This window comes from Amborella trichopoda, chromosome 8, assembly GCF_054954075.1.
Source record: "Amborella trichopoda isolate Santa Cruz 75 chromosome 8, AtrichopodaSantaCruz75HAP2 v2.0, whole genome shotgun sequence".
NCBI lineage: Eukaryota > Viridiplantae > Streptophyta > Magnoliopsida > Amborellales > Amborellaceae > Amborella > Amborella trichopoda.
The window spans coordinates 12,377,704-12,449,792 of record NC_142343.1 but is presented as its reverse complement, the minus strand read 5'-3'; the positions used below and the strand labels follow the sequence as shown (position 1 = coordinate 12,449,792).

Genomic DNA, 72,089 nt, shown 5'->3' with positions numbered 1-72,089 from the left:
GTTCATCTTAGTAAAGTGCACCTAATAAAAATATGAAAAAACTAATTTGCAATATATAAATTGACCAAAATACCTCCGTAAATTTTTTGCGGTCAATTTATATTTTACGAAGTATTTTTTTCATATTTTTATTAGGTGTACCTCATTAATATGTACATATGTTCTAAATTTCAAATAATTTGGATTTGTAGAAAAAAAATAAAAATTAAAACACTACCCATATATGAAAGAATTTTCTATATATATATATATATATATATATATATATATATATATATATATATAAAAGCAATGATCCAATGCAATGGTTGTATCATAGTATAATGCAACGACACTTCTAGAAAACCATGTGTGGTATATGTATGACCTCAAATTTTGCGCACAAAATCTCTTCATATCAATAATCAACCTCCCCAAAAAAAAAATTCAATGTGAAACCTAGATATGGTCAAAATGAGCCCCTTTAAAAAACGAATCTAGACTATTCATTTTGTGAATTTCAAGATCTTAGCCTTTATAAACTCAAAATTATTATTTTCTTTTTTAAAATTGTTCATCTAATGATAATAAAGCCATCCAAAAAAATTAGAAATGAAAAAAATTCTTCTAAGGCCTAGATCTAAGCATCTCACTAAAATGAATGGCCTATGTTAATTGTGCTAAAAAAGTACTTTCTAGGTTATGTTTTCAATTTTTTATATTTTTTTGTGATTGTTCATTAGAATGAAAAGAGTATATATTTCAAAATTTGGATCAAACAAATAGCCATAAGATGGTTTTTTAAGGTTGTTGCATCACTATACAACGGTTGCATGCAATCATTGTATAGTAATATGATGCAACAACCTTAAAAAACCATCTGCAACCGTTGTATAGTAATATGATACAACAACCTTAAAAAACCATCTTATGGCCATTTGTTTGATCCAAATTTTGAAATATATACTCTTTTCATTCTAATAAATAATCAAAAATAAAAATAAAAAATTGAAAACACAACCTAGAAAGTACTTGTTTAGCCCAATTAACATTAGGCCGTCCATTTTGGTGAGATGCTTAGATATAGGCCTTAGAATGAATTTTTCATTATCAATTTTTTTGGATGGATTTATTATCATTAGATGAAGAATGTTAAAAAAGAAAAAAATGATATTGAGTTTATAAAGGCTAAGATCTTGAAATTCACAAAATGAATGGTCTAGATTCGTTTTTGGAGGGGATTCATTTTGACCATATCTAGGGTTCAAATTGAATTTTTTTTTTTGGATGACTGATTATTAAGATGAAGAGAGTGTATGTACAAAATTTGGGATCATACAAATACCACAAACATAGTTTTCTAGAAGTGTTGTTGCATTATACTATGATACAACCATTGCATTGGATCATTGTTATATATATATATATATATATATATATATATATATATATATATATATATATATATATATATATATATATATATAGAAAAGTCTTCCCAATGCTTATAGGCGAAAATGGATAGTGATTTTGCCTACCTTCATCACCGTCCAAACTTCATCCCACGGTCACAGTTGTCCGAAATCTACGAAAAATATCCAAAAAATATTTTACATAAAAAAATTGACCAAACTACCCCCGAGAAGTTTCAGGGGTATTTTGATCAAATTTTCTTTTGCGAATTATTATTTTTTATATTTTTATAGGTGCATCTCACTAAGATGTAAACATGCTCCAAATTTCAGGCCATTCCGATTTATAAAAATAAATAAAAAATGAAACACTACAAGACAATCATGATCACACGATGAACTTTGGACGGTGATGATGATAGGCGAAATCACTGCTCATTTTTTCCTATAGGCGTTTTGTAATATCTTCATATATATATATATATAAGCCCAACTGCACAAATTGAATCTGGGTCGATCTGAACGTTTAGGACTGTATATCGGTAAAATAATTTTAATAGTTTTTCTATAAATCTAAATAGCATGAAATTTGGAGCATAAACTCTTTTCATGTTTTTTTTTTTTTTTAACTCGCAATAGTTGATGATGCTATCACCCTTTTGGGTTTTGCCATGTCTGTTATTTGGGGTGGCATCTTTAAGGTCATGCTGCCAAGACCATGGGGGCATGTTTAAGGTCATGCCGCCAAGACCATGGGGGCATGTTTAAGGTCATGCCACTAGGACCGTAAGGTTGGTGTGTTTTAAGGTCCTACACCAAGACCAAATGTCATGTCATTTAACGTCATATTACAGGGACGTGTGCTATAGTTTAGAATCATATAACTTGGACCTATGTCTATGCAGTTTAAGGTCTTGCGGCTTGGACCATTGCCATGCAATTTAAAGTCTTACATATTGGACTAATGACACATAGTTTAAGGTCTTGAGGATCAGACCAATGCCATGCAATTTAAGGTCTTGTGGCTCCGACCAATGCCACACAGTTTAAGATCTTGTGACTCATAAATACTTCTTCAGATACCGCCCATTGATCGTTGGCATGACCTCTTCCCTTTTAGAATTGACCAATATGTAAGCCCTATTGGGGAAGGCTGTCTTGACTACAAATGACGGTTCAAACTTCTCTATCGTGCGATCATGAGTTACAATGGGTCGTTTTACTGTCAGAACTAATTCTTCACGAGTGAATGACCGCACTCGAATTGATTTGTCGAAGGCTCGACCCATACGACCTCGGTAAAGTTCAAGGCTTTGCTGAGCATCCGACCTTTTTCATCAAGGACATCAAGTTCTCGATAGCAAAGGGCATCGTGTTCTTTGTCAGTCATCCCATGGCACGGTTGACAATATTGTGAGAGGCATCCCGTATTGACGCTTGACGCGTCAGTCCATACTAACACATAACAACTGTGTGTACATTCATGGTATCTCGACGTTTGACCTATCGGAGGGCATCACTATTGCCATTGGCGTCACCACTATTGCCATACTCGTTGGGCTCGTATCTCGAGATCTTAGCTATCTTGGCCATTTTGAACAATTGATTATGGCCATATTCGGAGTGGCTCTTACGCAATTTCGAATAGTGCACTCTCCTTAATGTTGCCCTCTCTATCCTTTTTATATAACCTCCCATCTCTCTATTTTATCTTTATCTCTAATTTCTCTCTCTCGAACTTCTCTTTTTATTTATCGCCACAATATTTTGTATTTGGTATTTATGGTTTTGCAGCTTATGAGTGGTGTTCAATTTATTGTAGATATTTAAGCATATATAGGAAATTGAGCAAGAAGACAATAATAAGGTATGTTCCAACTCATTTATGTGCTTTTTATGTTGGTGATTGTCTTTTTTTTTTTTTCCTTTGTTATTTTCCAATGTTAACGTTTTTAGCGGTAGAAATAGCCTTTGGCAATAACATTCATAAGTAAAAAACATTGATAATTATATGCATGATTCTAGAATTATTGTCATATTAATTTGTTATTTACTTCCTATATTATAATGTGATTATATCTATTTTAAGATTTTTACTTTAAATTATAAATTTTTTAAATATATAACATTGACTTTGATAAAAAACTCGTCACTAAAAAGAAAAATTCTTAAAAAAAAATCAAACTTTTAAAGTTATAGAAGATAAATTTTTTTTTCACAAGAAATCATTTTTTACGTAATTTTATGTCCCACTTAATATTTATATTTAAAAAGTTTAGATGACGTTATTTTATCTCTCCTTAAATTTATACGTAAAGCACAAGTAAATCTACTAGTCCAATTAATGCATCGTCGGTGCTGGAGAGAGATTAGGACCTAAATAACATGACATTATCGCGTGATAAGTCCCACTATTATTTCATCCGTCTGTTCCTCAATTGCACGGTGATAACACTCAGCCCCAAGCGTATTCTACGGTCATACGGGTCATTACTGAAAACTCAAAAGTTCCAATCAGCGTTTTAAAAAACGCCGAGTCGAACCGGACTCGCCCGGTTCGACTCGGAATTCGCGAAAAGGGATCGGATCGGTTGAAAAATCGGAAATCGTCCGGTTTTAGAGAGAACCGGACGATTCCGCACAGTGACTCACCGATTCACTGTACGGAATCGGCGAGTCCGAACAGTAAATCGGCAAGTCCGTATGGTTTTTTTTTTTTTTTTTTTTTTGTAATCCGATAGATTTTTTTGTAATACTTGATCGATTTTTTTGTAACCCATGATCGAATTATTTTTGTTTTTTTGTAATCCATGATCGAATTTTTTGGTTTTTTGTAACCCATAATAGAATTTTTTGTAATCCATGATCGAAATGTTTGTTTTCTTTTCTTGTAATCCATGATCGCTTTTTTTGTTTTTTTTTTTTTTTTGTAACCCATGATAGAATTTTTTGTAATCCATGATTGAATGTTTTGTAATACATGATCGAAATGTTTGTTTTTTTTTTGTAATCCATGATCGAAATGTTTGTTTTTTTTTTTGTAATCCATGATTGAATTTTTTGTTTTTTGCTTTTTTTGTAATCCATGATAGAGTTTTTTGTAATCCATGATTGAATTTTTTGTAATCCATGATCGAACTGTTTTTTTCTTTTTTTGTAATCCACGATTGAATTTTTTGTTTTTTTTTGTTTGTTTTTTTTTGTAATCCATGATCGAATTTTATGTAATCCATGATAGAATTTTGGGTAATCCATGATTGAATTTTTTGAAAATTTGTGCTTTTTTTTTTTTAATCCATGATCGAATTTTTTTTTGTAATCCATGATAGAATTTTTTGAAAATTTGTGATTTTTTTTTTAATCCATGATCGATTTTTTTGAAAATTTGTTTTTTTTTTTTTTTAATCCATATTATTCAAAGAGAAAATGAGAGAGATGATGATTCTGAGGCCACCCTATCCCAGCCATATTATTCACATATCGAGTCCCAACAGCAACAGTGTAGGGATGAGCACGAAATACTGTAAATTAAATGCTGAATGGCGGTTCATGCAGGGAAAGAACCAGCATTTTAAAAAACGCCGAGTCGAACCGGACTCGCCGGGTTCGACTCGGAATTCGCGAAAAGGGACCGGATCGGTTGAAAAATCGGAAATCGTCCGGTTCTAGAGAGAACCGGACGATTCCGCACAGTGACTCGCCGATTCACTGTACGGAATCGGCGAGTCCGAACGGTGAATCGGCAAGTCTGTACGGATTTTTTTTTTTTTTTTTTGTAATCCATGATAGATTTTTTTGTAACCCATGATCGAATTGTTTTTGTTTTTTTGTAATCCATGAGCGAATTTTTTGGTTTTTTGTAACCCATAATAGAATTTTTTGTAATCCATGATCGAAATGTTTGTTTTCTTTTCTTGTAATCCATGATCGCTTTTTTTGTTTTTTTTTTTTTTTTGTAACCCATGATAGAATTTTTTGTAATCCATGATCGAATGTTTTGTAATACATGATCGAAATGTTTGTTTTTTTTTTGTAATCCATGATCGAAATGTTTGTTTTTTTTTTTGTAATCCATGATTGAATTTTTTGTTTTTTGCTTTTTTTGTAACCCATGATAGAGTTTTTTGTAATCCTAGATTGAGTTTTTTGTAATCCATGATCGAACTGTTTTTTTCTTTTTTTGTAGTCCACGATTGAATTTTTTGTTTTTTTTTGTTTCTTTTTTTTTCTAATCCATGATCGAATTTTATGTAATCCATGATCGAATTTTATGTAATCCATGATCGAATTTTATGTAATCCATGATCGAATTTTATGTAATCCATGATTGAATTTTTTGAAAATTTGTGATTTTTTTTTTTAATTCATGATCGAATTTTTTTTTGTAATCCATGATAGAATTTTTTGAAAATTTGTTTTTTTTTTTTTTAATCCATATTATTCAAAGAGAAAATGAGAGAGATGATGATTCTGAGGCCACCGTATCCCAGCCATATTATTCACATATCGAGTCCCAACAGCAACAGTATAGGGATGAGCACGAAATACTGTAAATTAAATGCTGAATCGTTCATGCAGGGAAAGAACCAGCGTTTTAAAAAACGTCGAGTCGAACCGGACTCGCCGGGTTCGACTCGGAATTCGCGAAAAGGGATCGGATCGGTTGAAAAATCGGAAATCGTCCGGTTCTAGAGAGAACCGGACGATTTCGCACAGTGACTCGCCGATTCACTGTACGGAATCGGCGAGTCCGAACAGTATATCGGCGAGTCCGTACAGATTTTTTTTTTTCTTTTTTTTTTTTTTTTTTTAATCCATGATAGATTTTTTTGTAATACTTGATCGATTTTTTTGTAACCCATGATCGAATTGTTTTTGTTTTTTTGTAATCCATGATCGAATTTTTTGGTTTTTTGTAAACCATAATAGAATTTTTTGTAATCCATGATCGAAATGTTTGTTTTCTTTTCTTGTAATCCATGATCGCTTTTTTTGTTTTTTTTTTTTTTTGGTAACCCATGATAGAATTTTTTGTAATCCATGATCGAATATTTTGTAATACATGATCGAAATGTTTGTTTTTTTTTTGTAATCCATGATGAAATGTTTGTTTTTTTTTTTGTAATCCATGATTGAATTTTTTGTTTTTTGCTTTTTTTGTAACCCATGATAGAGTTTTTTGTAATCCATGATTGAATTTTTTGTAATCCATGATCGAACTGTTTTTTTCTTTTTTTGTAATCCACGATTGAATTTTTTGTTTTTTTTTGTAATTCATGATCGAATTTTATGTAATCCATGATCGAATTTTATGTAATCCATGATTGAATTTTTTGAAAATTTGTGATTTTTTTTTTTAATCCATGATCGAATTTTTTTTTGTATTCCATGATAGAATTTTTTGAAAATTTGTGATTTTTTTTTTAATCCATGATCAATTTTTTTGAAAATTTGTTTTTTTTTTTTTAAATCCATATTATTCAAAGAGAAATTGAGAGATATGATGATTCTGAGGCCACCCTATCCCAGGCATATTATTCACATATCGAGTCCCAACAGCAACAGTGTAGGGATGAGCACGAAATAATGTAAATTAAATGCTGAATGACGGTTCATGCAGGGAAAGAACCAGCGTTTTAAAAAACGCCGAGTCGAACCGGACTCGCCGGGTTCGACTCGGAATTCGCGAAAAGGGACCGAATCGGTTGAAAAATCGGAAATCGTCCGGTTCTAGAGAGAACCGGACGATTCCGCACAGTGACAATCCGATTCACTGTACGGAATCGGCGAGTCCAAACAGTGAATCGGCGAGTTAGTACGGATTTTTATTTTTATTTTTTATTTTTTATTTTTTATTTTTTTTGTAATCCATGGTAGATTTTTTTGTAATACTTGATCGATTTTTTTGTAACCCATGATCGAATTGTTTTTGTTTTTTTGTAATCCATGATCGAATTTTTTGGTTTTTTGTAACCCATAATAGAATTTTTTGTAATCCATGATCGAAATGTTTGTTATCTTTTCTTGTAATCCATGATCGCTTTTTTTGTTTTTTTTTTTTTTTTTTAACCCATGATAGAATTTTTTGTAATCCATGATTGAATGTTTTGTAATACATGATCGAAATGTTTGTTTTTTTTTTGTAATCCATGATCGAAATGTTTGTTTTTTTTTTTGTAATCCATAATTGAATTTTTTGTTTTTTGCTTTTTTTGTAACCCATGATAGAGTTTTTTGTAATCTATGATTGAATTTTTTGTAATCCATGATCGAACTGTTTTTTTCTTTTTTTGTAATCCACGATTGAATTTTTTGTTTTTTTTTGTTTGATTTTTTTTTTAATCGATTATCGAATTTTATGTAATCCATGATCGAATTTTATGTAATCCATGATCGAATTTTATGTAATCCATGATTGAATTTTTTGAAAATTTGTGATTTTTTTTTTTTAATCCATGATCGATATTTTTGAAAATTTGTTATTTATTTATTTTAATCCATATTATTCAAAGAGAAAATGAGAGAGATGATGATTCTGAAGCAACCCTATCCTAGCCATATTATTCACATATCGAGTCCCAACAGCAACAGTGTAGGGCTGAGCACGAAATACTGTAAATTAAATGCTGAATGGCGGTTCATGCAGGGAAAGAACCAGCGTTTTAAAAAACGCCGAGTCGAACCGGACTCGCCGGGTTCGACTCGGAATTCGCGATAAGGGACCGGATCGGTTGAAAAATCGGAAATCGTCCGGTTCTAGAGAGAACCGGACGATTCAGCACAGTGACTCGCCGATTCACTGTACGGAATCGGCGAGTCCAAACAGTGAATCGGCGAGTCCGTACTGATTTTTTTTTTTTTTTTTTTTTTGGTAATCCATGATAGATTTTTTTGTAATACTTGATCGATTTTTTTGTAACCCATGATCGAATTGTTTTTGTTTTTTTGTAATCCATGATCGAATTTTTTGGTTTTTTGTAACCCATAATAGAATTTTTTGTAATCCATGATCGAAATGTTTGTTTTCTTTTCTTGTAATCCATGATCGCTTTTTTTGTTTTTTTTTTTTTTTTGTAACCCATGAGAGAATTTTTGTAATCCATGATTGAATGTTTTGTAATACATGATCGAAATGTTTGTTTTTTTTTTGTAATCCATGATCGAAATGTTTGTTTTTTTTTTTGTGATCCATGATTGAATTTTTTGTTTTTTGCTTTTTTTGTAACCCATGATAGAGTTTTTTGTAATCCATGATTGAATTTTTTGTAATCCATGATCGAACTGTTTTTTTCTTTTTTTGTAATCCACGATTGAATTTTTTGTTTTTTTTTGTTTGTTTTTTTTTTTAATCCATTATCGAATTTTATGTAATCCATGATCGAATTTTATGTAATCCATGATTGAATTTTTTGAAAATTTGTGATTTTTTTTTTTTAATCCATGATCGAATTTTTTTTTGTAATCCATGATAGAATTTTTTGAAAATTTGTGATTTTTTTTTGAATCCATGATCGATTTTTTTGAAAATTCGTTATTTTTTTTTTTAATCCATATTATTCAAAGAGAAAATGAGAGAGATGATGATTCTGAAGCCACCCTATCCCAGCCATATTATTCACATATCGAGTCCCAACAGCAACAGTGTAGGGATGAGCACGAAATACTGTAAATTAAATGCTGAATGGCGGTTCATGCAGGGAAAGAACCAGCATTTTAAAAAACGCCGAGTCGAACCGGACTCGCCGGGTTCGACTCGGAATTCGCGAAAAGGGACCGGATCGGTTGAAAAATCGGAAATCGTCCGGTTCTAGGGAGAACCGGACGATTCAGCACAGTGACTCGCCGATTCACTGTACGGAATCGGCGAGTCCAAACAGTGAATCGGCGAGTCCGTACTGATTTTTTTTTTTTTTTTTTTTGGTAATCCATGATAGATTTTTTTGTAATACTTGATCGATTTTTTTGTAACCCATGATCGAATTGTTTTTGTTTTTTTGTAATCCATGATCGAATTTTTTGGTTTTTTGTAACCCATAATAGAATTTTTTGTAATCCATGATCGAAATGTTTGTTTTCTTTTCTTGTAATCCATGATCGCTTTTTTTGTTCTTTTTTTTTTTTTGTAACCCATGATAGAATTTTTGTTAATCCATGATCGAATGTTTTGTAATACATGATCGAAATGTTTGTTTTTTTTTTGTAATCCATGATCGAAATGTTTGTTTTTTTTTTTGTAATCCATGATTGAATTTTTTGTTTTTTGCTTTTTTTGTAACCCATGATAGAGTTTTTTGTAATCCATGATTGAATTTTTTGTAATCCATGATCGAACTGTTTTTTTCTTTTTTTGTAATCCACGATTGAATTTTTTGTTTTTTTTTATTTGTTTTTTTTTGTAATCCATGATCGAATTTTATGTAATCCATGATTGAATTTTATGTAATCCATGATTGAATTTTTTGAAAATTTGTGATTTTTTTTTTTTAATCCATGATCGAATTTTTTTTTGTAATCCATGATAGAATTTTTTGAAAATTTGTGATTTTTTTTTTAATCCATGATCGATTTTTTTGAAAATTTGTTATTTTTTTTTTTAATCCATATTATTCAAAGAGAAAATGAGAGAGATGATGATTCTGAGGCCACCCTATCCCCGCCATATTATTCACATATCGAGTCCCAACAGCAACAGTGTAGGGATGAGCACGAAATACTGTAAATTAAATGCTGAATGGCGATTCATGCAGGGAAAGAACATATCAATATTCGCATATTCATTCAAAAACATGAAAATTCTTAATGGAGTACCCTCATTTTTTATTGAATTCCTAAAAAACAATATTTATAATGAATTTTAATAATTTTTTCGAATTTTTTTTAAGCTTTATTCTGACCGATTCACCTGATTCTCGATCCGAATCGCTGATTTGCTGATCCGGATCGGTTTTTTGGAAGCCCTATCCGAGTCACCGATCCGTTTTTTAAACCATTAGAAAGAACATATCAATATTCGCATATTCATTCAAAAACATGAAAATTCTTAATGGAGTATTCTCATTTTTTATTAAATTCCTAAAAAACAATATTTATAATGAATTTTAATAATTTTTTCGAATTTTTTTTAAGCTTTATTATGAACGATTCACCTGATTTCTAATCCTAATCGCCGATTCGCCGATCCGAATCGATTATTTGGAAACCCGATCAGGGTCACGGATCCGTTTTTTAAACCATTAGTTCCAATTATAGTCCCCACCAATCACCACTGAGAGCGCGCTAATAGCGACTTGAAAATTCCAAACCAAAATTCGTATATTCCGCAGCAAAGAACGAAGCTGATGGTCATAAACCATCGCGACCCTGCGACTTCACTAGAACATCTTCACCGTACACCTCTCTCAAATCAACGGATCCGACAACGCCATGTCATCAATCCGCGGACTCACATTCCAGCCAATAACATCCCGTACCCAAAATCTATATAATGGAACTCGTTCTCTTACTTTATCGTTGTTTTCGTCTCTCTCTAGGCTCTGAAATTCTTAGTTCTCTCCTCTTTTCTACTCGGTAGTTCCATTTTCTCTCTCTAAAGTCATCAATGGCGCCCAAGGCGGAGAAGAAGCCAGCAGAGAAGAAGCCAGCCGCTGATAAAGAGGAGAAGAAGGTTGCAGAGAAAGCCCCTGCTGAGAAGAAGCCCAAGGCCGAGAAACGCCTCCCTACGAAAGAGGGGGGAGCTTCTGATAAGAAGAAGAAGAGGTCAAAGAAGAGCATTGAGACCTACAAGATCTATATCTTCAAGGTCTTGAAGCAGGTTCACCCTGATATTGGTATCTCCTCTAAGGCCATGGGCATCATGAACAGCTTCATCAATGACATTTTTGAGAAGCTTGCTCAGGAGGCCTCGAGGCTTGCTCGCTACAATAAGAAGCCCACTATCACTTCCAGGGAGATTCAGACTTCTGTACGTTTGGTTCTTCCTGGTGAGCTTGCTAAGCATGCCGTTTCAGAGGGTACCAAGGCTGTTACCAAATTCACTAGCTCTTAGAAATTGGGTTAATTTGAATTCTAGGGTCTCTCTCTCTAGATGGTTCTCTCTTTGTTCCTTTACATTTAGGTTTGGTTTCTTTGGAAGGTATATGATGGGTTTTGTTGGTGTTTAGTTTTACTCTGATCTGTATATGGAGATCATGGCTCTTTCCTTTTTGATGGATTGTAAAGATCTGATGATGTTTGACAATGAACACGGTGATGTTATTTGACGGATCAATTACTTGTGGATTTTTTTTTTAATTTTCTGTATTGCATTTCTACTTCTTTCCTGAATTCTGTGAATTACGATATAATGTCTCCTCACCTCTCTGAGATCAGAATTCATTATCTCCATGAATTTTAGAAAGGTTTAGAATTCATTATCTCTCTGAATTTTAGAAAGGTTAATAATACCTGCTTTTATTTTATTTCCTGTTGTGACAAATAGATGTGTATTGAATTCCTGGTTTCATTTGATTGAATGAAGTGTTGCCAATTTAAAGTCTCTCTCTCTCTGCACCACCGCCACATTCCCCTTTGCTTTCAGCTCACCCTTTCCAATTTCTCTCCCCCAAAACTTCTTGTTATAGACTTTTTCTTCCCATTCACCAAAAAAAACCAAGTGCTTTCTTAAACCTCTTTAAAAGCTACTGTTCTTTACTCATTTAAAGTATAAAATCCCTTCTGAAGTAGCCCTTTTGCCATAAACAAGTAAAAGGTGCTTTGCAAGTATTTAACTTCACTTTAAGAATTCATTCTGGAACATATGAGAAATCTTTTTTGCTTTGGAGATTAGGGAGTAGACATTACTTCTGCTTATCTAAGAAGAAGCCATTGATTTCTTTGACGAAATGGTGGATTTGTGTTGAACGTGATGTGCCCATGTTTAATTCCTTCATTAATGGTGGTGTTGTGAATAAGTGCAAACTTTTATGTTGTTCCTTGAAATTTGTAAAAAAGTAGCCTAGTCCAGGTGTTTCCAACAGCTTAAACCTCCAATTCCTCTAATAGTGAAGCTGCCGACCTGTGGGCTTGTACCCATGATGTAATTGCTGAGCATGTGTACAGCAGTAATGTGGGAATTAATACTGGAGAGAGATGTGGATGAGGCTCAGAGAAAATTGAAGGAATTGGCATTCCTATTTGGCCCGCTTAAACTGTAAATCTCTTTGTTTGTGGCCTTTTCAAGTGAGGTGGGGAGGATAATGTTCTGAAACTAACTCACCGATCACTGGCCTGTATGGTACAGATCTGGGAATGCCAAATTTATTCTTGACCATCAAAAAATAAGGGCATTTACAGAGGTGGGATAACCAGATGTGTTCTTGTGACATTAAGAAGAAAACTTCTAAAGGCTGAATCAGCATGTTTGGGCTTCCTGACAAATAACAACTGTTCAAACTCTTGACCTCCCTCAACTACCAAGCTGAAGTCTAAGGAAGTGTGTTCTTGAGATATTGGAGTTTATAAATCACTGATTTCCAGGCTCTGTAAATTTGGGAGAGCCCTAGAAGCCATGGTAGTAGTTAATCTTAGTGAGATGGAGCCAGGATGTAAACCCATTATATCTTCACTCATTAGTATAGTGTGTGAACTGTGAAGAGAAGAAGCTTGAAGTAGCCATCAAAACAGCAATTGAGTTATCAGGAATGGGTCTATAACCAGGCTTTGTTCAGCGATCTAGAGAATGGGCTCTGTTGGGGAACAGGGCCAATTGGATTGGAGAAGCTGTTGATTTCTTAGAGAGAGGTGATTTAAGTTGGCTAACCATTGCAGCTACTGTTTTTGGGGTTATCCAATATCATTGGGATATGGCTTTTGACCAATCCCAGTTGAAGGTAGCTGTATAGCAGTGCAAAAGCAAATGGTCATTGGTTTCCATTTGTTCTCTACTATTCACATATTAACTAATGGGAAAGCTTTTTATGTTCCCCCTGCAGCGTAGAAGTTCTATCCTCCCCTTACCCCATCCAGCCGTCTGTTTTTTATCAAGAGTCTTTTTTTTGATCAAGAGAGCCATTCACCGTTTGATCTTAGATCTGACATCTCAAAGTATTTTATTTTTAGTTTTTTTTATACAAATTGTATGAATATGAAATTTGGTACATGCGATACCTCTCTTCTTTAGCTGCTCCATAAAAGAGACCTGTCATTAGAAGGCAACCAAAGGAAAGCCTTTAACTCTGTGGGGAATTTGGAAGCCCCAAATGCTGGGAGCTACAACCAAGCAGATAATGTCATAGAGGGACTTTGCTGAGAATCGACTATCGGCCTTAAAGCCCAAATATTAAAGCCCAAATAATGTTTTCTTCTTCTTTGGGCTAGAGGGAAAACTTGATAGCGCATGGCCATTAAAGTGAGGTATTGCTGGTCAAAAGTGTCATCTTACTCTGCTGTGTCTGAATTTCTACATTCCACACCATCCCATATTCCTCACCACTAAACACATCTTTGAGCAGATAATTTTTCTTTTTGGGCCTAGGGTAGAGCTTTTGAATGCCAAGACCTTAATTGCCTTCCATCACCTGGCTCCATTCTAGAGAATGAAAGAAACAAGTATCGCATTGCCTCAATTTCTCTCCAAACGGAAGTGGTCCCTGAGCTAGTACTTCTTCTGGTCACAGGTTTCTATGACATCTGTTTCATATTTTTTATGAATCACTTCAGCCCATAAATGTTTGTGGCTTTGTGCCAATCTCCACCACCATTTAGTGAGCAAGGCTTTCTTTTAGGTAAAGCTCACCTTATTCCACTTAACAAGGCAAAATTTATTCTTGTCGGCAACACCACTCCATAGGAACTGCCTCATAAGTCTTTTAAGCTCCTTGATAAGCCATGTAGGAGCTCAAATGAAAAGTAGGACACTAGCAGATTGGACGAGGTGGCTTTGGTAAATTTTGTCCTCCCCCCAAAAGAGAGATGTCTCCCTCTCTGGCCATCTAGTTTATTGTGAAATCTGGAAATAATTGGGTCCCAGGAGGATCTAGAAAATTTGCTACTAAATAGAGGGATACCCAGGTAATTAGATGGGAGTATGTCACTATTGCAGCCAAGCCACTGTGCCTAGTCACTGATCTCTTCCTTTCTGCAATTAATGCCTATGAGTTTCGTTTTGCTCATATTAATTCTGGCCCCAGATGTGAACTGGTAACACTTTGAAAAAGCCAAACATAATGGATCTGGGGCCACTCTACTCTTGTGAGGAGCATTGTGTCGAATGCGTATTGGAGGTGGGACACCAAAGGTCCACTTTGTGAGGCTGGAAGTCCTCGTAACTTCTATTAGTCACTCCATCCAGCATGAGGGCTAAAGGACTCGGCTACCGCAATATAGAGAAAATGAGAAGGGGAAATCCCTGCTTTAAAGTAACCCACTGCTTTACTTCTAACCAACAGTCTGAGAAATGGGCTGAGGAAAGATAGCCTTTCATCCAAACCCTCCAGTTTTGTTTTAAATATTGACATACAGATTTTTTATTGAAGAACCAGTTGTTCATCAGGTTCTGAGTTGTGCTTGAATTCTCACTAGTTTCACATTGTTTGATGATTTTTCTCCCAAAGAGCTCGAAAATAATTAGTTGCAAATGTTGAAATGAGTTTTGGTCTGATTTTGCATAGGTTAGTGTGCTGGTTGGAGAGATTTCTGCAAAAGGTAGGAAAAAGAAATCTAGGACATGTAGTCTATTGCTTAAGGAAACTACTGTTGATGCTGACTTAGGTTTCAGTCCAATTCTCCATCACAGGTTCTCTAGACTCTGATTTCTTCCACAAAAGGACAGAACGAAAAGAAAAAAATAAATAAAAAAGAGCAAAGGACGTTAAGAAACATCAGCATTGCCGAGCGACAACACAATGGTATGATCTTTCGGCATAAGGTCTAAAAAGGTGTTTAAAGGAAATACTTTTATAGAAGTGAGGAGAAACGAATATGGATGAAGAAATGAAATAGGACCATTTAATTTTGGCACGAAAAGGTTGGAATCACCCATAGTTGTTCGATGAGGATGTGAATTAGGGTTTGCTTGTTTCTTAAATTTTATGATAAACCCCTAGTGTTGGACTTTATATTTGAGATGTCAATAATGGTTGTCATCTTCTTGTACGAAAAATAAAAAGCCTTAGATAAGATTATACCTGAACTCTATGGGAAAAAAATGCATTTATTTTAATTTTTTTGAAAAGTAATAATATTTGTCTCAGTTGAAACAACTGCTACTCTATAATATCATGCTAATATTGGGGCTGGCATTAGGCCGGGCTTTTCCTTGTTCTGTGGCCATGCTGGACGTGGCCCGGGATTCCCAGCCCAAGCCCGGCTCTATTAAACTCCGGGCTGGATGTGGCTTATAGGTGCCATTTCTTGGCTGGGGCCCTGGTTAAGTCGGGCTAGAAATTAGTATGAAAATGGAAATTGTTATATAACTACTCTTATGATAGAAGTTTTGTTGTAGGACATTTTTTATAGAAAATTTTATGCTCATACCGCATTAGAAATATAGAAATATGTTATTACAGTTTTTCCCTCAAAATTTATATTTTATGTTTATATTTTTTTTCTTTTTTTTTCTTGTTTCCTTTCTTTTTCCGAAAATAACTCCATTTCGGACATTGAAGGTAAAAAGTGAAATCTTGGGATTGAAGTGATTAAGTGAACTTCTTATGTTGGTTTTGGACCTTAAAGATTCTAATTTAAAGCTTAGGAGGTTTGAGTTCAGATCTTGATGATCCAAAGTTAATAATTTTGCTATCTTCGAACTTTTAAGTTCTATCATGATAAAAAAAGCTTTAAAATTATAAGTAAAGATTTTAAATCTGTTTACCACCTTGGGGTTTCAAAGGTTTGAAGCGCGGAAAAATGAAAAAAAAGAGAAGAGTAAGCATAAATGTAAATACATAATTTGGGGGATAATTGTAATAGCCGATATTTGAGGGCATATGTGGGTATGTTCTACTTTTTTCTACCTCCACTTGGTTTGTTGAAACCTCGTTTTTCTTCTAGAAAAAAATGTTTGGATTGACGAATTGACCTGATCTGAGTTCGTGATGAACAGACCTAATTTGATAAGGTGCATATTTGAAGGGATATCAAAAGATTGCATGTTAATGCTCTTGCGGGAGCATATAGTGTTTTCAATCTCTTTGGCATGACCCTATTTAAGAATAGTTTTAGCACCAAATTATGTGGATGTAATGCAGCCTAGTGACTAATTCAATTTTTTTAAAAAAATTTCATATGGACATTATATGTGCATAAAAGAAATGAGTGAATGTTGAATGGAGCATGTCTAATTTTTGGACTACAAAATCTAGTTTTTAGAAAGTTAAAGTTGACTTTTTCTTGAAATATTTATTTGATGATTATAAAGTAGATGAGAGAATTTCGAAATACAAAAAGTATTCTTGATTTAGGTATTTTTTTAAAGGATGAAGTTTCTATCGGGTCTAGGTTTTATAAAAACAAATTAAAGCTTCATCTCAAACCTTCGTCTAGAAAGCACTTTTGCCAAAATAAATCTCCATGATGAATGTAAATCAATTTACAACACCGATAATAAAATTTGAAACTAAAAAAAAAGTATAGATCTTGTGAATATATGAACACTTAATGTTAGGGTAAAATGGATGGTCTAGATAATTAGTTACAATATATACAATTTTTAAAGCTTAAAATCTTAATTTTTTATTCACAACTAATATGTTCAAGCCGAGATGATCGATGTAAAGATTTTCCAATGCTTGAACTATAAATTTTGATGAATCTAAAGCGTTATTTATTCTGATACGGCTTAAGTCCCTATCAAACCATTTTCCTTTATTTGACGGAATAAAATATGAATACTGTTTGCTCCAACAAAAGCAAAGAGTAGCATAAGTGACATCTATATTCAGTATTCATAGAGATAGGCGACCCCAAACACCATGTTTGAGGGGGTTGCGGGCCTAAAATTCAGGGGGTGCACTTTGATTCACCATCTTATTAATTTTAAAAAGAAAAAAAGTAAAAGAAGAAGAAGAAGATTTAGAGCTAAAAAAATTCTAAAACTTATCTTCCACTGGTTAGACAATAGGATCTAGAGTTTCAAGCGTTCAAAGTCATTTTTTTTTTTTTATTGTATGCAATAAGATCATTTATCTTTGGTATAAGAATGTCACTATTATTTATAACTATTGAATGTGAAATCTAATAGCTTATGTCCGTCATAAAGTTAAAAAGAATTGTTTTTTAACTTTGAGCTTGGTTAATGAAATAGATACAACCCCCAAATTTACATCTAATTGTCAGGATTAATAGTGATCACCTTGTACCGAAGGTAAATAGTCTTACTGTAGACTTCTTTATTTATTTTTTACAACCGAAATAATAAATATTTGCAAATCCCAAAAAATGCAAATGACATGGTTATTGTTGGGGCCACGTGTATGAATAGTACATTTTACTTTTCTCACGAGTGCATGTACATCTTTCTTCGAGGGTAACCTTAGGGTGGCTCGATCGAGAGATATATGAAAACTTGAAAATCTTGAAAATTAACGGTCCTTGATGCATTATAAAATACAGTATTTTCAAAACTTGAAATCCAATTTTTTCTCATGTCCACATATCTTGATGTCGAGATGATTAATTTGAAGACATTTAGGTTTCAAAACAACCTCTTCTAGTGAAATTTTTGAGGTAGGCTCTAATGTGATTATTTACGTCCTTGGCTCTATGTAAACTTTTCTTTATATTTATTGTTATAATATTTATATAATACGTATACTACAACATCCAAATAAAATAAGAAATGGTCTACATAGAGACCATTTATATTTTGTACATGGAGGTCACAACAACTTTTATCCCTTAAATTTCAAAATGGGTGGTTGTAAGAGTATTTTTAAATAGAAACGAAGTTCCAAAAAAAAGTTATTAGACTTTTTTTTTTTAGAGAATATCATAAATATTATTAGAACATAAAAAAAAATTACATCAGAATTAAGAGATTACATCATTAGAGACAACCATATCTGCTAAAGAAATACCAACCTTCGCAAAATTATTTGCCAAAATATTTGCCTCCAGATACACATGAACGAAGGAAATAAGAAAGAGAAATGAGAGATTAAAAATCTGTAGCAAAATAGATCGAAGTTTCCAAAGAACCTTATTTTCCTTGTTGCACCAATTGATGACATTCAATGAATCCCCTTCAACAATACAACAGGCTCCTAAGTTTCTGACACTAAGAATCTTAAGCCCCAGGAGTAAAGCAACGATTTCAACATGATTTGCTGTTTTCTCTCTCAAAGGGCCTGCGTAAGTAAAGAGAATTTTTGCCTCACAATCCCTCGCAACACCACCGAAACCGTAAGCTCAGGATTTCTTAAGGAACTTCCATCAAAATTCAATTTAAGGACCCCACTAGACGGTGGAGACCATCTATACTGTCACACCCCAAGAAATTTCAATACAGATATTCTTGAGATGTGACAGTCCAAAACATATATACATCTCTTGATAGGACAAATTTACAGTGGCGAGGTCTTACAAAGTAAATAATGAAAGCTAGCACAACAACAATATCTTCCAAGGTTGATCTTGACTAGCACTCAAAATGAATCCGCAGTTATCCTGAAAAAATGTTTACCATAGTTTGATGAGTTTGGCTACTCAGTAAGTGATCATCATAATCCTAAAAATAATCATGGTTGAAAGATAACAATATTTTCAAAAAGGAGATCTATTAACAGAAATGCATCAACAGTTTCACTTTCAATAAATGCATAATTAAGTATAATCCGAATAATTGAAATGCATATAACACTTTAACGGCAGTGCATAATTAAAAGGATTTCACAAAATACCCTACTGGCGTCCTAAGTAGGTCACCTATATACCCCATCAGCGTCCTAATGGGTCAACTTAATCCCTATGGCATCCCAGATAGGTCCACTTAATCCCTGCAGGTCCACTTATACATCACCGGCGTACCGGATGAGTCCACTTAATCCCTACCGGCCTCCCGGATAGGTCCACTTATACCTCACCGGCGAACCGGATGAGCCCACTTACATACTTAAATTATTTCTAAATCTCTTTAAACATTTGAAAGCAGCAAATATCATGTACTCAACATATCACTGAAATCATTAATATGAATCTCACTAACACCATTAATAACAGTCACTTTTAATAACATTTCAACCAATCAAATATTTTGGGCTCAAATTTAGAAAGGTAGCAGTTCGTAAAGACATTCTAGCATAATTGCCAATCTAATATGTATAGAAAAACTCTTATAGAATTTCAAGAATACGGAATTATCACAATTTATGGGATGTTAATTTGCAAATAAACATTTCACAACAATGCTATAATCAAATGCAAAAATATCATCTTTCAGATAATAAGGAAGTCATTTGCACATGAAATTCACAATGTCTAAATATTTAAAAACAGTAGAAAGAAATCTCACAATTTTACTAAAAGCAGAAATATCACATTTATTTCTAATAATTTGATAGTATCTAAAATTTTCTAACATTTGACAATAAAAATAAATAAATTTATTTTTCTAAGAATTTACAGCATTTAAAATTTCTAACATAGATAAAATATCACAATTTTTATTAAAAAGATTATTTTTCAAGATAAAGAGGTCGTGTGCGCAAAAAATTTATCGCTTCTAAAATTCATGATAATAAGCATAAATAATTATTTCATTTTATTTTTAAAAAGAACGGATTATTTTTCGAGACAATGAGGTCACTTACACACAAAACTTATAAAATAAAGATCCTGGACGGAAATATCACTATTTATTAAAAACAGACTATTTTTCAGGAAGACGATGTCACTTACCTAAAATATTTTGAGAGGGAGCTTCCGATAAAAATTCGGCTAGAGAGAGAGACCTCAAAATTTTCTAGGGTGGGAGTCTTCGCCTCTTGTATTTAAACTCTTATGACACCTTATAATAATATTTTATTAAGTTACACCTCATACACGAGGTGTAACGTTTATATTACCTCTTATACGCTTAAAGCCCATGTCCACTGGACGTGGCAAGGCAGTAGCAAACAAAACAATTTCAAACTAAAAGCTTTGAAAATGGTGATGGTCCTTAAGGACTATCATGCTCATATGGACCATCACTTATTAAAAGTTTCTTCTTCTTTTTTTTGATATTTTAGGATTATTACATTTTTTCCCCCTTAAAGAAATTTAGTCCTCTAAATTTATGTACCTGATTACCAAAAAAAATAGGGATATTTTTTTCTGATATCGTCTTCTCGTTCCCAAGTCGACTCTTCTCTTGAATAGTACTGCCAAAATACACGGACTAAAGGAATCTCATTCTTACGCAACACTTGCACCCTTCTATCCATTATCAAAATTGGCTGCTCAATGAAGGATATGTCTTTCCTGATCGGTAAAGGTTCATATTTCAAAATATGAGATGGGTCGGGCTGATATTTTTGTAGTGAAGATACATGAAAGACACTATGGACATTTGCCAATTCGGGTGGTAAGGCAAGTCTATAAGCGACACCTCCGATTCTTTCCAGGATTTCAAATGGTCCGATGTAACGTGGGCTCAGCTTTCCTTTCTTGCCGAATCTCATAATGCCTTTTATTGGTGAGATTTTTAGGAAAACTCGATCACCTTCCTCAAATTCAAGATCTCTCCGTCGGTTATCGGCATAACTCTTTTGCCGACTCTGAGCTGTCTTGAGCCTTTCACGAATTAATGTTATTTTATCTGTGGTTATCTGGACAATTTCTGGCCCCAAAAGCTTTCTTTCACCAACCTCGTCCCAACAGATGGGTGACCTCCATTTCCTTCCATACAGGGCTTCATATGGTGCCATCTGAATACTGGCTTGGAAGTTATTATTATAAGCAAACTCAATCAGGGGTAAATGGTCATCCCAGCTTCCTGTAAAGTCAATAACACAGGCCCTCAGCATATCTTCCAAGGTTTGGATGGTCCTCTCCAATTGTCCATCAGTTTGGGGGTGAAAGGCAGTACTAAAGGTGAGTCTCGTCCCTATGGCTGACTGTAGTCTAGCGTAAAATTTAGAAGTAAACTGAGTATCCCTGTCCGATACAATACTGACTGGAACTCCATGCAACTGTACTATTTTCTTAATGTACAGCTGGGCCAGTCGATCCAAAGTGTATGTCGTGTGAATCGGTAGAAAGTGGGCAGCTTTGGTCAACCGGTCCACAATGACCCAAATGCTATCATGTCCTAAATTTGTTCTAGGCAAGCCAAAGACAAAATCTATAGAGATGTGCTCCCACTTCCATTCTGGCACGGGTAAAGGCTGCAACAACCCAGCGGGCCTTTGATGTTCAGCTTTTACTTGGTGGCATGTTAGGCACTTAGATAAAAATAGTGCTACCTCTTTTTTCATATTATTCCACCAAAAAGTTTTCTTCAGGTCTTGATACATTTTAATACTTTCGGGATGTATCGTATAACGAGACTGATGTGCTTCTTACAAGATAGCTTTCTTCACACTCTCATCATTCGGGATACAAACCCGACCTTTGAATCTTAGAAAATTCTCACTACATATAGAGAATTCATCTCTCTTTCTTTGCTTCACCTCTATTATAATTGTTATAAGCTGAGGGTCTTTCTTTTGTGCCAATCGAATCTGTTGGATTAATTGAGGTTCTGCCTTAATGTTGGCAATCATACTTACCAGCCCATTAATGGACAGAGTCGGATGCCAATCTACTATTTCCTTTAACAATCTCATTTCTTGGATCATTAGATGAGCTAAGACTCCCGTAGATTTTCTACTTAGAGCGTCGGCCCCAACGTTTGTTGTTCCTGAATGATAATGGATTGTACAATCATAATCTTTTAAGAAATCCGTCCATCTTATCTACCGCATATTTAAATCCTTCCGAGAGAAGAGGTATTTCAAACTCTTATGATCCGTGTATATTTCGAATTGCTCATCATATAGATAATGCCTCCATATTTTCAAAGCAAATACTAGTGCAGCTAGCTCCAAGTCATGAATTGGATATTTTTTCTCATATTCTTTCAATTGTCTGGATGCATATGTCACTACTTTCCCATATTGCATTAATACACAGCCCAAGCCTTTATGTGAAGCATCACTATAAATCACAAATCCCCCACTCCCCTCAGGAATAGTTAAAATTGGTGATGAAGTTAATCGAACTTTTAGTTCTTTAAAACTCTCATCACATTCACTTGTCCACTCAAATTTGACATTTTTCTGTGTCAATCGAGTCAATGGGATTGCGATTCGAGAAAATCCTTCTACAAATTTTTTGTAATATCCTGCCAATCCTAAAAAGTTTCGAACTTCAGTCACATTACTTGGTTGTTTCCAATTAACAACGGCTTCAACCTTTGAAGGATCAATTGATAGATCTTCCTTTGATATGACATGTTCTAAAAATGTCACTTGTTCAAGCCAAAATTCACATTTACTAAGTTTGGCATACAATTTCCTTTATCTTAATATTTGCAATACCATTCTTACATGCTGCTCATGTTCCTTCTGATTCTTGGAATAAATTAAAATATCATCGATGAATACCACAATAAATTTATCCAAAAAGGGCTTAAAGACCCGATTCATCAAATCCATAAATGCAGCCAGTACATTGGTTAATCCAAAAGGCATAACTAAAAATTCATAATGCCCATACCTTGTTTTGAGAGCTGTCTTGGGAACATCTTCACTTTTAATCTTAAGCTGATGGTATCCAGATCTAAGATCAATTTTTGAAAATACTTGTGATCCTTGTAATTGATCAAATAAATCATCAATTTTAGATAATGGATACTTATTTTTTACTGTCACTTGGTTCAACTGCCTATAATCGATACACAATCTTATGGTCCCATCTTTCTTTTTAAGAAACAGTACTAGAGCACCTCAAGGTGACATACTGGGCTTGATAAAACCTTTATCTAATAATTCTTCCAATTGTTGTTTCAGTTCCTTAAGTTCTGCAGGTGCCATTCTATAAGGTGCCTTAGAAATTGGTGCTACCCCTGGTAATAATTCAATGGAGAATTCAATTTCCCTGTCAGGCGGTAATCCTGGCAATTCTTCTGGAAAAACGTTGAGAAATTCTCAGATAACCAAAATCGTATCCAAATTTATTTCTTCCTTCCTATCTTCTTTTATATAGGCAAGAAAGCCTTGACACCCTTTTCGAAGGAGGCGATTAGCTCGAATACAAGAGATTAAATATGATGGGGAGTCTTCTTTGATACCATTGAAGTAAAATACTGGTTGATTCGGAATGCTAAAGGTAACCATTTTCTTATAACAATCAATACTTGTATGGTATGCAGAAAGCCAATCTATGCCTAAGATTACATCAAAATCTTTAATTTTCAAGAGTATTAAATCAACCAACAGTTCCTTTTCTTCTATCTTTATTACACATGATTTGTACACTATAGTGTTGTTAATTGAATTTCCCATCGATGTGGCTACCTCTAGAATGTATTCTAATTGTTCTTGTTCTACCTTTAAGTGGCATGCAAAGTGCGATGACACAAATGAATGAGTAGATCCAGGATCAATCAAAACATGATCTACTTTTTTGAAGATAATATGAGTACCTTGCATCACTGATTTTGAGGCCTGAGCGTCTTTCTCGGTGATTGCAAATACTCTTCCCTTCATCTGCGGCTTTTGAGCACTCTCCCTGCTTTGGAAGCTGTTGCATCTGTAAGCTAGGACATTGTCTAATCTGGTGTCCCAATTTTTCACATTTAAAACAGGCTCCGGTATTCCAATAACAAGGGCTGGATCCATGGTTTTTCCAACATTTCTTACATGGTTCTATTGGGCTTTGAAGTGGCAAGGGCCTTGGCTTCTTGTTTGCCCTTTCAAACTGTTGTCGATTAGATGGTGTGGGTCTAACATAACTTTTTTGATTTTTCGTCTTTTGGTAATCTTCAAAATCTTTTTCGACAATTTGGGCTCGATCCACTATTTCAGCATAAGTTCTTAATTTCAAGACTGGTATCCTGCTTCTGATAGCTGGCCTGAGACCCCTTTCAAATTTTTTCACCTTTCTTGCCTCATTGTTAATCATATGTGGTGCAAACCTGGCCAATTCAGTAAACTTGGCCTCGTACTTTGCTACTGTCCGATTTCCTTGGATTAATTCCAAAAATTCCATTTCTTTTTGGTTACGAATAAAATCTGGGAAATACTTTTCATTAAATGCCTCTAGAAATACTTCCCAAGTCAAGGGTTTATTTTATTTGACCAATACTCCTTTTGCCATTCGCCACCAGTGTTGTGCTTCACCTTCTAACATAAAGACTGCCAATGCCACTTTCCTATCATCAAGACATTCCATTACCTCGAATATTTTCTCCAATTGCATAATCCATCCCCCGGCTTCCAGTGGGTTTACAACACTCTTAAAAGAAGGTGGGTTCAATTGCTTAAATTGTTCGATATTACTCCCACCATTTCCTGTAACTGACTGCCTGGGTGGATTGTTGTTTTCCATCTAATGTTGCATTAGAGCAACCATATTTTCCAAAGCTTTGTGAATTCCTTCCATATTGGCTTCAACTATTCTGGATCTTGACTTTGCCCCGGTCATTACACACAATAAATGTGATTTTAAGTACATTCTTTTTAAATTTCCTAAGAATCTTACACCTATTGCTGTGATACCATAATTTGTCACACCCCAAGAAATTTCAATACAGATATTCTTGAGATGTGACAGTCCAAAACATATATACATTTCTTGATAGGACAAATTTACAGTGGCGAGGTCTTACAAAGTAAATAAAGAAAGCTAGCACAACAACAATATCTTCCAAGGTTGGTCTTGACTAGTACTCAAAATGAATCCGCAGTTATCCTGAAAAAATGTTTACCACAGTTTGATGAGTTTAGCTACTAAGTAAGTGATCATCATAATCCTAAAAATAATCATGGTTGAAAGATATCGATATTTTAAAAAAGGAGATCTATTAACAGAAATGCATCAACAGTTTCACTTTCAATAAATGCATAATTATGTATAATCCGAATAATTGAAATGCATATAAAACTTTAACGGCAGTGCATAATTAAAAGGATTTCACAAAATACCCTACTGGTGTCCTAAGTAGGTCACCTATATACCCCATCAGCGTCCTTATGGGTCCACTTAATCCCTATCGGCGTCCCAGATACGTCCACTTAATCCCTGCAGGTCCACTTATACCTCACCGGCGTACCGGATGAGTCCACTTAATCCCTACCGGCGTCCCGGATAGGTCCACTTATACCTTACTGGCGAACCGGATGAGTCCACTTGCATACTTAAATTATTTCTAAATCTCTTTAAACATTCGAAAGCAGCAAATATTATGTACTCAACATATCACTGAAATCATTAATATGAATCTCACTGATACCATTAATAATAGTCACTTTCAATAACATTTCAACCAATCAAATATTTTGGGCTCAAATTTAGAAAGGTAGCAGTTCGTGAAGACATTCTAGCATAATTGCCAATCTAATATGTATAGAAAAGCTCTTATAGAATTTCAAGAATACGGAATTATCACACTTTATGGGATGTTAATTTGCAAATAAACATTTCACAACAATGCTATAATCAAATGCAAAAATATCATTTTTCATATAATAAGGCAGTCATTTGCACATGAAATTCACAATGTCTAAATATTTAAAAACAGTAGAAAGAAATCTCACAATTTTACTAAAAGCAGAAATGTCACATTTATTTCTAATAATTTGATAGTATCTAAAATTTTCTAACAATAGACAAGAAAAATAAATAAATTTATTTTTCTAAGAATTTACAGCATTTAAAATTTCTAACATAGATAAAATATCACAATTTTTATTAAAAAGATTATTTTTCAAGATAATGAGGTCGTGTGCGCAAAAAATTTATCGCGTCTAAAATTCATGATAATAAGCATAAATAATTATTTCATTTTATTTTTAAAAAGAATGGATTATTTTTCAAGACAATGAGGTCACTTACACACAAAACTTATAAAATAAAGATCTTGGACGGAAATATCACTATTTATTAAAAACAGACTATTTTTCAGGAAGACGATGTCACTTACCTAAAATATTTTGAGAGGGAGCTTCCGATAAAAATTCGGCTAGAGAGAGAGAGACCTCAAAATTTTCTAAGGTGGGGGTCCTCGCCTCTCATAGTTAAATTCTTATGACACCTTATAATAATATTTTATTAAGTTACACCTCATACACGAGGTGTAACGTTTATATTACCTCTTACACGCTTAAAGCCCACGTCCACTGGACGTGGCAAGGCAGCAGCAAACAAAACAAATTCAAACTAAAAGCTTTGAAAATGGTGATGGTCCCTAAGGTCCATAATGCTCATATGGACCATCACTTATTAAAAGTTTTTTTTTTTTTTTTTGATATTTTAGGATTATTACATATACTTAATTTGTAATTTCAAACACCCAACTGGTAGAGATTACACAAGTTATACCTGACATCAACTTCCACAATATCTTTCCCCACTTTGGAGATAGATAAGAACTCCCAAATAGAGTGCAAAATTTTCTCCAACACTTTATCACAAGACAAACTACTTCTTTCAAAAACCCTTATGTTTCTTTCCTTCCAAATTTCCAAAAGAATTACCCCCCTTGCAATTTGCCAATAACCGAGCCAGTTTTAGGAAGTGAAGGAACTGATAAGGCACCCAAAATTCCTTTAACAAAAGGAGGTACAACTAGGGGCATACGAAGCTATCTAAATAACCAACTCCAAATCTTGCTAGTAAAAGAGCAATGTAAAAACAAATGAGAACCTGTTTCACTATCCCCTTTACAAAACATACACACATTAAGCAATATATTTCCTCTTTTAATATGATTATCAGTAGTCAACACCTTGTCTTGTATGGCCAACCACATAACAGCCTGAACCTTCAAAAGTATAGGCCATTTCTAAATCATAGCGGCTTTCGGCATGGACCATCGTCATCAATCATGGCAAAGAAAGTGATATATAGCTCTAACCGAGAAAACCCCATCCTTGGATAAATCCCACACCACCTCATCCTCCTCCGCCAAATGTGGAATATAGATTTCACTTAGTACCGCTAATAATTTAGAAAATTGGAGGAACAAGTCATCCAGAATACGATTGTAAAGTAGATTAATTTGCCATTTAATCTTATCTCCCTTGTAACAAAAAGATCTTGAATAACCATATTTGGATTTTCCCCTTTTTGGAAGACAAGCGGAAAGACGTATTTCAATGGAGAATTATCTAACCACTTATGATGCCAAAATGAAATATTTCTCCCATCGCCAACCATTCAATTTAACATCTAATGAGTGAGACAAATTGTGACATCTTTGTAGAAAAGGTAAATGGTCTCTTTGTAGATAATCAACTACTTTAGATTACTTAATCTTACTTTTACATGTTGCAATCTTACACAAACTTAACCAAAATGGGAAAAAACCAAAAAACAAAAGTGAATGGCAAAAACTGCAGTTGGGAATATATCCCATTCCTCTGATGGTCAATGCACTAAGCAACCCAAGTCAGGGTGGCAACGGTTTGGCTTGGGGGTCCAGATTGACTTGGTCTCGAAAATATAGTGTGGGACCCAAACCTAGACACCACCGTTTGCTAAAGCATTATCTTCTATATTAGCCTCCCTAAAATAATGACATAACTCAAAAGAACCACTACTTAAAATGAAAAAGATTTCATCAAAAATTCTACCTAATCTCCAAGGTGGCTTTATTTCTCTTTTTGCCCAATCAATGACATTAATTAGATAACGTTGAATCATCTTTTGGCACTCGAGGTCATTTATTATCTTTAAACTCTTTAGAAGAGCTCTTGCCTCAGCTTCTGTTGTATCTCCAAATAGTCCCGAGTAGGTGAATTTGTAATTATTGATATGATCTCTAATGATGCCACCATAACCTGCTAGGCTTGGATTTCCAATCGAGCTTCTATCAAAGTTGAGTTTTAAGCAACTTAAAATGTAGAAATAAAGATGTAACTAAAAAATCCATTGTTTTAATGTTGAAAAACCATCTAATTAATAATTTCGACATCAAGATGTATGAATATATAAATAAAAAATATGATTTTGAGTCCCAAAAATAGCGCATCTTTCAACATATTATCTAGACCGTCCATTTTTAAGATTTTCATATATAGATCTACTTGATTTTAACTATTTTTGGAGTTTAAAATTTTATAATTATATATGAAAATAGATTTCCAATAATGCTAGGAATGTTTTACACCAAAATTACATGTAATGATAAAATTTCGAGGTATGCCTTAATTGGATTGTTTAAGGTTGCAACCTTATAGAAATCACACCCTTCATTTATTGGGGCTCTAAAGATATTACTAGACCCAACCCAATCGGACCCGGACCCAGACCCGAACCCGAACCCCAACCCAGTTCCAAATAGTGTGAGCCTAAATTTGGAACACGACCGGAACTTGACCCAACAATTTTTAAACCCATACCCAGCCCCGAATTGGGCCTACCCTCGCAAAGAGGTCGTGTCTCAGTCCATTGCCAAACCTATTCCTATTTATCGAGAACATGAATGAGGCTTTGATCCTTGGATTTGGACCATGGAATCTTTGAGAAGAGAAGCATATTCAAATAGTCAGACAAGGGCGTATAATTTTATTTTGGGTTTGTCTAGAGTTAACAACCCCTCAAAATACAAAAGTTAAAGTTAGAAGGGTTTGTGATGTGTGTATTTATAAAAAAGATCATTACTTTTTGTTTAAAAAATTGTTTTAATAGGTAACTAAATCATTATACAATGGCAAATTTGAAATTTTACAAAAGTACAATGGCATTTTGGAAGTTATTGTCTTGAAAATTTGTTAAGTGCCATTGTCCTTTAGTGAAAATTTCAACTTTACCTTTTATGGAGATGAAAAAAATACCTCTTGTGTTGTAGTGATATTTACAAAATTACTTTTACTTAATGATGAAAATATCACAAAAGTGTTTTTTTTTTTAAAAAATAGACTACAAAATTAGTAAACCCACCATTCACAACTCTCTATATCTTTAACTTTTGTAATTTGAGAGGTTGTAAAGTTTTGATTATCCCATATATGGTTTGTCCAGAGTTAACAATCTCTCAAAACACAAAGGTCAAAGTTAGAAGGGTTTGTGATGGTTGTATTTATCAAAAAGACAATTTAATAGGTAGCTTAACCATTAAGGAGTGACATATTTGAAATTTTTATAAAAGTACAACGTCATTTTGGAAGTTATTGTCCTGAAGTTTTATCTATAAAATGTCATTGTCCTTTAGGTGCCGTTTGGATATTTGGAAATATATTGTTGGTGAAATATATTACGGGCCTAATACATTATTGGGTAATACATTACCTGCAAATGGGAAAGATATTGTTAGTGAAATATATTGCGGGTGTAATACATTACTAGCCTGCAAATGGATTCTCACTGTTTGGGTAGTATTTAGATGCAACTTAGGAAATACATTGCTAATGTTTGGCTATGTATGAAAGAAATATGAGAAATGCATTACCATCCAACTATGAAAAATATGGCTATGTTTGGCTAACATGATTAGACTTTGGTTTCAACCTGATTAGTCATTGGAATAATACGATTGGAATAACATGATTTTATTGTGATAAGCTTTATTTTTATTTATTTATTATAGAAATCTTTCAAATGTCTCTCTATATATAATTTCAAATAAGTAATAAATTTATAATACCAAAATCAAAACCTTTATATATAATTTCAAATAAGCAATAAATTTATGATATCAAAATCAACATCTTTATGGTATAAGTTAAAAAATGGGAAGAAATTTGATTAGTAAACTGGAAGGTTTGGTAATTTCAGTAGAAAATTTTGAAGCATGGGAGGAGACTAAAAATGTATCTTATTTTAATTGCGCTTTTACTAATATATTATAAGGATTATGTTGTGTGCAGTTTGATTGTCTTATGTAATTTCTCAACGATTACCAATTATTATTTTTATTTTTATAGGAGAGCTGATGGCGGGTTACAACCCAAATTGGAGATAGAGGGATATAGGAATTTTTTTATCATGATTGCAGTAGAAAATTGTCCCTCATCAAGTTCTACAACGGTTCAAATCAATTTAGATTTGCCCATATTACCAATTATTAAAATTTTTTGTTTCAAATCAATTTAGGTTTGCGCTTATATTCACTTACAAATTATTAAAACTTTTTGTTTTTATATAAGAGTGATGAGGGCTACAACCAAATTGGGAAGAGAGGGATGTTGAAATTTTTTTTATATGATTTCAGTAAAAAATTGTCCTCGTACACTTGTTCAAATCAAATTAGATTCCCCCTTTTATATCCCCTACTTCCACTTTCTACTTACTTTAATAATTGTACAATATATTCTACTCACCTTAATAATTATAAAATACATCATATACTTGAGGGAGGGAAATGTTTTTTAAATGGGAATAGAGCAGAGAGACATATACAACGATTTCGAAATATTACCTATCAAACTCGTAATAGATTTTTCACCCCTCACCGCCCGTAATGGATTTGAGGATTTTTGGGGAAATATCAAAAGTAAAGTGTACCCAAACAGTATAAATATCATATTTCCTTGTAATCTATTGTTACATAATAAATTTTCATATACCCAAACGGCCCCTTAGTGAAAATTTCAACTTTACCCTTATGGAGATGACAAAAATAACTCTAGTCTTGTAGTGATTTTTACAAAATTAACCTTATTAATGATGAATATATGGAAAAAAGTAATTTTTTTAAAAAAAAATAGACTACGAAATTAGTAAATCCACCGTTCACAACTCTCTTTATCTTTAACTTTGGTAATTTGAAGGGTTGTGAAGTTTAGATTATCCCAAGTTTGTCTAGAGTTGATAACCCCTCAAAATACAAATGTTAAAGTTAAAAGGGGTTGTGATTAATGTATTTATGAAAAAAACCATTATTTATTGTTTAAAAAATTATTTTAATGGGTAATTTAACCATTAAGCAAATACAAATTTGAAATTTTTTATAAAAGTACAATGTCATTTTGGAAGTTATCGTTTTGAAATTTTATTTGTAAAGTGCCATTGTCCTTTAGTGAAAATTTCAACTTTACCCCCTTATGGATATGACAAAATACCTATTGTCTTGTAGTGATATTTACAAAATTACTTTTTTGTAATGATGAAAATATTGCAAAAAGTAACTTTTTTTAAAAAAATAGACTACAAAATTAGTAAAATCCACCATTCATAACTCTTTCTTTATTAAACTTTTGTAATTTGAAAGATTGTGAAGTTTAGATTATATATATATATATATATATATATATATATATATATATATATATATATATATATATATATATATATATATATATATATATATATATGAGTAATGATCATATAGGACCCTCCCCTACCCATGTGTATAGGACCCCAAAAGATCACCTTAAATTTTACATGGATCTCTAAAAATTTATCACATGGATGTGGGACTTGACTTCTCTATAGATCTGTGCCAAATTTAATGGTGATTCTTTGGAGTACACATATGGGTTGAGGAGGGTCCTATAAGATCATTTTTCATATATATATATATATATATATAAAATAGAAAAGAGTGTTATGAAATTGAAAACCTTCTAATTCATCATCTCGACTTGAGATGTATGGATACATTAAAAAAAAAAAAAAAGAATTTCAAGTCTTTAAAATAGTGCAACTTGTGAGAAGTTATCTAGAGCATTTATTATCAAGATTTTCAAGTGCTCAATGTGGAAATTAAAATTAAATTTTCATGAACATAGGTTTTGAAAGGGCTTCGTAAGATTTATGATACACGAACTGCATCTTCCAAAAAAATTCAAAAGCGCACCTTACTTGTATAATATAAGGTGTGCACCTCCACCGTCCGACATCGCTCATATACCCGATTAGAAAAAAAAAAAGCCAAAAAAGTTAACACAATATTTTAAAAAGGTTGAATTTTTAAAAAACGTTTTAAGGAAAATTGTAAATTATAAATACAAATATTATTCCAAAATATCTAAAACCCTATCAAATACAACTTAGAATTTTAAAAAATAAACCTTAATTTTCTAATTTACAACTTTTTTAAAAGTTTATCGAATCTTTGCTAGTAAAATAAGTACAAATAATATTAAAAAATTATCTAGACCTACCTAGGACAATCTAAGAACCAATTTTTTTTAAAATTTTATTGAATCTTTCAGATAATAAAATAAGTACAAAAATATATTAAAAAAATTATCTAGACCTACCTTGGACAATCTTAGAACCAAAGAAAAAAATAGTTAACTATAATATTTCTAAAAACCTTAAAATTTTCTCATAATTTTCAGGAAAACCATAAATCATAAAAGGAAATAAAAATAAATATAAATATTACCAGAAATATATAAATCCTAGCAATATAGATTATTCCAAATTTTTTTAAAAAAGAAAAAATGGAAAAATGAAAAAATAAAATGCATAACGTCATAAAATCCAAAAATTGGAAAAAGTGAAAAAATAAAATGCATAATTTCTTAAAATCCAAAAAAAAAAAAAAATCTCATAAGAATGTTCAATGAAAATCAAAATTAAAACATTTTAAAACAAAGGCAAAAGAAAAAATAGTGGGGAAAAAAATTGTCTAAATATTTTGCTTTCGATTAAAAAATTTTACTAGGTTTTTGTAGATCAGTATCTTGTGAATATTTTGAACCAAATTTGAAAAATGTTAGTGAAATATTAAGTTGAGAAATCAAATATTTTTGATATGAGGTAATAAAAAAATCCTAAAATTTCCACTCTAGATATCTTAAATAACGGACTTCGACCATTTGTTAATTATTATTAAGTATTTATGATCAAGACATGAACATTTATAGTCCATAAATCAAAAAAAGTTCAAGATTTCCGTGTTCATCATTCTTATTCAACATAGTTCAACAAACATAATTAAGTATTTACCATTTTACATCTACCAATGTTTGGATTCCATCATTACTTGATAATCATATTTTGGTATGCTACCCAAGAGAACAAGTAGGATCTTGGGTAAATTGGTATTATCCATGAGGCATTTAGAACATTGTCTCTAGTTGCAAGTTCTCTAATTTCCTTGTTTACACTTGAGAGAGATGTCTCCGTTTTGAGAAGGCATTCAAGTGATTTGTTTTGCCTCATCAAAAGGGATTATTTACAAAGAGTTCATTTATCTTTTGTGCACAATTATTTTTGTCCCATAAATTTCAAAATAGATGAATGTAAGAGTGTCATTGAATAGACACATAGCTCTAAAAGAAAATTCTCAAACTTGGTAACTCACCCCAAACCATCCAATACGGCATCTAATGGCCAACACCCAAAAATAAATGGTCTCATAAAAATCATTTCCATTCTATTTTCTTAACTGAAACTAGCCGACTGATTTGTCAATAATGTAAACCTTGAAGTATAACTTTTTATCCTCGAAACATACTTTTTGGCTAATTTCTTTATTTTTAGCTATGTACTTTTTAATATGTTAATAAATCATGCACGTTCTGCTTTCTTTTTGTAGTAGCTTATTCCAAATTCCTTTTGCTGCATTCTTAAATGCTTCACAAAAATTATGCATAATTGTTTTTTATATAGTAGGTTGTACAACTCCATATATCATTACTTTTTCGATCCTTATTTCTATAAGGTTGCAACCTTAAACAATCCAATTAAAACGCACCTCCAAATTAGCAGATCTGTAAACATATGAACATCTTGAAATAAACAGTTTAGATAATTTGTTACAACATGCACTATATTTGGGACTCAAAAACCTTTTTTTTTTTTTTTTTCATATTCATACATCTCAATATAGAGATTATCAATTAGAGGGTGATTCAACATTAAAACAATATTTTCGATAAATTTTTGAGGTGCATCTGTAATTCTATATTTTAAGGTTGCAACCTTATATAAACTTTTTTCTTACTGTTTTATTACTGTATTCTTTTAAATTTTTCTTATAAATAACTTTAAAGATTTTTAAATAAATTAATTTGAAATTTATAAAAAAAATATATTTTGTTCTTAATAAAAAAATACGATAGCAAAATAGTAATCGTAAAACCTTGTATTATATTTAATTCTTCTTTTCATGGTTTGAAATGATGTTTATGGGCAACTGTTTCTTTTTTTTTTTAATGGCTTTATTGCCCTTATGATTATTTCTCCACTTTTTAAGATTTTTCAAAAATTTTAAAAAATTTCATGCTGCCCTCTATGTATGTACGTCATATTTCATTCACGTTTGCATTACTTTGATTGGTATTCCACTAAGGGTGCATTACTGTGCTCCCTCGGGGGTATACTGGACATTTACTCCCTCGAGGAAAACACTTGTTAGGGTTCTTTTATAATTTACAAAAAAAAAAAAAAAAAAAAAAAAGATTTCTAGTTCTTAAGTTTTTCTAGATCATTCCATCCAAAAATTCAATGGTTCCGTGAAATCTTGGGATGTAATTTTTTTTTAGGGAAAATATCTCCATATATATTATTTTTATGCTTCATTTTTTGATAATTCAAAAGATATATTTCAACCAGACCATTAAACCTATTTTTTAACCTAAACAAATGTGAGAAATACATGCTCTTTTTAAACGCAATCATTTATGTCTCTTCACTTATATGCTCCAAACTTCTCTCTTTTTCTCTTCCTATGTCTTTCACTCTCTCTCTGCCTATGCTTCTCCAAACACCTCTCTCTCCTCCCGATAGCCTCTCGCCTCTATGAAGCCCTACTCTCTCACAAACTTCCCGATAACCTTTCACCTCCATGAAGCCCTACTCTCTCTCTAGAAATTTGAGAGGAAGACTTTTAGAAAATGCATGTTTTTTTAGATTTATTTGGCTTAAGGAAACATGTTTAAATTAGCTCCGGGGTTAAAAAAAATAAAATATACAATTTTTATGCCCCATATATCTTTTAAAACCTTGGGTTTATTGTAAAATAAAACCTAAAAATAAAAAGTATGAAGATCTTTTTCCTTTTTTAAAACACAAAGACTACGAGTTGATTTCTTTGTTTTTTACTTTGAGTTCGGTAGCAAGGTTCTAGAGATTGCATCCCCAAAATTTGCGATAAAAAAGATATCCCTAGCATAAATTTTGCCTGAGGGAGTAGATGCATTGTATACTCTCGTAGGACAAGAAAATCTATTGGCTTTCAAATAATGTGAATAACAATTACCTTTCATGATTTTAAAGTTTGAGTAATGATCCTATGAGACCCCCATGTGTGTAGAACTCCAAAAGATCACCATTAAATTTGGCATAGATCTCTAAAAATGTTATCACATAAGTGTGAGACTTAACTTTTTTAAATATCTGTGTCAAATTTAATGGTGATCCTTTGGGATCCTACATACATAGGTATGGGAAAGTCTCATAAGATCATTACTCTTTAAATTTTTACTGTTTATAATAGATTATTATATCATTGTTACAAAAACAGTACAACAATCTTAAAATCTTTTATATTTTTAAAATTGTAATTTTAAATGCTATTGAATTTCATTTGTGACTTATTTTCTTTTTTCTAACTTCTAAAAACATAAAATATTAATTTTGCTTATAATCAAAAGTTTATTTGGAAATAGATTATGACCAATTTTAAAATTTCACAAAACGAATTTTTACATGCTTCACAAAAATAATGCTAACTTTACCACAAATCATAGGAAATTTTAAAAAATGGTTTCCTTCTATTTTCAATTATTTAGACAACTTTATCGTTTTAAACAATTGCTTATGCATCTCAAAAACTATATGCCATGAATTTTTTAAAAATCTTAAATGTAATTTTTTTTTGAGAAAGTATCTCCTTATCTTTTATTTTTTACTTCTATATCTCTCTTGAGACTTAAAATTTTAAAAATATTATTTAAAAATAAATTATCTTTATTTTTTCTATCTTTCAACCCTAAAATTTGACCCTAACCAAAACTAAAATAACACCTTCTTTATTTTTGACGTTTTTCTCGAAGGTCCTCTCTCTCCGTCTCAAATCACTCTCCCTCTCTCTCTAAAAAATTCCTTTTCTCTCTAATACTCAAAGTCGAAGTTTCCTCTCTGCATCGTCGGTCTCCTCTCTCTCTCTCTCTCTAGAAAACCTCTTAATCCTTATTACCTGTTGGAGCTCCAACCCACCGATCTAAAAAACCCACAATCTCTGTATCTCTCTACCTCGTCTCTCTCTCTTTCTCTTCCTTCCTGCACGACCTTCCTCTCTCTTCGTCTCTCACTAATCTTCTTCCTCATTGCTCAGAGATCAATGCAGGTGACCACCATTTACGTGCTTTGAGAGAAAACCCATTTTCTATTCTCAATGGTAGCTCAATCTCAAGCTTACAAAGCTTTGAATCCTTGAATTTAAGCTTCAGTTACAAGTTGGAAAGGAGCTCTAAAGTGAATTTTTGGGGCTATGATATGACTGCAACTCACGATATTCAAGGTGATTTGAGGTCAATCACAGCTGGTTCAGTGTTCAATTGTGGTCTTTTTAGAGAGAACGAGACTGCTGTTTGTTGGGGAGATGAGACTGGGAGTGGGGTTATAAGCTTGATTCCAACTAATTTGAGGTTTAGAACCATTTCAACAAGTGGATTCCATGTTTGTGGTGTTTTAATGGCCTCTGCTTCAAGGGTTCTTTATTGGGGTAGGAGCTTGAGTCTTGACAAAGGCAAAATGGACTCAATTCCTACTGATTCTATAATCTCCATAATGGGTGGTTGGTTTCATTCTTGTGGTATAAGAGCTAGGGATAAGAGTGTTTCTTGTTGGGGGTTCAAGCTTGATACTAGCACCCCTGTTCTTGCAAATATTAGGGTTTTGGCTCTTGCAGCTGGTGATTACTTCACCTGTGGAGTTTTGGCCTCTGCAGCCTAACAGCCAGTTTGCTGGGGTTCAAGCTTTCCAATCAATTTGCCCATGGCTGTGAGCCCTGGAACCTGCTACTATGAAAAATGCCAAATCCTTCCTTGGTAATAGCTAGCTAAACTCCAAAGTAATTGATTGATGTTTTGGAGAACTGTGGGAGTTTTTAGATCGGCGGGTTGGGGGGCTGCACACTTGTTTTTAGCTCGGTGGGTTGGGGCTGCAACATGGCAATAGGGTTTGAGACCTGTGGGTTTTTCTTACAGAGAAAGATGAAAGAGGCGATGCACACAGGGAACTTCTGCAACTTTGGGTATTAGAGCAAGAAATGAAATTTTGAGAGAGAGTGAGGGTGATTCGAGAGAAAGAGGTGAGAGAAAGGTGCTTTTGACAGAAACATGAAAGGGAAAGAAGGTTCATTTTAGTTTTTGCTTGGGTCAACATATTCATCGTCAAATATATCCCAATATCCATAGGGTTGTAAGACAAAACAGATAGATATTTTTACTTTCAAGTAATATTTTTAAATCTTGAATATCAAGAGATAAATAAGTAAAATTTAAAAAATAAATAGATTTTTTTTTTTTTTAACAACTTCTTAGATCTTAAAAACAAAATTGTTTACAATATTAAATAGTAGTTTTAAAATATTTTATATTCTTTATGATTTTTTTAAAGGTACAGTTTATATAGAGTTGGCTCTAAACAATCAAAATAAATCATACTTTCAAATAGTATCGAGAAATGTGGTTTTAAAACTGAAAATCTTTGTGATAGCCTGTAAATATATTTTTATCTCAAATTATAAAATTTAAATCTTAAAATATAGAATAGATCGAGCATATCTATAAAAATTTGAAAATCGGCAATCTTAAAATGCATTATAAGATGCATTCCAAGACTTGAAATCCATTTCTTTTTTCATGTCCATGCATCGTGATATCAAGATGACTAATTTGAAGATATTTGGGCATCAAAGCAACTTTCTTCAAGTAAAATTTTTGAGGTGCACTCTAATTTGGTTGTTTAGAACCTCACACTTACATAAACGTTTTCCTTTTTTTAATGGATTTCAGTTGCATTATGAGTAATATATTGAATTTTCAATACTATAAAATGGTAAGAAGCAAATTAATATTCTCATTCCATCAAATTCTTTTACTTTAAAAATATTCTACGAGCAATTTCAAGCCTTATTATTATGAATTGCTATGCAGTTTAAAAAGATACGCTTACTTTTGTAAAATCTAGATTAGGAAACCATATGGTTAAGGACCCGGTTTTTATGCAGCCAACCGCATATGTAGGAATGCGGCTCTCTTACTAAATCTATTTTTGAGATGAATTTTAAGACCTAGTTTTTAAGTACATCTAATCTCTAACATGGAGATCATGAATATGAAAAAGAGATAAATTTAAAAAACTAAAAATAATAATTCTAGTAAGAAAACATTTGGATTGCTAATTTTCATTATTTTTAAATGGAACACCTACTTGCATCCATCTTTAATATGAATGCTTTACAATTTCTCGACCGAATATGTAGACATGCGGTCCAGCTCGCATGAAACAAATGTCCTATGGTTAATAATTACTGACATAAAATGACATATTTAGCTCAATAGTTTATGACTACAATTCTATTTGTTAATTATAACTTTTTGATATTTTAAAAATTTATATCCATTGCATTTCCTATTTCCAATATTTTTAAGCTCTAATATTTTGAAATTTTCTAGGAATAATAGATATTTTATGTTCAAAATAACTTAATATAAGTAAATTCATAGTATATTATAATTTATTTGTTCTTTTGAGTACTTCTATACTTTTGTTTCTAAATATATTTCTACGTGCAAATGCTGGTGTCTCCACTAGTATATTATGAACAGTTTCTTTAGCATCTAATTTGTTTGATAAACCTGCCCATATTTCATAACCCTATAATGGGATTTGGTCCATCAGCTTAGAACCCCATTTGGACAGCCCATCAAGTCCGCTAACGGAGAAGGTTATTTGATTAGCTTAGGGTCTATTTGGACGGCTAATCAAATCAAGTCTGCCGAGGAGAAATGTCATTTGAAAGACTATTTACCGTTGGTATAAGATGGTCACAATTAATCTTGACCATTCGATGTGAAATTGAGCGATTGCATTTATTCGATTGATTAAAGTTAAAAAATAAAAATAAATCGAAATTTGTGAAATTATTATTTTTATTCAAATTAATAACGCATGAATGGTTGTGGGGATAGGCCTAAAATGGTGGTTCTTCCGTATTAATTGGTATATCTAAACAGAGGGAGTTGACGGTGGTTAAGGCATAATGCGGGTATGGTCTTGGGCTGTCTGGGATCATAAAAATAAATAAGAGGGCGATGATTCATGGTGTGCTATTATTTAGCTGCTAGTAAAAACATTAACAATGTTTATATTTTAGATGAGAAAATTCTCTAACTTCTAATGAATCACAGATATACATTTTTATGAGAAAAATATCATCTTTGTGAAAGTTGTACCCGACTCTCCTCTCTCTTCCTCTCTCTCTCTTTCTGTTAATTGCCATAATTTATAAGTTATGGTTGATTAAGAAATAAAATCTTTTAGTTATCTTAAGATATTTAATAAAATACTTTCAAGGGTATCAGAGAACCTATATTACATATACTAAATTGCTTAAGATATACATGTGTTAGGCCCCTTGTTTTTCATTCACGATAATAGCAGCCTTTAGATTTCTTTTTTTTCTTTTTTTTTATCAAAGCAACCTTTAGATTTCTATAATAAAGTTCTAACAAGTAAGGTTTCGTTCAGTATAGAAAACCTCGACTCGGGGACGGAACTCAGCCATGGGCCGAGCCCAAGTAGTTGAGCAACCCGAGCCAAGTTTCTACTCGGGCCAAGTTGGCAGGGCCCAGGCAGGCCAAAAAGTGCTGAGAAATAAAAAAATAAAAAACATATGAAACATATGTTTAAAGTAAAATTGAATCAAACAAATCTAAATAAGGTTAAAACAGCAGTGAAAAAATAATTTTTTAAAAAAATTCAATTCGTGACCAGGAGTATTTTAAAAATAATCCAAAAAAAATGTAAAAAAAATATTTATGGCCAAACACCTTCCATGGCAAAATTAATGATGAAGAAACCATAAGGGATCAAGAAGCCTGAACATGTGGACCCCAAGAATCACATATCAATATCAGCATTTTTGATTCAAGATCACTCTCGTTTAAGGAACAAAACCTCAACTGATGAAACCTATGGCCTTAGAATCTCTCTCCGAATCTGAAGAAAATCATGCCTCTGCCTGAATTATTATCCACAGCATACTCTGCTCTCACAAGACCCAACTTTACACCTGCTCCATAAGATGATCCACTCCCTGCTCTCCTGAAAAACTCAGTTGGGTTCCCTTAATTTCTTTGGAGCTCCCCAAATCGTTTCCATGCTCCACAAATGCATACACATGTGTGTTCCTTTTGGGTACATGCAGCTCTGCTGCAAGCTGAACAGCTAAAATATCAATACATGTACTATTTGGATCAATTTTTTGGGTATGCATCCTCAAATTATTGTACTTTTCAGAGAAGTTCTCTGGCTTGAGAAGTTTTTAGCTCGTCATTGTGTAGGTAAAATCGAATTAGTGCATTTTTATGGAAGTTCTCTAGATCTTGTTTTTGTGAATGCAAGCTGAGGTGAGAGGTTCCTTTTTCACGGGAGAAAGTAAATCAGAAACTGTATAATTTATGGGTTACCATATTTTTTATCCAAATCTTTTACCCTGAGATTAAACGGGTAGAATTTCAATCAACAGTGGCAAATTTTAGCTGTAAATTCGTACCAAAATTCAGCACAAATTACATTCATGAAACATTCCCGGGGCATCAAAAAAAATCCTGGATCAATAGTCGATGACACCTAAACTATAAAGTGAAACCACTATGGCCTGTTTCGTTAGGTGACTGCTCATTGACTTGGCGATTAGAATGGAGGGTTGATACAACTGACTCCAAAATTCAATCCAAACATTGCTAAACCATATTAAAACAAAAGAACATAAAGACGGAACCAGAATGGTTTGTCAATTATTACCTCAAGAATGTTATGGCAAGCTCCCAGTTCACCCATATTGGAACCTCTCACTGAATAGGGGCCACCTAAGGTGAAAGCATCATAACTTCGAAGATCTCCCACACGGCCACCATAGTGGCCATGGAGCACCAAGACAGGAGGAGGTGGCTTTCCTGCCCCTTCTTGCACGGACTTCAACTGAACGAAGCAGGTCATGGATAATTGGTGGCGATTGAAAAATGGGAAATTAGTGCTAATCCCAAGACCTTGGTCTAACTGCAAAGATACTTGCAGGAACAAATTAGTATATGAAACTTCGAAATTGCAGTCATGAACTGAACAAATTTCTATTACATTGTAGGGTTTCAAGCCGGAAACATACAAAATGGTAAAGTATACTGATTATAGTCCAATGGACAATGGAAGAATGAAATTCATAGGGGTCATGATTTTCCCATTTTCCCATGAAATTACAACAGTAATGACTGATGAGAAAAAGATGGACCTGCCATAACAGGCAAAGGCCATCAATGGTGATCACACTTCTATCATCATCCATCGATTCATCAGAACGTGGTCCAAATGGACTAAGGTTTTCTCTCTTTAGACCACAGAATACTTTAAATGGCAATTCTACTGCAAGTAATTATTCCCAAAAGCCCATTACATCTTAGATTCAAAACCAAAAATTTCCAGCAACCTCAAAAGAGTATCTTTTTTCTGATTGTTAGGCTCCAAAAAAAAAATGAGAAGATCATATTTACCTGAAATACATTCCTCTCGCCAAGTACTGCTTCATTCACAAATCTGGTATTGTAAGGTGTGATGTTTGCTTGCACAAAGGCCATACGATCGACGCCTGTGCCACTCAATGTTGTTGGGGGTCCATCCATGCTCAGCTCACCACTTGGCAAAGCACGGGCACCATTAATGCAGATGCTACTTGTTGCATCACGTGTTGTGATTTCTTCCAGGACAAGCCCATATGTGAACTTGCTCTGTCGAGTGAAATTCTAAACTTCTTTCTTACCATCTTTTTCTTTTCTTCTTCCTTTTTTTTTTTTTCTTTGCTTTGTTTTCAGTATAAGCAAATTATGTGCCCTGAGTATTACCTAGACTTCTCTAGTTCTTAGATCCATTGTTGGAGGAGAGAACACTACCTTCTTTCTTCATTTGATCAAAGAAGGAAAGAACACATTTGAAATCCCAGACCTACATTTTACAAGTTTGAACCAGCAGTCCCCTACAGAGGTTTAAGTTTTAACATCTAATAGGAATGACACTGGTGGCTAACCTCCGTAATGTTCGCTTTGAAGCCACCTCGATCAACCCATATATGAGGAACTTCTTCCATGCCAGGCCCACCTGTGAAGACTGGATTCAGTTTGCGACTGTTGAAGACGCTTGCACGGTCCTAGGATTGTAGACTCCATCTACATATGGATGCACATATTCGAACTTGAAGGAAAGATCATCCTAACAGCCAAACCACGTTAAATAAGAAAAGAAGATACTCTGAAGCCAAGCAAAACTCGATTATAAATAAATTCCAGAAGTATTACAAGTAAAATCCTCACCTATATACAAGTTCTTGAAGAATATTGAAATCGCACATACTAACTCATTAAATTTCTGAAAGGCAATCATTTCTGAAATAAAAGATTCTAGTTCCAGATCCTATTTTGTCAAATGAAGAAGCATTACGAAATGCCCCACCATGACACTAACAAAACCTGACACATGCTGCCATCAAGAACATGCAACATACTGCAAATTCAACATTATACAATATAATTTTGCACGATCCTTATGCAATTTTATAACTAATCAAATGGTAGGCTGTGCAGCACAAGGAATTTTGGAAATTTCTCAAATATTCACATAAAAAATAGTGAACAAATGATTTGCAACATGTTCCCCCCTCCCGAAAAAAAAATTAAAAAATAAAAAAGAAAGAAAAAAAGAAAAAGAAAGAACAACATATTAGCAACATGGTTTTCATTTTATTTAAATCTAGAATTCCCGAATAATGAAAGGAAGTCAAGTTAAAATTTAGGAATTTCAGTTGCACCAGCACTATGTATCTCAGCAGAGCCCATAATAATGACGGCAATAAGATCCCAAGGTATATATATAGGGAAAATTTTCTGTGTGACCCCATCAAGATATAAGTCATATGTGACCACTTCTTAGCCGTTTGATCTCAATCGATGGCTATGAATGTTCATTCCATAATGTCACGCCAAACTTTGTTTTATCTTCCATTTTTTTTCTACAAAACATTTTTGGATGAAATTTTCTGCGTCATAAAATTAGAGTGAACCTGGATAAAATAAAAAACAATATTTTCCCAGAAAAATAAATAACCAAAATTCTCCTAATATTTTTGGGGTATTCTGGTAATTATTTATTATTAGAAATATTATTTATTATTTTTATCATGTGCACCCCTGTCAGATATATGTATACCCCAAATTTGGCTTTAAAATAATTTATAGAATAAAAATTAAAACCTTTGAGTCGTTACATTAGATCTTGACAGGATTTGAGGGTTAAGAGCCAGCTTGTGACATTGTGACTCAAGCCATCTACTCAGATTTGACGGTTAAGATCAGCGTGTGTGCGTGCGTGTGTGTGTGCATGCGTGCATACGTGCATGTGTGTGTGTGGAAAAAGCTTATGTCAGCCCATGGGCTAATGGAACAATGTAAGCCCGGCGACCTAGATTGAATATGAGTCGATCCAATTATCACAGTTATATTTTGTAATTGAGTTTTAATTTTTTTTTACAAATCCAAATCACAAGAAATTTGGAGCGTCTATTCTTAAACTATAGTGGAACCTAATAAAAATATCAAAAAAAATAATTCTCACAAAATACTTTATTTTATGCCAATTATGTTTTTGATATTTTTATTAGGTGCGTCTTGATGAGAAGAGTTGATGCTCCAAATTTCATATTATTTGGATTTACATAAAAAATATTAATTTTTTTTACCGAAATACAATCTTGAACGTCAGATTGACCTAGATTCAATCTGGGTTGTTGGGCTTATACTATTCCATCAGCTAGTGCGCTGACCCTATATATACATATATATAGGCTTTGGATGTATATCGTACCAGTTGTTCAGTGGTGTTAATTCTTTGTTTTAATATTCCTCCTAATCCTAATTCAGAGGCATCACATTCAATTATTTTGAAAGTATTAGGTTGGGCTAAAGTTAAGCAAGGTAACTCCTTTGCTTTGAGTTTAATTTTTTGTACAACTTGGGTATGTTCATTTGTCCATTTGGGAGGATTCTTTTTATGTCTATCATATAGTGGTTTAGCATCTAATGCTAAATTTTCATAGAAATCAACTATATAATTTAAACAACCTAAGAATCTTTGTAATTCAGTTTTATCTTATACAATATTTAGAAACTTATCAGCAAATTGAATAGATCGTTCTATCGGAATAATTGTTCCATGATGAATATGATGTCCAAAGAATCTAATCTTAGTTTGGCATATATTAATCTTTTTAGCAGAGACTACTAGTCCTGCATGTTTAACTGCATTAATAAAAACATTAATATGTTTAAAATGTTGATCTATATTTTCAGAAAATACTAAGACATCATCAATATAGACAATCATGAATTTATAATATGGATTGAATACTTCATTCATAATCTTTTGAAATTTTGATGGAGCATTTTTGAGGCCAAATGGCATCACATTCCATTCGTATTATCCTAAAAGTATTATCATTAAACCTTAAAACCCAAGGTTTTGATATGTTACCAGGATCTCAAAATATCGCTATTGTATATAGAATATATTACAAAGTAATGAATACATTATGCCCAAATGCTGTCCAAATGGATACCAAAGGAAAAACTACTTTCTTCTAAACAAATATTGAAAAATCAAATGTAATAATTCCTAAAACTATACAATGGTCAGATATTAAATTACCAAAATCTTGAAATATAGAAAATGAAAATCATCATTTAAAAGCACCTAATAGAAATATTCCTGATAGAATAATAAAACACCTGGAAGGGAAAATAGAAATCCAATTCCCCAATCAATTAATAAAAGATGATACAAGCTTACTTCTTCAATCATTAATTCGTCAATCTATATTATCAAAAAAAATTAATGAATCACCTATAGCCATTAGTGAATCATCTAGACATTCCACTTCAAGTACAATGAATCCAAAAATACAAAGTTTATTAAGAACAAAAGATAATATAGTAATTCCACAATAACAACCTACATTAAAAACTAAACCAGACCTTTCTAATACAGAAATGGATTTTCATATTTTAACCATCACTAAACCATTATCCAAACAATGGATAGAACAAGATTATCTTTCTAAAGAAAATAAAGATATACGAGAATGGTATTTAAAAAGATTTTATCCCAGGTTAATAGAATTATTCCATAAAAGGTATAATAAGTTATATAAAACAAAAATATGTAATATATGATTCTTTACATGGTTACGAAGAACATTAATAGAAAGAAAAGTTGAAATTCCAGATTTTGAGAAAAATAAAATAAGTACCATAGAAAATCAATATACCACATATCAAACAATAGAAGGTACAAATATCAATTGGTGTGGGTATAAGATGGTAAGGTCTAGCAGTAGCAGGTTTCCAACCTTTACCATATGCTATTATTTGAATATATGGATTTGATGTTTCTGTGAAGGCTAATGTCTGGTGTTCAATAGTATCTTCTATTACTGGTATTTTTTCCTGGAGAGTTAAAGTAGAAGATTATGGTATTAATTTGGATTTACCTTTTATGTCTTTTATATCTAGGTCAGCTAATTTGGATATAAGGTGATCCATTAAAGTTTTATTATTTTCAATCATACGAAATTTATTTAATTCTGGAGGAGGTTTAAATAATAAAGTCTTTTTAGGTTCTGGAATTGGATTTGGCCTGATCATATTTTCTATTCTCATAGTTTGTTTTCCTATGGATTGCATATATAAATTAACATAATTATTTTGTTCAATAATATGAGGGATTAATTCTGTTCGATGAACAATTTCCCCAGTTGTCATTTTGTAAGTAGTAGCTCTTATTTCAGAAACAAATGAACTCTCTCCTTCTTTATTATTAGATCCTTTATAATAACACTTTTTTCTGGAGGATGTACACTAGTTATATTTATACTTTCTATTGTTTGATATGTGGTATATTGATTTTCTATAGTACTTATTTTATTTTTCTCAAAATCTGGAATTTCAACTTTTCTTTCTATTAATGTTCTTCGTAACCATGTAAAGAATCCTATATTACATGTTTTTGTTTTATATAACTTATTATACCTTTTATGGAATAGTTCTATTAACCTGGGTTGAAATCTTTTTAAATACCATTCTCGTATATCTTTCTTTAATTGATTGAGGAATTGGATTTCTATTTTCCCATCCTGGTGTTCTATTATTCTATCAAGAATATTTCTATTAGGTGCTTTTAAATGATGATTTTCATTTTCTATATTCCAAGATTCTGGTAATTTAATATCTGACCATTGTATAGTTTTAGGAATTATTACATTTGATTTTTCAATATTTGTTTGGAAGAAAGTAGTTTTTCCTTTGGTATCCATTTGGACAGCATTTGGGCATAATGTATTCATTACTTTGTAATATATTTTATATACAATAGCGATATTTTGAGATCCTGGTAACATATCAAAACCTTGGGTTTTAAGGTTTAATGATAATACTCTTAGGATATTAGGATCAGTTAAGGATATAATCTGGAAAGCAGTTAAAATATACTGGTCCACTACATAGACTTGATTCTATCATCCCTAATAGAGAGTCAGAAAACTTATTGTGTCTATTATCTCTTAAGCATATTAGGATAGAATTATTTAATTATAATCTTGTTAAAGGTTTAATAGCTACTTGAATTAATCCTATATGTAAATAATTATAATTTTTAGTTTTATGTACCTGTATTATTTTGTCTGATAATAATTGAAAGTTCTCTTGATTACTAGTTACTGATACTGTTTGTTTTACAATTTTATTGCATAACCTACTTTTAATTTAAAAGTTCCTTTATTGTATATATCTGAAATAGGTACTTAAGGTATATTCCAGTTTGTGATTTGTTTTTCAACATTGTCTATTACAACTTCTTATTTGTTTTTTATCCTTAGAGTATTACTAGCTTGTGGTAGTGCATTACTTGATAGATTCCTAAAGAAATTTGCCATTATTAGGTTACGGATGAGTGCTTTTTCTGACTACCTCTTACGTCTTTTTGACCTCAGTGGCTCTCCTGGCCTTAACGGTCTCTTGACTGGGTGCTCTTAAGCCTCAACTCTCAGACCAACTTTCTCTAATGGTAACTATCAGTAGCGTTTCTACCTTATAACATACTAACACTTACTTGTAATGCTCCTTAAATAAGAAACAAAGATTTATGTTGTTTTAGAGTTATCTACAGAGTTGGCTCTGATACCATTTAACTCCAAGATCTACTCTGAACCTAATAATGATCTTATGATCTACTCTGAACCTAATTATGAAACTAATTTAGCATAATCTAAGTAATTATGAGTCTAAACTAATCTCACATAACCTAAGTACAAAAATAGTACAACTAGAATGACTATCGAGAAACAAGCTATATCTATTACTAACCAAGTAGAATAGGTATTCTCATAAATCTTAACACTTAAAACAATAAGAATTAACATAACTTTTATGCAAGCTTTATATAAACATACTGTTTACAATATGAAGACGAACAAGACTAACTTACTGTGTAAAGAAATTTACAGGGACAACATAACAGAAATTTACAGTGACAACATTCTGAGTACAGAATAAAACTTACAGATAAAAGACAATCTTAAAACATACTTACAGACTACAAATGCAAAAACCACAAAACGACTTCCACTCTGGTGGATTAATCTTGGTAGATCCTTGTAATGACAATCACACATCACACTCTAAAACTATTCTTAATTTTTTAGAAGAGAAAGGGAGAGAAGAAGAAGAGAGCAGGAGAAGAGTATTCTTCTGAGCTTGTTAACTCCTGAAATCTTCCGATGTTTTTCAAATGAGAAGAATCCTTCTATTTATAGACTCCGGACTCCAAATATTTCTTAATTGTATTTCAGTTTCCAATTATTTTGAATGGACGTTTACAGGTGGCAAGCTTCGCTGCAGTTTGTGAAGAGGGAAGTGGGAATCTTACGTGGCAAGTACAGTGAGAAGGAAGTAGATGGCTGCTTTGATTGTGTGGCGAATTGATTTGAAAGATGGCGGTACGGTCGGTCGTCAACAGTGAGAGAATCTTTTGTCGTATATAAGCAGTGAGCATCTTCTATCTTGTATGGTCGGTGAGCTTCTTGTCTTATATGGTCGGTGAGCATCTTGTGTCTTATCAAGAGGGGCTTTAGTCACATCAGCAGGTATTTTTGGTCTTGTCATAACAACTTTGAGCATGTTATATCATGTCACAAGTATAGTATATATTCTTTTATCATCGAGTCATGGGCTTTAATATAATGTTTGTTTCTGATACGTTCCATGGGCTGATGTATCTTGGACTTCTTCAATGTCATCTGTTTCTGTAGCTGTTTCAGCTTCTTTTGAAAAAATTTCATATAGTTGTTTTTCTAGTTCGTCTCTGGTGGCTTGAGGATTGTATTTCCTCATTTGAGATATATATTCAGATAAATTATTTGGGTTAAAGTAAGAAGAAGGTTTGAAGCTAGTTGGGACTGGTTTCAGTATAATTTATGCAAGCTTTATATAAACATACTGTTTACAATATACAGACGAACAAGACTAACTTACTGTGTAAAGAAATTTACAGGGACAACATAATAGAAATTTACAGTGACAACATTCTGAGTACAGAATAAAACTTACACATAAAAGACAATCTTAAAACATACTTACAGACCACAAATGCAAAAACTGCAAAACGACTTCCACTCTGGTGGACAGAATCTTGGTAGATCCTTGTAATGATAATCACACATCACACTTTAAAACCATTCTTAATTTTTTACAAGAAAAAGGGAGAGAAGAAGAAGAGAGCAGGAGAAGAGTATTCTTCTGGACTTGTTAACTCTTGAAATCTTCCGATGTTCTTCAAATGAAAAGAGGCCTTCATTTATAGACTCCGGACTCCAAATGTTTCTTAATTGTATTTCAGTCTCCAATTATTTTGAATGGACGTTTACAGGTGGCAAGATTCGCTGCAATCGATGAAGTCTCCAGGTGGCAAGATTCGCTGTAGTCTATGAAGAGGGAAGTGGGAATCTTACGTGGCCGGTACAGTGAGAAGGAAGTAGATGGCTGCTTTTATTGTGTGGCGAATATATTTGAAAGATGGTGGCACGGTCGGTCGTCAACAGTGAGAGAATCTTTTATCGTATATAAGCAATGAGCATCTTCTATATTGTATGGTCAATGAGCTTCGTGTGTCTTATCAAGAGGGGCTTTAGTCACATCAGCAGGTATTTTTGGTCTTGTCATAATAACTTTGAGCATTTTATATCATGTCACAAGTATAGTATATATTCTTTTATCATCGGGTCATGGGCTTTAATATAATGTTTGTTTCTGAGACATTCCATGGGCTGATGTATCTTGGACTTCTTCAATGTCATTTGTTTCTGTAGCTGTTTCAGCTTCTTTTGAAAAAATTTCATATAGTTGTTTTTCTAGTTCGTCTTTGGTGGCTTGAGGATTGTATTTCCTCATTTGAGATTTATTTGGGTTAAAGTAAGAAGAAGGTTTGAAGCTAGTTGGGACTGGTTTCAGTATAATTTATGCAAGCTTTATATAAACATACTGTTTACAATATACAGACGAACAAGACTAACTTACTGTGTAAAGAAATTTATAGGGACAACATAACAGAAATTTACAGTGACAACATTCTGAGTACAGAATAAAACTTACAGATAAAAGACAATCTTAAAACATACTTACAGACCACAAATGCAAAAACTGCAAAACGACTTCCACTCTGGTGGACAGAATCTTGGTAGATCCTTGTAATGACAATCACACATCACACTCTAAAACTATTCTTAATTTTTTAGAAGAGAAAGGGAGAGAAAAAGAAGAAAGCAGGAGAAGAGTATTCTTCTGGGGTTGTTAACTCCTGAAATCTTCCGATGTTCTTCAAATGAGAAGAGGCCTTCTATTTATAGATTCCGGACTCTAAATGTTTCTTAATTATATTTCAGTCTCCAATTATTTTGAATGGACGTTTATAGGTGGCAAGATTCGCTACAATCGATGAAGTCTCCAGGTGGCAAGATTCGCTGTAGTCTGTGAAGAGGGAAGTGGGAATCTTACGTGGCAGGTACAGTGAGAAGGAAGTAGATGGCTGCTTTTATTGCGTGGCGAATTGATTTGAAAGATGGCGGCATGGTTGGTCGTCAACAATTCTTTTGTCGTATATAAGCAGTGAGCATCTTCTATCTTGTATGGTCGGTGAGCTTCTTATCTTATATGGTCGGTGAGCATCTTGTGTCTTATCAAGAGGGGCTTTAGTCACATCAGCAGGTATTTTTGGTCTTGTCATAACAACTTTGAGCATTTTATATCATGTCACAAGTATATTATATATTCTTTTATCATCGGGTCATGGGCTTTAATATAATGTTTGTTTCTTAGACATTCCATGAGCTGATGTATCTTGGACTTCTTCAATGTCATCTGTTTCTGTAGCTGTTTCAGCTTCTTCTGAAAAAATTTCATATAGTTGTTTTTCTAGTTCGGCTCGAGTGGCTTGAGGATTATGTTTCCTCATTTGAGATATATATTCAGATAAATTATTTAGGTTAAAGTAAGAAGAAGGTTTGAAGCTAGTTGGGACTGGTTTCAGTATAATATGTTTTGGGTCTAAATTGTGGTAGATAAAGAGGTCCCACCACTTCACAGCAATCTGCTTCCCCAAACATGGGATATATTCATAATTATTGATATTATTATTGGATATAGGAAATGACCATTTTAGTATCCACGGTATCTGATAAAATGCAACAAAATATAAATGATAAATAATTTTAGAATCCTTCCTATTGTATTCAATAAACTTTTCTTGAGAGGCTTGCAAGGTTTCTGGCATTATTTGGGATAGTGATCCCCAAATTGTAAACCAATTTAGGAACCAATTAGGAACTGGTTCGGTCACCACCATTTTAAACTGGAGGAACCATGTGTGAGAATTATATTGGTTCTGGATAGTAAGTATGCGTTGCCAGGCATCAATATAGTCAGAGTATCGGTAATGTTGATTTGGGAAATCGGGAGATTGTAATTTTCTAGATCGTGAAGGGCCTGAGCCCCATTCACTGAAATTCAATATCTTCCGTATCTGTATATTTGAATATGATATAATCTTTGAATTCTTATGGTAATAATGAGTAAGATATATATATATATATATATATATATATATAATATAGGAAAAATATCTTGTCAGCCTACGGGCTGACAATTACAATGTCAGCCAACGACCCAGATTGAATTGGGCCCGATCCAATGGTCACGACTTTATTTCATGTTGAATTTTTATTTATTTATTAATGTAAATCCAAATCATTTGAAATTTTGAGCGTTTATTCTTCAAAACTAGAAGAATCTAATAAAAATATAGAAAAAGTAATTTGCAAAATATAAATTGGCAAAATACCTCAAAAATTTTTAAGGGTATTTTGGTCCATTATTTTTAAAATATTTCTATTAGATGTACCTTGATAAGAAGAATCAACAACTAAAATTTCAAGTGATTTGGATTTGTAGAAAAAAAATTAAAATGAAATACGAAATGAGGTTGTGATCGTCATATCGGCCCAGATTCAATCTGGGCCGTTAGTTGACACTATAGATGTCAGCTCGTGAGCTAACAGAATCCATTCTCATACACATATATATATATATATATATATATATATATATATATATATATATATATATATATATATATATATATATATATATATATATATATATATATATATATATATATATATAAGTTGTTTAGAGCAGTTGCAGAAAAACAATGATATGCCATAACTGTTCATAATTGGCATTAAGCATACTTAGAAGTGCACGTAATAAAAAAAAAATGAGTTTACTTTAAAAAATGAGTTTACTTTAATGGAGAAACAATTCAGACCCCAATAATTCTACTTGAGGGTTACGAAGGTTGCTGGAAGTCACAGATCCAAGTAAAGATCAGTTCAACCTTTTTATGTTTCGATGCTGGTTGAAATGAGACAGTTCCACCTGGTTGAATTGACGCCTAAAAAAGGAATATCAATTTGTCAAACTCATATTAAAAATACCAACTAGCATAAAAAAGAAATATAAAACTCCAAAATATCCACCCAATAAGAAAATTATCTTTGTACACTAATCTCATGGCTCTTCATAATTACCTCCCAAATCTGATAGTAGAGCAATTGATCAAAAACAAATAAATTGTCACCTCCACTTATGGCTAGTATAGAGTAAACAAAAGTTAGGCTTACCAAGGTCGAACGTCCTTGATGATTGGGCACAATTCTCCATTTTGTGCTAACTTTAGCAGTTTTTTGTTCAAGTTCTTTGAGTTTTATCTCAACAATAATCCCACCCTCATTCTTCTCATCAGGTCGAAGGTTTCCCTCAATATTGGAAAAAAGGGCCAAAGAGTTTATGTTCCTAAGAGCTTGTTTCCCAGCCTTTATGTTGAAGACATGTCCTTGTCGAAGCTGAGCAGATCAACCACCAGAATTGTAAAAAAAATGTGGTTCTATATTAGATATTATTACAAATATATTGAATTGATTAAAAAGAATATCATCCACACCCAGAAGCTATTTTCTTAAAAAATGTTCAGTGCAGTGCAAATGGAAAATATGATCCACTTAATGGTTTAAATGCATAAGCTGCTCAACTGGGTACAATAAAAGTAGATCTTAAATTATGTGGCAGGTACGCAGTCTATTAAAGATTCGAGTGACAGACTCCCATGACAAGGTTTTCTAGGACAAAAACTAACGCACAACTACACAAGAATATTGATGGCAACTACCATTTGAGCTGCTTTATGTAAAATCAAAGAATTTGAACATATAGTTCAACATAAATTACTTTAGCATACAGATTTATAATTTCACCAAGTATCTATCATCAAAGATATAGAAATTCCAATATGAGAATTATTAATGCATTATTTTCTTTATGAGCAATAGATCGCCACTCACCAATAAGATGTGAATAAACCAGTAAAGCTCTACAGAGTTGCAAAATGTCTGGGAATAGAAAAATAAAAAGAGAAAAGCATATGCAAAATTATAAAATCCAATGCTTTACATATGATATTCCAAAAGAGAATCGGCTCTTAGTTTCTAGTTTCTACAGTCATGAGGTTCTTTCCAACACCTAGTTTTCAACCTACATATAGCCAACTGCGTCTATTAACAAACACTTAGATCCCAAGCTAATATACCTTGATTTTCCAAATATGACCATTGTAACAAAAGCCAGGCATTGAAAATCATATAATCAAAGAGCATCCAATTAGAAATGTCACAATTTGAGAGTCCTAGTCCATATCCACTATGTGTATTATTGTTTTTTTTGGTTTTTTGTTTTTGAGAGAGAGAGAAAGAGAGAGAGAGAGAGAGAGAGAGAGAGAGAGAGAGAGAGAGAGAGACCTAATCTTGGACAATTCTCTCCTAATAATTGACAATTCGGTGTTCCCCTCACAGACATTTCCAAGCTTATCCTGGAACTGAACAACAAGTTGAGTGATATCCCCCTCCACAACCTCACACACCACTTGTCGTGTATTCAAGTTGCCGCAATTCACAACCTGGGCACATGCATACCTCACTTTACCCTGCTCCCTCAGCATTGCCAAAACTTCCTTTTGTACAGGAATGGGGAGCAAACATATTCTTGACCTTTCCATTCTCCTCCTGCAGTTGTACTAGTTTAGTCTTCTGATTAACTATTTTTATATTTTGATGGCTATCTCATTTAATGGGTTTCACTGTTTACTAATTCCACTTAAATGGTTAAACCGAAATCTTATAAGGAATGATTAAATAGACTTGAAAGCAATATTCTGAAAGATATTGTCAACATTAGTGGCCGTAATTTGGTGAATAAAGTACAGGTTTCCCTTTACATACATTATTCAGAATAGCAACACATCATTCTTGGATAACATGAATTTTGATCCACATGCATTTACAAAGTACTTTTCTTGCTTTTGATAATATGGTTCTCACGGTTTTCATAATTACTTCATTAACATACAAAGTTTTCATTTAAACATGCAAGACTACATCATAAAAAAAATACAAAAGTACACCTGCTAAACAAACATACAGTAAAATAAAAACTTTTACTACAAAAGGAATAGTTTGTATTTCCATCTACAAAATAATACGTTTTTAGTTATGAAAAGCAGATGAAGCTTTGCCGCAACATTTCAAGCATTAATTCACAAACCTTATATCAATACCACTTTTAATTGAACTTCCTATGAGCCTAATCAACTACAAATGAAAGTCTATTTGAGTTACTCCAAATTTCGCTTACAGTGGATCTTCATGAAATAGCATCCTACTTGCTCAAAAAAACTACTTAACCAAAATTATAAATACAAAATAATTGAAGTACAAGTCCTAATCGATTGTAGTTACTGTAGAATTCGTGAAATAACCAACCAAAACCATAAACAACAAAAAATCAAAACGATACTATGCTTGTAATCTTGTTCTTTTCTCAAACATACCATGCCTGTTCTCTTGTAATCTTGCCTGTAATCTCGTTCTTTTCTTTAATATTACCAGTAATCTTGCCTATAATCTTGTCTGCAATCTTGCCTGCAATCTTGTATGTAATCTTGCTTGTATTCTTGCTTGTAATCTTGTCTGTAATCTTTCTTGTAATCTTGTCTGTAATCTTACATGTAATCTTACCTGTAATCTTGGTTGTAATCTTGTCTGTAATCTTGCCTGTAATCTTGTAATCTTGTCTGTAATCTTACCTGTAATCTTGTTCTCGAACATACCATGCCTGTAATCTTGTTCTTTTCTCAAACATACCATGCCTGTAATCTTCTTCTTAAACTTGATACTATGCCTGTAATCTTGGCGCTTAATATACTCGATACTCGAGCTTTCTCTATCAGTCATGTCAGGGTCCATATCAATTGGTTTCGACTTAGGCAATAACCCCACATTTATACACCTTAAAGCATAAGCTGATTGCCATGTACTCTCTGCGAAAGAAATATTAACAGCAATTGTACCATCAGTCTTCATCTTCGCCTCGAGATCAACCTTCTCAAACATACCACAAGTAGGTAGGGTTTCTAGCTCCTTTTGTAAATGTGCTTTTGTGTGAATTCCACCAGGTTTCAGCAAACCATTTCAAAGAAGGAGTCCTCTGTTCCCACAACTGAACCTCTTTTCTTATCGAAGAACAAAATTACTTATTAAATCTACTGAGTTCATTAATCTGGTCTAGTCTATTTACAGAATAATTTGGACTAGTATATTTGTAGATTAATAAATTCAGTCCAGATAAATGAACTCAATGGATTTAAGAAGTACAAAATAGAGGATGTCACGTGAACTCTATTGCTGATTAATCTGGAGATTAATGAACTCAGTGGTTCCGCTATAGGGTTTGTGACTACCCATGAACTTTTGGCCATGGCCACTAGAGATATTCGCATTAATCCTTCTTTCTTCGTATAGTGAACTCAGTGGCCAAAGTGAACTTACGAACAAAAGTTCATGGGTAGTCACGTCACAAAATTTTGAGGGAAGAAATTTTAGATTTCATTTCGTTAGTGAATAGTGATAAAATGCGGATTTCGTTTCGATAGTGAATAGTGATAAGGTAGTGAATAGTGATAAAAGGCGAAAACGTAAAGATTATACATTTCGTCCCCCTTGTTTATTGCCCTTGCCTCACCTCACCTCTGCATCACGAGAGTCTACCTTTCTTGCTTGGTTAGTATGTTGTTTTACAGTTTTAGAGAGAGAAGTTGAGTTTTTCAGTGAGAGAGAGATAGTTTAATTATTTGGTTGTTAGAACTTGAGAGTAATTGATTATTCCTCTGTATTTGAGAGGGAAAGCAATTGATTACTTCTTTGTGAGACAGCACATTTGATAATTCACTGTTAGAGAGACAAACTTTGATTTCGTCACTATGTTAAAGAAATAGAACGTTTGGTTGGGAGAAAGGATGCCGCGTCTTTGATGCAGGAAATAAAAAAAAAATGAAAACAGAAAAGAAAACGGTGAGAGAATATACCATTTCTCAAGTTCTGAGAGGGAATCCACCCAAAAAAAACAATTTCTTCACTAAACCAAGACCAAATTTTATTAACTCATTCACTCTGATTTATAATGAAGGGAAACATCCCTTTAAATAGACTAATAAAAAAAATAAAGATAAGCAAAAGAAAAAATAAAATAAAAATGACGATAAGCAAAAAAAACCTCTTTACAAGCACTCCCCTATTTTATCTCTCCTCTTTATTTTCTCTCGTCCCTATTTTTTCTCTCATCCTAATTTTTTATTATCCCTATTTTTTTATCGCGTGCCACATTTTACCAAAGCCTCCCCTAAATGCACCTTTTGTTGAAATGATAACCCCTAGATTTAACTTAAACCTATTTATATTTAAACTAACCAACCCAATTGATCAATATCAATTCAACTACAAGATAACTCATGACCACCTAATTGTCCCTACGCACTACCTAATGATAAACTCGTGACCACCTAATTATCCCCACACCACCTACTATTCCTGAAGAGATAACCCGTTTTAAAAATAATAAATAAAATTAAATTATTTTTTTGAATTTTCATCTGCCTTGGAGAAAACTCTTCCTCGAGTTTTGAGGAGGGCTAAGATGAAATCTACATCAAACCTGCATCCTTCTTTTGTTTCTTCTCCTTTGGCTCTAAAAATATGAATGATTGTGAAAATACGTCACAAAATGGATCAAAATATGAAGAAAGATGCGAATATCTCGAACTCAGTTCTTGTGATCGACAACATTGTCTTCTATGGGCTTGTGATTCACAACATTTTCCTCAAAATCCATCGCCTTTTTATGGGCTTGTGCCTTTTATGCGCATGTGATTAACAACATTATCCTCAAAATCCATCGCCTTTTATGGGCTTGCACCTTTTATGGGCTTGTGCGTTTTATGGGCTTGTGATTGACAACATTGTCCTCAAAATCCATCGCCTTTGATGCGTTTGTGCCTTTTATGGGCTTGTTATTAACAACATTGTCCTCAAAATCCATCGCCTTTTCTGATATAGGATTTTCCACATGATTTTCGACATGGATAGGAACAAGAATATCATTTTTTATAAAAACTATGATAGTCACCTCATTCACCTTCATTGCCTTATCTCCAACATTACTCTCCAAATTCTATTCACACCGACGTTGAGCCAGCTTCTACGTTAGCTCGTCTACTCTATCAGCTAAAGGCATACGTTTTTCTACTTTCTCCACTAGGGCTTGAGCTTTCTGAGTTAACAACCACACCTTTAATCTACTCTATCAGCTAAAGGCATAAGGTTTTCTACTTTCTCCATTAGGGCTTGAACTTTCTGAGTCAACAACTACAACTTTAAGCTTTCTAGGGATGCTTCCACTGAAGCTAATAATCTTTCGAGGGACGTCTCCATTGCAGCCATCGTAACCGGCTCTGATGCTACTTAATGCAGGAAAAACAAATAAAAGTAAAAAATGAAAGTAGAAAAAAAAGGGTGAGAAAATTTACCCTCTCTCAAGGTCTGAGAGGGTATCACACAAAAAAAAATCACTTCACGAGACCAAATTTATTTACGAGACCAAATTTGAGTTACTAAGAGAAACTTCCCTTTAAATAGACTAAAAAATGATAAGCAAAAGAAAAACCTCTCTACACGTACTCGCTTATTTTATCTCTCCTCCTTATTTTTTCTCTCATCCCTATTTTTTCTCACGTGCCAAAGAGATAGCCACGTATTACCAAAGCCTCTCCTAAGAATGAGAAGATGAGAAGCACAAGCCTTTTCTAGTTGATATGCATTTCATCTAGATTTCCTCATTCAAATCCCTTTCCGTATTTGGATATGATCCATTCTAGATTTTGCTCATCCAAAATCAGTATTATATTATGACTTTCAAAATCCATATCCAATTTTACTCTTATATCAATCCTAAACTCATCAAGATTACGTTCTATACCTACTATCAATCTAATCGGCTACTCTTGAGTTCTTCCACCTAAATGGGCTTAATCCCTTACGGTGTGTTTGACCGGCAGAACTTTTTGTACAAATGCGGGACATGGAGATCATGAATATGAAAAAATAAAAGAAAAGTGTATAATGGTCACAATTAATCTTGACCATTGGATGAAAAATAGGGTGACTGCATTTATTCCATTGACCAAGCTCAATATTCAAGCTATTAGATTTCACAACAAATGGTTCCAAGTAATTGTGACCCTTCTTTGGTAAGCAGTCTCATTATATACAATCCCAAAAATAAATATATTTTTAAAACTAGAAATAATTATATTAAAAAAACATTCAAAGCATTAGTTACAATTGTTTTTAGATGGATTACCTATTTGCATCCATTTTTAAGATGGATGTTTTATACCTCTAAACCGCATATTGTAGAAATGCAGTCGAGCCCGCATGAATCAATTGGTCTATAGTAAAAGATATTGTGATGTGAGACCTCAATACATTTCGATCAAAGAACTGCTTGAAGTTTCCATCAATCTAATAATAACACCTCTCATATCTATTACAAAATGGATTTAGCCAGCTCTTTACTCTTTACTCTCTTGGCCAATCATATGATAAATATCTTAACTAATTCCTCACAAGCACCTGGCCGCTTACACATATATTCAACTCATCAAATAAATCATGAAACCAAGACATTCATTTGAAAATAAGTAAATATAATATAAGTAAGGGCTCATTTGGGACATGGATTTTGGGGCACGCATTTTTATTATCTTTGATATTACTAAAATCTACCGTTTGGTTTGCTCACTTGAAAAATCACTCTATTTTTTCACGATTTTATTTTCATATCAAAATCTGTTTTTTTTTTAATTTCCAAGGCACGTGGATTCCACTTGTTCGCCCATCGACGTGAAACTTAGGGCACATTTGGTAGGTATGAAAACATTTGAATGAAAATATTTTCATGTGAAATTTACGTTACACACATTTGGTAGGCAACAAATATGAAAAACTATATCAAATTTTAAAGAGAGAAAGTACTTAAATTTTTTTAAAGAGATAAAATTATCTTAAAATTTTTAGAGAGAGGAACTATCTCAAATTTAAAATTTTAGAGGGAGAAAACATATTAAAACTTTAGAGAGAGAAATGATATCAAATTTTAGAGAGAGAAAGTTCGTAAATTTTTTTAGAGAGATAACTATTTCAAAAATTTTAGAGAGAGAAACCATCTCAAATTTTATATTTTAGAGAGAGAGAGAACATAATAAAATTTTAGAGAGAAAGAGCATAATAAAATTTTAGAGAGAGAATATATTAGATTTTAAAAAGAGAAAATATCTGAAAATTTTTAGAGAAAGAAACTATCTCAAATTTTTAGAGAGAAAAACTATCTCAAATTCAAAGTTTTAAAAAGACAGCATCTTGAAATTTTAGAAAGAGAAACTTATCAAAATTTTAAAAAAGTACTTGAAAAATTTTAGCTATGGAAACTATGTCAAAATATTTTAAGATAGAAAGAGTATCTTAAAATTTTAGAAAGATAAACTATATTAAATTTTAGAGAGAGAAACTGCCTGAAATTTTTAAGGAGAGAAATTACCAGAAATATTTTAATGAGAAATATCTCAAATTTTTAGAGAAAGAAACTATTTTAAATTTTAAATTTTAAATTTTTGAGAGAGATTATATTAAACTTTTAGAGTTAGAAACTACATCAAATTTTAGAAAGAGAGTATATTAAACTTTTAGAGATAGAAACTATATCAAATTTTTGAGAGAAAAATTCCTGAAAAGTTTTAGATAGAGAAACTATCTTAAAATTTTTAAAGAGAAACTATATCAAATTTTAAGTTTAAAAGAGAGAAAGCATCTTAAAATTTTAGAGAGAGAAAATATATCAAATTTTAAGTTCTAGAAACATGAAGCATATTAAATTTTTAGATAGAAAAACTACATCAAATTTTAGAGAGTAAAGCTATATCAAAATTTTAGATAGAGAAGCTATCCCAAATTTTAAGTTTTAGAGAGAGAAAGCATATTATAATTTTAGAGAGAGCAACTATTTATTAAATAGGGAAAACATTGGGACTAGCCCATTAGCTCATATAAACATATGAGTTGAATCTGGGCCGATCTGATGGTCACGACCTCATTTCGTGTTTGAATTTTAATTTTTTTTTCTACAAATCCAAATCCTTTGAAATTTAGGTGTGTGTTCTTCTCATCAAGGTACACCTAATAAAAATATAAAAAACAATATTTGCAAAAAATGACCAAAATACCCCTAAAACATTTTAGGGGTATTTTAGTCAATTTATTTCATATATAATATTTTTTTGATATTTTTCAAAGATTCAACTATTTTTTATGAACACACTCCTAAAATTTTAAATGATTTGAATTTATAGAAAAAAATTAAAATTAAAATACTACCAGACATCCATGATCGTCAGATCGGCCCAAATTCAATCTGGGCCTTTGGGCTCATATATTCATATGAGCTCGTGGGATAATCCCAGCTTTTTCCATTAAATATTAGAGATATAAAGTACTTGAAAAAATTTAGAGAGATAAACTATCTCAAATTTTAAGTTTTAGAGTGAGAAAGTATCTTAAAATTTAAATAGAGAAACTATATTAAATTTTAGAAAAGGAAACTAACTGAAAATTTTTAGAGAGAGAAATATCTCAAATTTTTAGAGAAAAAACTATCTTAAATTTAAGTTTTATGTAGAGAAAATATATTGAAATTTTAAAGATAGAAACTATATCAAATTTCAGAGAGAGAAACTACTTAAAAACTTTTAGTGAGAGAAACTATCTCAAAATCTTTAGAGAGAAAGTATTCTAAATTTTAAGTTTTAGAGAGAGAAACTACATCAAATTTTAGGTCAATAAACTACTTGAAATTTTTAGAGAGCGAAACTTTCTCAGATTTAAAATTTAGAGATAGGGTATATTAAAATTTTAGAAAAAGCAACTATAACAGATTTTAGAGGAAGAAAACTATATCAAATTTTAGAAAGAAACTATCTCAAATTTTAAGTTTTAGAAAGCATCTTAAAATTTTAGAGAGTAACTATATCAAATTTTAGAGAAAGTACCTGAAAATCTTTAGAAAGAGAAATTACTTCAACATTTTCCGAGAGAAACTATATCAAATTTTAAATTTTAGAGAGAGGAAGTATCTTAATATTTTACAAAAATTTTATCAAATTTTAGAGAGAGAAACTATCTCAAAGGTTTTCAAGAGAGAAACCTTCTCAAATTTTAAGTTTAGAGAAAGAAAGTAAAATTTTAAAAGAAAAATTATATCAAATTTTAAAGGGAGAAACTATCTCAAATTTTAAGTTATAGAGAGAGAAAACATCTTAAAATTTTAGAAAGGATTTCTCAAATTTTAGAGAGAGAAAGTACCTTAACAATTTTAGAAAGATAAATTTTCTCAACATTTTTTAGAGAAACTATATCAAATTTTAAGTTTTAGAGAGAGGAAATATCTTAAAATTTTAGAGAGAAATTATATCAAAATTTAGAGAGAAAAACTAGCTAAAAATTTTTAGAGAGAGAAATCATCTCAAAATTTTTGAAGAGAAATTATCTCAAATTTTAAGTTTTAGAGAGATAAAGTATATTAAGATTTTAGAGAGAGAAACTATATCAAATTTTAGAGAGAGAAAGTACTTGAAATTTTTAGAGAGAAAAACTATCTCAAAATTTGTAAAGAGACAAATTATTCTAAATTTTAAGTATAAGAGAGTATACTAAATTTTAGAGAGAGAAACTATCTCAGTATACTAAATTTTGGAGAGAGAAACTATCTCAAAATTTGTGGAGAAATAAACCATATCTAAATTTTTAGAGACAGAAACCATATCAAATTTTAGAAAGAAACTATATCAAAATTTTTAGAGAGAGATTATTCCAAATTTTGAGTTTTAGAGAGTATATTTAAATTTTATAGAGAGAAACTATATCAAATTTTGTTACCAAATAATGGACATAAAAATGATTGTAAGGAATCAATAAAGTTTTTATTGTATATTCCAACAAAAGATTTGAGGAATCCATGATATTATAACTCATAGACTATTTTGGATTTTAAATTTCCAAAACTCCTAATTTCCTCCTATCCAAACGTGTTTCTATTTATTGGCAAAACAAAAAACAAAAAAAAAAACTCCTAGAAATCTTTGTTTTTTTCACTACTTATGTGTCCCATTGTGTGTATTGATATTTAAAGGTGAAAATATAGTGTCTTGAAATGGTTTTCTTTTGGCCATGTTATCTTTTTGCCTTAGACCCAACAGCTTTTTTGGCTCGAAACTTGAGCCAGTTGAATCAAATTATAACTATGGGGTCTTATGGTAAGGTAGAGATACCAAGCCTCTTTGATTTTCAGTACTAAAACTACATTTCTCAACACTATTTGTAGGTGTGTTTTACTTTGATTGTTTAGAATATCGGCTCTAGACAAACTGCACCCTTTCGTAAGAAAATGGTTTATATAGAGCCTAGGCTCTCTATACAATCAAGTTAGAGCCTGTCTAAAATATTTCACTAGAAGACGTTGTTGTGATGCCCAAATATCCTTAAATTGATCATCTCGACATCAAGATGCATGGGCATGAGAAAAAAATAGATTTCAAGTTTTAAAAATAGTGCATCTTGTAACGCATTTTTAGACTGTCAATTTTCAAGATTTTCAAATTTTTATAGATCTGCTCGAACTACACCATTTTTTAAGCTTTAAATGTTATAATTAAAGATAAAAATATATTTTAAGGCTATTACAAAAAGTTCCAAAATTAAAGCTATATTACTCAACACTATTTGAAGGTGCGGTTGACTTTGATTGTTTAGAGCCTCGAACTGCACCATTTTCCTAAGAGCACAATCTGACCAACATTTCTTGCAAAGTGTAGTAGGGACATCCTGCAAATCTCTTAATGTGTATGGTAAGAATGGTAATAGCGGTCTCATGTAGTACATGTGGTATAAGCCACACACCACAGTATAAATGATAATATAGGCTAAAATTATATGCATGCATGTCTTAGTTTTGTGGCCGCCCCATGCACCCTAGTGCAACTTATGCCTTCTAAGATCACACCCATGCACCATGTTGGAGATCTGAATACCCAAAACTCTAATTTAACTGATAACCGAATATCATACACTAAATACTAAATGTAAAATCGATAATTCAATAATAAGCTCAAAGATTGTGTGCAACAATTTAAAAAAATAAATTAGAGATGAAAAATATAGTCATAAGAAAAAATTAGAGAGGCAAACCATCACACCAATTTTAACGTGGTTCACCCGTAGGGCTACGTCCACGGGCAAGGCGGCAAGTATTACCCTATCAAAAGAAAGAATTTACAAGGGGATACAATATTACCTCAAAATGAGAAAATTGGTGAAAAAAACATCACCAAGAATACCTTCTTTTAATCATTAAAAAATCACGATTTACCCTGTTCCACTTCGGATGACTCAAGAGCATAAGCAACATAAGTTCATACCATTTCTCCCAAAAATAAGACAAGAAAATCATTTTTCACCTCCTTCAATTTCTCCACATAACCCAAGGAAGCCCTGGGCCCTTTTCTAGAGAGAGTGGAGTTCAAACCAAGAAGAATCGTGTAATTCAAAAATCCCTTTTTGGCTTTTATAGAAGCCACCTAATTATAGGGACAAAAAAATCTCTAAACAAATGGTAAGAGACAAAAGCTTCCAAAAGCTGATTTTTTTATCACCATTTAACAATCTTCACCTTGATAGTAAATCACCTACTTGCCTTGTCAATAATCCATTTTTTATTTTTTCATGAAGCCTAGAGAAGTTAGGCTCCACTCCAATTTCTCTACTAGAACCGTCTTCGTGAGTACATCCGCCAAATTTTCTTTGGTTCCAACTTTTACCAACCGAACCAAACCATCTTCAACAACTTGTCGAGCATAAAGGTATCGAATTAGTATGTGTTTCGTCCTCTTGTGATAAATTGTTAGCCAAATTAATGACACTAATATTATCACTAAATATTTCCACGGGCTTAGAATTGATACCCAATTTTCCCATAAGGCCTTAAAGCCAAATTGCTTCTTTGCTTGCTTTGGTTGCCGCAATGTATTCTGCCTCGGTGGTGGACAATGCTACCGTTGATTGAAGCTTAGACATCAAATTTACCGGTCTATTTCCAAACTTGAAAACATAGCTGATAGTTGATCTTCTTCTATCAAGATCACCAGTGTAATATGCATCAACATAGCCTTGAATGTACTCCGAATCTTTGCTAAATGTCATGGCATAATCACTCATGCTTCTTCAATACGAAGCACCCATTTTACACCTTCCCAATGAGCGTTTTCGGGATTTGCCATAAAGTGACTCAAGACACCAACCAAATATGCTATGTCCGGTCTAGTACACACTATGATAAACATTAGGCTTCCCGCAATACTTACGTATAGCACCTTAGCCATATTCTCTTTTTCATCCACGACCTTCAGACATTGCTTGGAATACAACTTAAAATGAGGAGCTAATGGAGTCTTCATCGGCTTTATCTTGCTCGTGCCAAACTTATCAAGCATCTTTTCTACAAAGCTCTTTTGTGAAAGTGATAAAGTCGCACTCCATCGATCTCTTTGGATTTCAATTCCAAATATTTGTTTTGCTGGCCTGAGATTTTTCATTTCAAGACTATTGCTCAAAGATGCCTTGAGCTCATCAATCCTAGTCATATCCTTGCATGCCAAAAATATATCATCAACATACAAGACTAAGATTAAATAAGAACTATTATAAAAAAACATCATATAAATACAATATTCATAATCATTCTTATGTTATCCAACACCAATCATGAATATGTCAAAAGTCTTGTACCATTATCTTGATACTTGCTTGAGTCCATATATGGATTTCTTCAACTTGCACACAAACCTTTTTTTTCACTTTTTAAGAAATCCTTCCAGTTGTTGCATGTACAGTTCTTCTTCAAGTTCACCATGTAAAAAATGTCGTTTTTACATCCATTTGCTCACGTTCCAAAATCATGCGATGCAACAAGCCCAAGCACCAACCTTATGTTGTCTAACTTGACAATCGGGGCAAATATTTCAAGAAAGTCGACACCTTTTTTTCTGTGCAAACCCTTTTGCAACTAGCCTTGCCCTATACCTTTCCCAACTTCCATCAATCCCTTTTTTGATTTTGAACACCCACTTGCAACCAACCATTTTTCTACCCTTTGACAATTCTACCAAATCCCAAGTCTTGTTCTTACGAAGAGCCAATATTTCATCTTCCATGGCCTTCTTCCAAGATATGAAGTCATCTCCTTCCATAATTTCTTGGTAAGTGCTCGGTTTTTCATTCTTAACAACCAAAGCATATAGTACTTCGGGATCCACATAGTTTCTGAACCGCTCGAGTGGACGAATTACCCTTGTAGATCTTCTTGTCATAGATGATGCAACTTCGTCATGGGAATCGCTTGGTTCACCAACTTTCTCTTCTTCATTGATACTTGTGGGTGCTTCTTCCGGTATATGGCCTTCACTAGATGATGGGACATAAGGTTGAAAATCAATTTCTTGGGTGTCAATATGAGATTCTTCCATTTCCTTAACCTCACTTCCTACACAGATAACTCATTAAAATGCACATCTTGACTTATAATTATCTTTCGAGTACTTGGATCCCATAATCGGTATCCTTTCACACCTTTGTTATACCCAACAAAAGTGCATTTCGTTGATTTTGGTTCAAGCTTATTTTTTTGGCAACTAGGAATTAAAACATAAGTATCGCAACAAAATATCTTTAAATCAGAATAATCACAAAGAGTTCCGGACCATACCTCTTGAGTGTTTTCTCCCCCTATAGCTGTCAAAGGTGATCGATTGATGAGATAACAAGCCATCATCACGGCTTCGGCGCATAGCTCTTGTTCGGATTCGACATTTCTCAACATGCTCCTTGCTCGCTCCGTCAAAGTATGATTCATGTCCGTAACACCATTTTGTTAGGTATAAATCGTGGTGAAATGCCTCTTTATTTCTTCATCTTTACAAAATTTTGTAAACTCATCGGAATTGTACTCCTTCCCATTGTTGGTGCCAAGTGTTTTGATGTAGCGCCCCGTACTCTTCTCAACTTTGGCCTTGAAATGCTTAAAGGCAAAAAATGCATCACTCTTTGATTTAAGAGTGAACACTCATGCCTTCCTTGAGAAGTCATCTATAAAAGAAATAAAATACAATACACCACCATACAACAATATAGGTGAGGGCTCGCATAAATCCGAGTGAACATAATCAAATATTCACTTGCTTATATAGCTTCCGGCTTTGAAAATTCATCTATGTTGTTTCCCAGAGACATAATGTTCACAAAATTCAGATTCCTCAAATTTTATGGTGGAAATTAGCTTCATCTTCGTTAAAATCTCCATTCCCTTTTCACTCAAGTGATCCAACTTCTTATGCCATAAGCGTAGTGAAAGATCATTACTCTCCACTATTGAATACTCTCCACTATTGAATTTGCCTCATCATCAACAATGGAGCTTCTCAATAACTTATATAAGTTCCCAACTCTAACCCACCCTTGATTGCAACAAGAGCACCCTTATATACTTTGAGAACTTCTCCTTGTCCAGTGAATTTATAGCCACGTGAATCCAATAAAGAAAGATAAATTAAACTTTTCTTCAAGTCTGGCACATGTCGAACATGCTCAAGTGTGCGAATATTTCCATCATACATCCTTAATTTCATTGTGCTAATCCCAACCATTATACTACTTGAATTGTTTCCCATCAACACGGAACCACCATCACATAGTTCATATGAACGAAACCATAACTTATGTGGACACATATGATATGTAGCACCACTATCCAAAATCCAATTTTGATGAAATTCGAGATTACAACCCATGGCATAAATCTCTTATTCAATAAAACCGAAAGTAGATTCTTCCACTTGATTCACCTCATTTTTTGACTAATTGGTTTCTCTTGCTTTTTTGAACTTTTGTCTTTTTTTTTTGTACAATTTTTCTTCATATATCCCGCTTCACTACATCCCCAACAAACAAATTTGTTTTCTCAACCTTTAGACGTAGGTCGACCTTTCGACTTAGATTTAGAAGAATTTCGAGAGGAATCACCTCTTACTTGAATGACCCCTTGAAAAGTACACTTCCAATTTCGGTTCTCCAATAAATGCCTTTTTTTGGAGTTCATGAGCAACTCAAGTACTAGTCACCATACTTAAGTCTGAATTTTCTTTAGTGCAACTTAATACTGTCACTAAATTATCATAAGATTCCAGTAAAGTACATAACAACATTGCCACCTTGCCCTCATCTTTCATTTTTCTACCAACACTATCAAGTTCACAAATAATATTATTGAAAGTATTTAAATGATAGGAAACTTGTGTCCCCTCTTTCATCGTTAAACTAAACAATTTTCTCTTTAATGGAATATGGTTCGTAAGAGATTTATTTTGATAAACACTTTCCAATTTCTCCCACAAGCCCTTTACCGTCTTCTCTCCCACTATATTGAATAAGACCTTATTTGCTAGGCACAATCGAATTGTAGCCATAGCCTTAAGGTCCATTTCCTCCCAATTCTCATTACTCATAGATTTCGGTTTCTTTTCCTTTTCGAGTAATGTTTTGTATTATCCTTGTTGGACCAAAAGATCATGAACTTAAATTTTCCATATCAAAAAATCATTTTGTCCATCAAATTTCTCGACCTCAAACCGATTACTTGCTATTCCATAAAATATATTGCACAAAACCTAATGCTCTGATACTACTTGTTGGAGATCTGAATACCCGAAAATCCAATTTAACAGATTACCGAATATCACACATTCAATACTAAATATGTAAAATCGATAATCCAATAATAAGCTCAAGGATCATGTGCAACAATTTAAGAAAATAAATTAGAGATAAAAAACATAGTCATGAGAGAAATTTAGAGAGACAAACCACAACACGAATTTAACATGGTTCACCCCCGTAGGGCTACATCCATGGTCAAGCCGACAAGTATTCCACTATCAAAAAAATGAATTTACAATGGGATACAATGTTACATCAAAAGGAAAAAATTGGTAAAAAAAACATCACCAACAATACCTTCTTGTCATCATTCAAAAATCATGATTTATCCCGCTTCACTTCGGATGACCCAAGAACATGAGCAACACAAGCTCATACCATTTCTCCAAAAAATAGAACAAGAAAATCTTTCTTCACCTCATTCCCTTTCTCAACATAACCCAAGGAAGCCCTATCCCCTTTTCTAGAGAGAGTGATAGGAGTTCAAACCAAGAAGAATCGTGTAACCCAAAAATCCCCTTTTGGCTTTTATACAAGCCACCTAATTATAGTGACAAAAAGCCCTCAAACAAATGGTAAAAAACAAAAGCATCCAAAAGATGATTTTTCTATCAACATTCAACACACCAAACCTGAACATCTATGATGCTCATTTATAGGCCACATGATCCAAAGGGATCTATATGAATCATATCAATCCTTCACATAAAATCATGTTTTGATATCTCATTGAGATTATATTTTGTACCTTGTGTGTCGGTTACTCATATACAATCTTATCTTAACCTATGTAGTGCTGCACAACAAGCTATATGCTATGAACCATTATAGACAGTGATCCACGTCTGCTTCTTGTTGTCTTAAGAAATTTACTCCTGCAAGCATGAAGACATATCCCGATATTCACTTGCATTCGTAGATCACCTCCTTTAAAGGTGAGTAAGTCTGCGAACCACAGTCACTTAGGCTACATAAGATATTTGTTCTTTCTCATCCTCTGTCTTTGTGAACATATATTGACCATGCACAACACCTTTTCAACATGAGTGTCTGTGGGCTTGTAGTTATGCACCCCAAACCATTCTAGAATTTTCTGGATACTTTTGATAGACTAAGAAACTTCTTAGAACAACCGTGCTTGATCATAATACCAAGTATATAAAAGGCTTCACTCATCTACTTCATATTAGTCTTGGAGGATATCCACTCCCTAGTGGCATTAAGAGTCTCCTAATCATTTATTGTTATTAGGATGTTGTCGATATATGACAACAAGATCATAAAATTTTCCTTGTAACTCTTAAGATGTACATAGCATTTTATTCGAATATTGAAAATCCATAAGAACTTACAAGATGTTGTCTATATATGATGAAAATATCATCAAACTTTTCTTGTAACTCTTAACATATACATAGCATTTTATTCAAATATTGAAAATCCATAAGAACTTACAATTTTGTGAATTTTCATAACAACTGTTTGAAAGATTTCTTAATTCCATAATTAGACTTAGCAAATTTACTTAACTTTTATTTTCCTCCATTGATCTCATAGCAATTTGTTTGTTCCATGCATGTTTCTTCCACTAGATCCTCATTAAGCAAGGCATTTTTACATCCATTTGGTAAAGTTTTACCTAGTTTACAGTAATAAAAAATATTAGGAGAGGTCGATATCTCTATTAGGGAGAATGTCTCATTGTAGTCCACACCCTTAATTAGGGTAAACCCTTTAGCTACTGATAAGGCCTTGTGCTGTACTTTAGTTCCATCTATCTTTCATTTTAATTTTCTTAACCCAAGTGTTTTCGATTTTTTTTCTAGGAGAAAGATCAATAAATTCCCTGACAAGGAAGTATGTCTTCATTTTTGCAGCAATACATTTTCTTGCAGTAGGAGATCTTAATGCTTCATGATATGAACCATTATCATTGTCATTTATGGAGGTATAGTTTAGATATTTCCCTTTAATTTCAAAGTGTTTTCAAGGAACTCTGCTTCATGCACTCCTCTGAGGTTCACTCCCATTGTCCTTGATAACCATGAAAATCCCCTTAATTAAACACCAGCGGAGGATATTCCTCACCATTCTCTATTTGAGATTCAAGCATCTAGTGTAGATCTAGAGTCATTCTAGACCTCTTTATACTTGTACGAATTCAATATCTCTCAAGGCCACTGTCTTCTAACTCATAGAATGTGGCACACCCCATTTGAGTTCTTAAGAGTATTTGATGAAAGTACATTGTATGGATCTTCTATATACTTTAGTTGTTAGCAAGAGATGGGATATGAACACATGAACAAAGCCAGTAGACCCCCAAAGACAGATATGGGATAGATCAGGATTTCTTTCAGTCTACAATTCATAGGGTTCTAGGTACAAACTTTGAAGGCACACAACTCAATATGTACACATCTGTCAATAGAGTATATCCTTGCAAGGTCATAGGAAGATTTTGTGTGTGCAAATATACCTTGTCCATTAGGGTACAATTTATTATCTCTGCAAGACTAGTTTGTTATAGTATATGACATTGTTTCTTATCGCCGATAAATCCCATGGTCCTCATATAACTCACTACAAGGTTTAGAGGTATACTTGTGGCCCCTATTGAATCTGAAGAGGGTGGAGGACTAAAAAAATTAGTTCCCAAAAATTCTTCAAAAAAGGAGGATATATAAAAGATGAGTAATTATCTTATAAAACCCTCCCACACCTATGTGTATAGGACCCCAAAGGATTACCATTAAATTTGTCACAGATCTCTAGAAAAAATATCACATAGGTGTGGGTCTTGACTTTTCTAAGGATCTGTGCCAAATTTATTGGTGATCCTTTGAGATCCTGCACACATGGGTGTAGGAGGGTCTCACAAAGTCATTTCCCATAAAAGATTTACAAAGAAATATCAATTAATCATCAAGTTGGGGAAGTTCTTGACAATAGTCAAGGAAGTGGACAACAGCCATGGTGTAAACATATGTTTCTAGAATTTATCAAGGATACTTTCACCATCACAGTTTCTTCAAATTGTTTTGCACATATTCTATGAAAAAAGAAATAGCAAGAGAAGCACAAATTGGTCATTTGAATTATTTTTCATAAGGGGATATTTTGATGTCCTTACTCCTACTTTGATATAATAAAATAACACGTTGACATGTCTAAGTAAATTTATATCTAAGTGCTTAGTGGAAGATAGTGAAGGGCCATCCTTCTAGGCCCCCTTTGGAAGGACCAAATTTTGCAAATGGGAATATAATTTGTCTCAGCATATTTGAAGTGAAAAATGGTGTTGTCTGGCCTAGGTGTGACATTTTTATAATCCCACAATATAAAAAAAGGACCAAGAAAATGCCCATAGCATTGAGAAAGAAAAAATTGTTTTCCCTTCATTTATAAATAACTCCCTCCTTAGTTGGAGTACTTATGCCATCTAAATAGGGCCT

General features: G+C 32.9%; 1 protein-coding gene and 1 pseudogene across 1 annotated transcript; one reads left to right on the top strand and one right to left on the bottom strand.

Moving 5' to 3' along the window:
- Positions 1 to 10,900: 10,900 nt before the first annotated feature.
- LOC18435968 (histone H2B.3) lies at positions 10,901 to 11,658 on the top strand. Its single transcript, XM_006846000.4, has one exon. It carries the CDS (start codon positions 10,990 to 10,992, stop codon positions 11,434 to 11,436), a length of 447 nt encoding a protein of 148 aa, XP_006846063.1. The 5' UTR covers positions 10,901 to 10,989; the 3' UTR covers positions 11,437 to 11,658.
- Positions 11,659 to 40,596: 28,938 nt separating this feature from the next.
- Positions 40,597 to 65,082, bottom strand: LOC18435970 (protein TOC75-3, chloroplastic-like; annotated as a pseudogene).
- Between the last annotated feature and the right edge of the window lie 7,007 nt (positions 65,083 to 72,089).

Excerpts from the sequence above, each read along its gene's own strand:
- LOC18435968 (XM_006846000.4), top strand. The coding sequence starts at position 10,990 with ATGGCGCCCAAGGCGGAGAAGAAGCCAGCAGAGAAGAAGCCAGCCGCT.